Below are 72,089 nucleotides of genomic sequence, written 5' to 3' on the forward strand. Positions count from 1 at the left end.
ACTTCTCAGCTTTGCTTCTAATAAGTGCTACTATCTCCGGTTAATACGAGATTATAGTTTGGTACGAATTCATATTCTATTATAAGCAAGAAAATAGTAGATATCTAACTATACTATTCTTATCTGCTCTATATTTCTCCGCAAATAGTCAGGGCAGTAATAAGGAATAATAATAAGGCTCGTTATTAACTAATAGGAGTAGATATCTAGATAATACCTGCCAGAGAAGGTATAACCGATATCTTTACTACTAGTTCCGTAGTAAAGGACTTCAAAACTATTAGCTATCTATCCGAAAAGGCTTCGCAAATAGCCCTACCGAACTAACTAACTCTATTTATCATTTAGTATTAATGGAATATAGTACCTCCATATATTCTATTAGGTATTAATATATGGGTATAGCTAATTCTCGGGTCGGTAGTATTATATAATAGGTACGCCATAAATTAATGTGGTCTTTAATTATCCTAACCTCTCTAATTTATTTCTATAGTATTTGAAATATTTACTTCTATTAGGTTACTTCAAACCCTTATTAATATTAATAAATAGATATGGATCTAGCCTTAGACTCTCCCTCGTAACGCGTTTAGTATAAGCCTCTTAATACTTCCCGTAACGAGATTCGAGTTTTATCTTTCGAGCCTCCCTTAATACCTAATAACTTAAGTAGTCGCCTAGATCGTATTCTGGGTCTATATCTCGATCCCTTATACCTAATACTTAAGTACGTATCTTTAAATGACTTCAAGCCAGAATATATAATATTTCGTACCGAATGCCTTATATAATAGAGCAGGAGTCAGGTTAATAATGCTTGGTGCGAGCAGTTTAACTTTAATCTAGGGTTAATATCCTCAGACGTATTCCGCACTATTACTAGGTTCACATGGGGCAACTATATAGTAATTAGTTATATATAGGGAAGCCCAGAAGATACAAAGACAATTACTATTAATGGGATACCCGTTACTATTAGGGAGAACCTGGCTACTACTTTGAATTGCCTTTAATCTTCTCTTATAAACAAGGTCTGGATTAATACTATTTGTATTAATTAGAATAATATTAATAAGTATAATACTTAGATCCTAAGAATAAGAGATATCTTTAGCTAGTTACTAGTAGTAATAATATAGCTTAGAGAAGATAAAATAGGTAATATAGGCCTAGACTCTTGGGTCGAGACTTTATTTAATAAGCTTTGCCTTTATAATATATTTTTAGAGGCCTATAGCAAGCAAATATTAGAAGTAGCTTTGGGAATTAATATAAAGATATAGGAATCTAATTATAATTATAATAAGCTAGAAGGCTTCTTTTTCTTAGGAGATATCTTATACTTTAATAATAAGTAGTAGGCTAATTTAGATAATAAGAATAAATTTAAATTCTTATATTTTCATAATCTTATTACTATAGTACTTTTTTGCCTTATTTAGAATCTATACTAGACTTGCCTATAGATAATTCAGGAACTAGCTATTAGTCCAATCCGTTTAATACTTAACTAGGGTAATTTAAGTATATTTTCTCTTATAATAAAGTATTCGAATTACTCGGCCTATTACCTTAAGTTATATTTAGTAAGATTATAATTAACTATAACTAGGATAAGACAGAACTTATATCTGAGTTTATTATAGCAATTTCTATTACAAATAAAAATAATAGAAACTTGAAAGAAATAGAAGATATAAAATTATAAAATATAATAAGTAATTCTATATATATCTTATAGGATATATTAGAGAAAGAAAAGAGTCTTATTATAATCGAAAAAATCTTTAAAAATATATGAATTCTTTCTAAAAAAGCTATTATTATAATTAGTAAATCAGTTAGTAGTAAGTGGCTTCGAATATTTATTTATAAATAAATTAAAGCCCTTAGTAAAAACTAGTAGTAAGACTTTTTATTTATATATAATATCTATTTATATAGGAATACTACTAAGTAATATCTCGGGATTTTTTAAATAAACTCTTTATTTACTAAAACTATTAAAGATAGAGAAGTAATCTTTCTAGAAATATATTATATTAACTATACTTATAATAATAATATATAGAAGAACTAAAATAAATAAAATTAAATAATATATAATATATATTCTAAGAGATATTAATAAAGGCAAAGAAATTATAATAACTTATTTAGCCTTTCTTAAAAACTATAAAGCCCGGTAAAAGGCTTTTTAAGAAAAGTTTGATTTTATATATTTGTATTATCTTTATTTCTTATTACTAGAATAAAGCCAGAAAAGTAATAAGAGATTAGAAGAGATTTATTACTTAAATAATATTATTAACTAATTTGGTATAAAGGGGATTTTAATATTCCTATTTCGGATTCTTTACTATTTTAATTAATAAGTATATCTTTATAATAAGTAAGAACGAAAGAATATTAAGTTTATATAGGCCTTTATTAATACCGCTTAGCTTATTATTATTAATAGTAACTTAGTAAGAGAATACATTTTTATAAAAAGAATAGTATTTGTTTGGAAAATAACCTTTAGTAATAATAATATACTAGCTATTAAGTATAGAGCTCTAGTATAAAATCCTTTAAAGTATAAGCTATTTGAAGTCTTAATAAAATAGAAAACAAAAGTAAATAAAGCCTTATAGGAACTCGAATTAAGTAACTTCGAAAACTGGCTTTAGAGAAAAGAGAAGCCAAAAGCCCTGGAATAGCTAGTAAATCTATAAAGCCGTATAATATTTCCCGGGTTTATTAATCTCCTAGATAAGAATAATATTAACTAGGAGTTTTATAAGAGAAGTAATATAGGTATATACTAACTATAATACTATTAGTACTTCTTTAATAAGATTATAGATTTCGCTTTATTACTTTGTCTATAAATAGAAATTAAGGATATTAATAGTATAATAATTCTATTATATTTCTATATTAATAGCCGAGGTAGTAAATTAGTACTAAAACAGGTTTAAAAGAGATATATAATTACTATTTTCTATATAAAATACTATATATTTATATTTTATAAGTTTGGTATTTACTATAAAAATCCTCAGATAATTAAGATATTTTAAAATTACTAATCTATAGCTTGGTTTATATTCATTAATTAAACGGGACATTATATAGATCTTTTTACTATTACTAGATAAGCTACTAGTATTAAATAACCAGGTCTAATAGTTCTTAATAAAGATTAATAATATAAGAATATATTATAAGTATAAAAAGAAAGTAGCCTCTTTATAATAATATAGCAAGTACTTGTCTTTCTGGTATTATAATAAAGTAAGACTACTATTAAAAATCTTCTTTATATTATATTAACTTTAATATTAATATAGGTATAATAAGGCTTGCCAAATAGCTAGCTAGAATAAAAAAGATTATAAGGCTAATTATAAACTTCTTAAGAATCCCGATTTATAAGAATTATTTATTTTCAAATAAAACGAGTTTAATAACTATATTCGATTTCTTCTTTAAGCTATAAAGAACTCCTAAAATAGTCTGCTTTTAATTATTTAAAAGAGAGCTTAAAGAGAATTCGATATAACTTTATTTACTAATATTTATAACTTTAGTCTAAACTATTTCCCTTTTATAAAACTACTAGTTATTTATTTAATTACAAGTAATTTATTTATTATTTATTATTCTTCTTCTCTTATTTTATTAAGGCAATTTTTTCTCTTTTATATATTTAGAAAAGCGCTTTTTAATATTTTCTGGTAATATATTTTTTAGAAAAAAATAAGTAATTTATTATATAAATATTAGTATTAGTTATATATTTTAAATAAGTAATTGCTTTTATTTATTATTTCTGCTATAAATAATAGCCATAATATATAGTTCCTAGATTTATATATAATATATTAATTATACTTATAAATAATTAGAGTTATATTAATATTATTAAGGTCTCCTAATTTATAAGTCTTCTTAATTAAAGTATTTTTTCTCTTGTTTTTTCTCTTTTTTCTTTTTCTCTTATTATTATATTTAATATTTATATTATTTATTAATACTAAAAAGTATTTTACTTAAGTTAGTTTTAATATATTTCTAGTATTAAGCCTAAGGCAATTAAGAATTATTTATTATTCTAGGCCGTATTTTATTAAAGACTCTCTATTCTAGTTATTATCTTTAAGGACTTTCGTATTAATTACTTATAGGAGTATTAAAGCTAATTCTATACCTATAATTTAATTATATAATAAGGAGCCTAAATTAATTCCTTTTAAATTAAGATAATAGGAAGCCGTATTTGAACCCTTAATTATTTTAAAATCTTAATTAAAGAAAGAACTTAATTAAGTAATAGAAGGCCCGAATTAATTCCCTTAAATTCAAGTAAAAAGAGCTAGATTTAAATCTCTTTTAGATCTAAAAATAGGCTATAATTTATAAACTTCTTTATAATACTACTTGTTCTTATAATATATAATTCTGCTTAGTTCTTATTTTTTTATAAGACTAGATAAGGGTTTTATAATTTCAGAAATCATAAAACCCTTACTAGCTTTTAATTAATATTTACCTTTGTGTTTTTATCTTAGAATAAAGAGATATATATTTAAAGGTAATAATAGCTACTTTTACTCTTATATATTTTGCTTTAATTAATATTTAGGTAATATAAATAATTAAAAAAAAGTCTAGAACCTTATTAATATAATTATATTTATGTTTTCTTATTTAATTATAATATATATATGATTTTATAACCCTTTTCTTATATAATAAAGGTATTTAGAACTAGTAATATTAAGATAATAAATATAGGAAAAGAATAATTATAAACTAGTAAAAGCTAACTCCTATATTCTATATATGAAATACCGGTATATATATATATATAATATAAGTATCTTAGTTATATATTATTAGAATTATAATATTTTATAACTTCTAAAAATATTATTAATAAAAAGCTCTTATATTATAAAGGTTTAATTTCCAAGTCATATATATACTAATATATATCCTTATTTAAAGGCCAGATTCTTGCTTTTTAAATAATTTCTTTATTAATATATATTATATTTATTATTAAACTCATAAAATTATAATATATATCTTTTATAACTCTTATAATATTACTCCTAAAATAAGTATCTTTAAATATTATAGCTTATAAAACCTTATAAATCTTGAGAGAATAATCTTAGAATTATAAATATTATAAGAGAATTCTCTTAGGAGAATTTTCCTAGAACCTTATAAATTCTAAGAAAATACTTTTAAGTTTATAAATATTATAAAAGAATTCTTATAAAAGCCTTAGAATTTTAAGAGAAATTACTTAGGAAATTTCTCTAAGGATTTTTCTCTTACTAAAATAAAACTAAGTTAATATTTTAATTTTTTAGGTCTAATTATTAATATTAAAAATATCTTTAATAAAATAGATTTAAGTTAATATTTTAATCTTTTTAGTTAAATTATTAAATATCCGAAATATTTTAATCTAAGATATAAAACTAATAATATTTTAACTTTTTTAGCTAAATTATTAATACTAAAAAATATTTTGGCCTAAGGCTAGAAATTCGTTTTACTAGTACTTCCTAATATTTACTAAATAAATATATTAGGGTCAGGTACCAAATTTTGCTCTATTCCTAATACTAGTATTTATTAAGTACTAGTAAAATAAATGCGCTAATATTAATAAGCCACTTTTTACTTCCTTTTAATACTAGTATTAGGTAGCCAAATCTTGCTCTAATCTAAATACTAGTATTCGTTAAGTACTAGCGAAACGGATATACTAATATTAGAGAGCTAATTTCTATTTCCTTTTTAATACCGGTATTCCTTAAGTACTATTATAATAGATATACCAGTATTAAGAAGCCAAATCTTACTCTATTTCCAAATAGATATACTAGTGTTAGGGAGCCGAATTTTGCCTATTCTTAATACTAATACCTTAGAACCTAACTCGGCCTCTTAAATATAGGACAGGTAACTCCGGAATTATATAAAAATTATAGTATAATGAATTACCTAGTAAGTAAGCTTTTCGAAACTCTATTTTAATTTTAGATTTAGAGTACTATAATTATAACTATATTGGTTTGAAATAATATATCTCAAAGTAATTATATCTAAAGTAAGATACCTTAATATATTATAAGATTATATATATACCTTATTTATATTTCAAGCCAAAGTAGTTCGAATTATAATAATATAATTCGAAGTGTTTTGGCTTAAAATATATGAATTTAGCCTAGTAAAACTTTGAGTAAACTGAAAATCTATATTAAAACCCAAATTACTCTAGCTAGAGATTATTTAAAAGGCCAGGTATTAAGGGATTTATCTTAATAAAAACTATTTAAAAATCGAGATAACCCTTACTTATTTTAGTTTCTATATATTACTTGGTTTCTATATACTATTTGGTTTTTATATATTATTTGGTTTCTATATACTACTTGGTTTCTATATAATACTTGGTATTTATATACTTCTTGGTTTTTATATACTTCTTGGTTTCTATATACTACTTGGCTTCTATATACTACTTGGTTTCTATATATTATTTGGTTTCTATATATTACTTGGTTTCTATATAATACTTGGTTTTTATATACTACTTGGTTTCTATATAATATTTGGTATTTATATATGTTTTGGGTTTTATATATTACTTGGCTTCTATATATTACTTAATATTTATATATTTCTTAGGTTTTATATATTACTTAATTTATATATATTATTTGGTTTTTATATGGCATTTAACGGGAAAGACTTCTTTATATAAGATTTACTTATATAATTAAATAAGTAAAGTAATAAAGTATTAGAATTAAATCTTATAATATAGTAAAAGTATATATATATTGAATTTTAGTATATATTTCCTAAGTTATATCCGTTTTATCCCGTAACTATAAGTAACCCACCTTATTTTTATTCTGCTTTATTATAATACCTCTATAAGATAACTAATAGCAAATGCTTTATCTTAAATACCTCTAATAAATCTACTTCTCAAAATAGTATAATAATAACCTTTTTGGGACTAGGTATACAAATTCCTAGATATTATCTATTAGTTATAGATTTGATTTATAAATTATATATATTATTTCTGCTATTACTAGCTATTAAGACTCGTAGTCTATTAACTAGTATATAATAATTTTGTCTTACTAGTAAATAAATAGAGTTATCTCAAATTCAGAATACTTCTCTAACTAATAAGCTTTCCTAATTAATATTTTCTTTCTCTTTGCCTTATTATTATTTAGTATAATATTTGCAGAAACTATTATAGAAATAAATAAATACTATTTTATATATAAAATGAAAACCTTATTATATAATCTAGTATATATAAATAAGATTATTCTTTTAAAATTAATAGTATTATTAATATTATCTAGATAATTATAATTACAAATTATTTATCTTTAGATAATACTATTCAAATATTAACTCCTGGCCTACTATCTATAATTATTATAACCAGGAGTATTATTTTAATAGTAATAACTACCTAATATTCATAATAAGTAAGGCTTAAAGAATTACGAAACCAGATTAAGATCATGTAAATATATAACTCTTGTACCAGGAAATAGTTAGTACAAAAGTTAGTTTAGTACTAAAAGACTTATTAGTACTAATATATAGTTGGTGCTATAATCTGATTGGTGCCAAGAAGCTAATAGTGCTATTAAACTACTAGTACAAACCACTTGCTGGTACCACAGAAATATTTGTACTAGGGAACAGGTAATTCACCAGGGGAATCTCTATATGAGCACTTTTCTTTTCCGTTTTTGGACCTGAGCTACCGCTGCTTTAGCCTGAGCTGTGGGTGAGCAAAACTAATCCTGGCTGCGCAAATGAGGCGACCTGTTCGGGCTCCTTGACTGCCACTCGAAGGGTTGCCCCTAAGACCCTCTGAGCTAAGTTTCGCTTCTTATGCCACGATTCCTTAAATGTTCCCATGCGGATCATAACCAGGATACCACGAAGTCTGCCACACTCGTTGTATAGGAAGCGAAATTAAGCTTTCTGAATGGTGAAGGGGTCAATCCTTTCAGCTAAAATTAGAAGGGGCTGATTCTGGATCCCTGTAATAATGGGCCTCGCCTACCTTGGCTATACCCTTTACTCGTTAAGTTGATTTTCACACTAATTAAAGTAGAACACGTAAGGCGTAAGGGAGGTTATCCAACACTAATACCGCGCGTGAAGAAAGGCGTTACTGCTAGAAGAAAGTTCATAGAAAGAGTATTGCCTTGTGCTATCTTATGTGTAGTCATGTGAAAAGCAGGAACGACGTGCTTAGACGCCGGCTTGCCCACACTCCGCCAAAGGTTTCAACAGGCGAGGCCACAGCCAATGTGGTAACTTGTCAAGGATTACCCGCTGTATTGCGGCGCAGACTTTTGGGGGCCAAATCATACTGTAACAATCATTTGGGCCAAATGATTGTTACAGTGTTAAGGGCCCACCTTAAGATCCCTTGCCAAGTCTATTGAAGCCTTTTCATCATCATTTCACGATGTTTTCTGCTCTTTCTGCGGGGACCATCACCGATTCAACGGTCATCGCAAGCTACAACCGCGGGCCTCTAACAACTATCTTTACACCGCCGTCCTCATGTCTCTCGACGTTGACCTTTAATGATGGTATGTATTTCGGACATGCCGACACATATTATTACGATTCGTCTTGTTACCCGTCGAGTTACAGCTCGACCTATACCATCTTGGCTAATAATGACGATTGGAATCAATACTATTGTTAGTGATCTACACCTAACTTATCTGGTCGTCTTCATAATTGCTTCCTCCAGACAGTCCAGCTCAATGTCCAGATGCATGGGCTCACGCAACGACCTTCACATCCTATTTCACAAACGCTGCCGACACCCCTTTGGGAGCCGAAGTCCTATTCTCTCTCGGCCCGGACACTACTGCAGTCCTTTGCTGTCCATCGTAAGCACCTCTGCCATTTCTTACGACTCTCCCTTTCAACTAAAGCTAAAATCCAGCCAGTGGGTACGAATACTTTGGAAATGCTGGACATCAATGCATTACGACAGTCTCGACAGGCGCTGAGCTCGTCTACGTCTCCAACCGTGTGTCGGACAATGTTCTCGTGCTAGGAACCCCCGCCACAACCACAATTACGAGTAGCGCGTACACTGTCTGGGGTGATGGGATACCTGTTTGGTGGCAGAATAGTGATTTAGCGGCCTTCACGGAACCTCCGAAGACGATGACTTCAAGTTCTTCAACTATTCCGGCAACGTCCGCAAATACAGCAAGTTCATCGACTGCAACTAGTACTTCCAGCGGTGGCTCCACACCTACTTCTAGCTTGAAACCAAACTATTCTAGCGGCCTGTCGAGCGGAGCAAAAATTGCCATCAGTGTCACAATTCCGATTGTGGTCATCGCTGTCATTTTGGGGATATTTTTCTTCTTCCGCAGACGTGGGAAGAGAGGAGCAAAAGCTCGACATGATAATACGGGAGGCGAGGAAAGGAAATACCCAAATGATAGGGGAGAGTTGGGGACAGAAGGTGTGCTCTCGGAACTTGAGACTCTTCCTCTGTACCACGAGCTGCCTGCCGGCCAGAAATAAGTCGGGCACTCTGCCACGGATCTGGCCTTATTAATTTCCTTGTCCTCCTTTGAACCTGGATCGTAAGACGCTCCAAACTCGAGTTAGCATGCTCCGACCCAAGTTACTTCGCAACAAGCACTCTTTCAACGTCAGCACATAGCACTGAATACTGCATTACATGGTTGAAGCAGACTGGGTCAGCCCAGTTACTTTGTTTAGAGGATAGGAAGTCGGCATGGGCAGACTATATCGTGTACGTGAGTCAAGTCCTAAGGAGATTCAGCTCTTAGACTTGCAGGTCTCTCCTTTTCTATGGAGTGGAATATAGTTAGCGCCAGCAATCACTTGCCTATGGAAGTTCAATTGTTCGGGAGTCTTTGCCAAGCGAGCTAGCAACGAAATACAGCGTGACTAATATAGAGTAATTACCGACCACAGAAGATGGCCTTATTATAAAAACCAGAAACAGAAGAGCAGTGTTGCAGACCTCATAGGATTCTTATAAAAGAGAGCTTTTATAAAACAACGTTATTTATTAAGTCTTTAGAAAAAGCCAAGAACGCTATTTAGCCGAGGTTAAGTAATTAGCCAAGCAATTAGTCGATCAAACGGCCGAATAATTACAAGTAAAGTTATAATATATAAGTCCTAGCTATATTGCGTCGCATAAATAGGGTAACCAGACCTGAGCCAAAGCTAAGCCGGGCCTGAGGTACCCCGATCAAAAGCGGCCATAGTCACGTGATTATAGGTATTAGGAAGCAAGAAGATTCCCACGTTGTAATAGTTGGTACAAATACATAATTGGTACCAAGAAGTTAATAGTATTATTAAATTACTAGTACAAGCCACTTACTAATACTATAGAACCATTTATACTCCGGAATAATTAATACAAATATATAACTAGTATAAAGAAATAATTAGTACTAAGAGATTATTAGTATCCTAAAATTACAGGTATAAATAAGATATTAGTACTATAGAACTAATACTAGAAAGAAGTAGTTAGTATAAATAAATAATTAATATAAAGGAACTATAGCGGGAATCTGCCTATATAATAATAAAATAAATCTATTATATAAACTCAAAATACAATTAATAAGCCTTAGCTATATATATAATATTTTACTTATAGGCTTCTGGAACTAGTAAGAATCCCGGGATTATAGTATATCCTGGAACTACCGCTTCTAGGACCTCCTATAGTTCTAGAAGCAAGTATTCTGGAACCCTTATAAGTCTTAAGAACTTATAGGATCCTGAAAATAAACTAGAAAAATACTAAAATTATAATAAATTCTAAATATAGAGCTAGTATAAGAAATAATAGCTATACTACCCTATCTTAATTAATTTCTCCTATTATAATATGTCTTACTTATAGCGATTTCGCTAGTCTAATATATAGTAACTATTATACCAAATTAAGAATATAGAATAATAATATTAAAGTCTAATAAATACTAATATATAATATCTTTTATAGCCTTTAATTAATCTAGATAGGCCTTAAGCTTACTATAAGCAAAAGAAAATCTATAAGACTAAGTTATATTAGTAGCCTATAAACTAGCTCTGTTCTAGAATAGCCTTTTATTCTTATATAATTACTAGAGCCCTGTCTAATTTAGTCTTGCCCTAAAGAAAGTTACTCGAAATAAGTAAATAATCCTATAATTATATAACTGGTTATAAGTTTATTTAGGAAGTATATTATAAGAGTAGTATATTAATCTAGAAAGGGCAAAAAAGAAAAGAAAAGACGAGATAAATATAAGCTCTATAATTATATATTCTTGGGTATATTATTTAAGTACTAGGAAACAGTTCTATAAATACTCTTTATATAATTCTAGAAATACTACTTATATTATAGTTCTATTTAATAGATCTTATATTAGAACCGATTTCCTTTTTTAATATAGGCCAAATACTTCTATTTAAAGTATTTTATTAAGTTTCCCGAACTAGTAAACTTATAAATATGCTTTTTAAATAATAAGCTCTATTTTCTTAAATAGAGGAAATAGATAATAATTCTCTTTTTAGTAAATACTAATAATATAATATTATTTAATACTTACTTCTCGGCCTAGACGGCTACTAGCTAGAGGCTAATCTTTTTTAATAGTATTAGATTCGTCTATTATATTAATAATCTTTTATATAATATAATAGTAGCTTTCTTTTTCTAGAAGTAATAATAGATAGTAATTATATTAATAGCCGTATTATAGTAATAAAACTCTTTTTTAATAGTTATATCCGGAAGTATTATTACTATTTTAGTTAAGTACTTTTAGAATAGAAGTATTTTATTATTCTAATCTAAAGTAATCTTTATATCCTGGCTAAGCTTAACGAGCCTACGAACAAAAGTCCGTGTTTTTAGTAATATTTTCAGGTATTAGAAAACCAAAGCCACCCACTTTACTTCACATTTTCTTATTAACTATAAATTAAGATCTTATATAACATAAGCAAGTATAATATAAGAAGCCAGATTGAATTTTAAAAGCCTTTAAATCCAATTCTGAATATAAATTTAAAGCGTCCAAAATAGCTATAGGGGCTAGTTTCTAAGCGAAATACCCTAAAAACACAGACTTATATTAGTAGGCTCGTAAGCCCAGAAAGCTATTACTTAATCTTATTAATCGGGTATTTCAGATTCTAATACTTTTAAATATACTTGAAAAATATAGCTCTTAGCTATTATCTAGTATTAAAGATTATCTGGCTAATAATGCGGTATTCTGGCTATTATATTACTATATCCTAGAAGTAGTACTTCTACTTTTTCTGCTTTATAATAAAATAGTAAATAACGGGATCTTAATTAATAAATAGAGATTTTTTAAATATAAGTTCTTATAGCTAGTTAGAATTAATTTAGTAAGTTATCTAATAAGCTACTCGTATTAGGTTATACTAAGATTTATAGCCGGAAATAATAACTTATATATTAGTAATAATTATCTAATAGAAATAGTATTTAATAAAGGTATTAATTTTAGTATATTATATTATTATATTCTAGAATATATTATTTATATTACTTATTAGTTTATAATTAATATATTATATAGTAAATAGAAATAGAATTATAAAAAAGAAGCCATATAATATATATTACTTTAGTTAAAAGTATTATTTATATTATATTAAAAGTAGTATAAATATATAATTTATAAAAACCTAGTAAATATATTAAACTACTTTATTTATTTTAAAAGAATTATATATAGTAATAGCTAGTTAAGTAAAATCTCTTAGCTATAAGATATCTTAATAAACTTATAAAAAACGGGAATATTAATTATTTTTAGTTTAAAATATAAAAGTAGCTATTTATAACTAGATAAAATATCTAACTTATTAATTTTTTTAGCTAATATAAAACTCGGAGCCAAGAATATATTATTAGTAAAAATAAAACCTAAAAAGGTAATATATAAACTAAATATTAGAAACAAATTAAATATATTTCTAGCTTTTATATAAGTTATATATTTTGGCTAGAATAAATAAGAAAGAAAAATAGTAGAAAAACGAAATAAGGCCTAAGATTAAACTTATATCTCTTTTATATCGAGATATTTCTTTATAAACTTATATATAAACTTAATTAGAATTTAATAAAGCCTACTATTAGGGTTTTATAATAAGTTTATTATAATATTATTATAATAAAACTTTAAGAATACTAAAGATTAATTTATAAAAAATATAGCTAGCTAGTAAAAGAGGCTAGTTTAGATTTATTACCGGCTATATATATATTTTTATTTTATTATAATTAAGTTAATTTATAAAATACTTATAAGATCCTTAATATATATAATAATATTATTATATTTCTTTATTAATAAATAATACTTTTTTACTAGCTTTTTAAGAACTTATAATAAATATTTTATTAGCTTTTATTTATAATAATTCGGTTTGAATTAAGTAAATAAATAAGAAATATTATTTATCTAATATATATAATAATTTATTTTTTCTTTAATTTTCTCTCTAATTATTTATTTATATATAAGTCGAAAGGCTTTTTAATATATCTCGAATATACTAGCTAACTAAATACTTATAAGTCTCTTTTTATTCTTTTCTTAATATTAATTTAATATTTATTTAAAAAAGGCCTTGAAAATATAATAAGAAATAGCCTATATTATTTAAGTAAGATCCTTTTATATATATTTATAATATTTATAAAGAGTATTAAATTAATAAATTAATAATAGAAAATAGTATATAAAAAAAGAATAAAATATTTACTAATAGAAATTTCCCTTAATTATATCTAGGAAAAGAAGGCTATTATTACTATAGTTCTTATTTTTATTTTCGGATTTATTAAAGTTATTCTCTTAGTTAAGGTAATACTTTAGTAGCTAGGTATTTTTCTTTCTAGTAAGCTATTCTAAATCTGGCAAGTTTGCCTCGTTATCTTTATCTATATTAATATTAATATTAGTCGGCTCGGTCTTAGTATTAGTTCCCTCTTACTTATCTCCTATATTAAAGTAGTTCTCAATATCTAATCTATTACTATTAGAGGAGGCAGAGCTTGGTATTAGTTATTAGTAATAACGTATATTAATTGAATTAACTAAAGAAGATAATAGTAAGGGCAATTAAAAATAAAGAAATAAGGTAAAGGATATAAAGAAGGAGCCTGCTACCCAAGTAATAGCGGCTAGTAAAGGAATAGGAGAGAGGTAGAGTAAGGGACAGTAATAATTGAGTATAAGAGGTTTAGAAGAAAGAAGATAGTAGAGAAAGGGAGAGAGGATAAACGAAGATATAGATAGGATAACTGCTATCTTAAGTTACCTAGGGAATAATAGATAGCCATTTTCTGCTCCCCTCTTCTCAGAAAATATTAAACGAGGATAAGATAAGAGAAAGTGGGTTTTCCGAATAATAACTTGACCTATTTGCTTTTTTTGGTATTCCTATAGCAGGGGTCCCTATTACCGTACTGCCTTGGCTATAAGATATGCGAGTACTAGAGTAATACGAGATTTTGGCAAGTTAGTTATAGAAAGCAGCGACTAAACCTGTCGAAAACAGCAGCCAGTTTGCCGTCTGGTTATTAAATAAAGTTAAATATTTTAGGAATTCTATACTTTTTTTTATAAGTATTTATAAAAGATAATATTAGTTTTTAAAATATTAAATATAAATCAAATAAAAAGCTTTTACTAAAGCTTTAAAATTAGAATATATATATATTTTATAATAATTCTTTTATTAATATTATATTATTAATAACTAGTAAATTAAAGCTATATATAAGAAAATTAAGAAATATAAGAAAATAAAAGCTATTTTAGTTAAGTTTATTTCTAGTAATATATTCTTTTATATTTCTAAGAAATATATTTCTAAAAAGAAACCTAAAAAGCTTATATTAATTATTTTTATTAAATATATATACTTTTATAAATATAAGTAATATTTTATAAAAATTAAAAATCTTTTAATTATTAAATATTATAATTATAATAAGTTTAGCTATTATATTAAGTATTATCTAGTTAGATATAATAAAGAAACTAAAATAGTTCTTTCTAGAATTAAGCTAGGCTTAGTTTCTATTTTAATAAAATATTTAAAATATTTAAGTTCTAATTCTAATATAAAACTAGAAAACAAGTATTTCTAAAAAAAAGTCTTTATTTTAGAGATTTATAATATGAATTTAATAAAGATTAATTTAACTTATTTAATAAGAAAAAATATTCTTATAATACTATATATTATTAATATAAATAAATTAGGAATTAAGTTTTCTTTTATTATTAATATTAAAACTTATTTAGCTTATAAAATAATTCTTAGAAATAGAATTATAACTTCTTTTTTTATTTTATATTATATATGATTTTAATAGAAAGCTAGTTAAATTTATTAAGAAATATATAAAAGTTTTATTTCTAATTAATAAATAAAATATTAATATATTTATAATTATTCTAAATCTTAAAAATTATAATATTATTCTTAGTAAAAAAAAATAGGCTATATATATTAAAATTTTAGTTAATTATAAAAGATATAGACTTATATAGCTAAAGAATAAGTTTAAATTTATATAATTTAATTATATTATTAGTATTTCTTAGTAATAGCTAGAAAAATAACCTAATAAGAAATATTAAAAAAATACTAATTAATAAAATTCTATTATAAGCTATTTCTAGAAACTTTTTATTTTTAAATAGTTTTATTTTTAGACTAATTAGAGGAAATTATATAAAACTATAAAAAAGAAACTTTTATAATCTAATTAAGATATAATATCTAAATAAAAGTTAAAGAAATAAAAAGAGATTTTTAATAAAAAAATAAATATTAAATCTAGCTATTTTTATTTCTATAATATTTAATTATATAACTAAAAATAAATAAAATTATTTCTATAATATTTAATTATATAACTAAAAATAAATAAAATTATTAATTAAATCTTTATTTATAAGATTAATAAAAAGCTTAAAGCTTAAAAAAAAGTAGTTATTTCTGGCTCGAAAAATTAATAACTAGAAGAAATAGAACTTTAATAGCTCTAAAGAATATTATTTCTAGAATTTTAAAAAAAAAAATTTCTTTAAAAAGAAATCTAATATTATTTTCTTTTATAAATTATATAATTATAAGATTTAGATTAAAGGCCTAAAGAAAACTAAAAGTATTAGATATTAATCTCTTTAGTAATAGTTTATTTAAGAGCTTTTAGAAATCAAGTATTTTTTAGAAAATAATTTAGTTAAAAGCTTTATTAAAACTAATTAAGCTCTTTTTATTTTACTAGTTCTTTTTATAAAAAAAGTAAATAAAGATTTATACTTTTATATTAATTTCTATTATTTAAATAATATTATTTAGAAGAATTAATATTTCTTTTTATTTATTAATAAAACTTTAAATTAATTATCTAAAGTTAAAATTTATATTAAATTAGATATTTACTAAGCTTTCTATTATATAGTTATAAACCCGAACTTTTATAAGCTAATAATATTCCGTATTTATTATAAAGTATATAAATATAATATTCTCTAAAAAGACCTTATAAATAGTCTGGCTATATATTAATATTATATAAATAATATATTTTTTAAATATTTAAATAACTTTTCTATAATATATTTTAATAATATTCTTATTTATTTAAAAGACCTAGTAAAATACAAATAATATATATAAAAAGTATTAGACTACTTATATTTTACTAGCCTTTAAATAAATATTAAGAAATCGGAATTTAAAGTTATATATATAAAATATTTAGGCTTTATTATTTTTATATCTAATATTAAAATAAATTCTAATAAAATTAAAGTAATATATAACTAGTAATTCCTAAAAATAATTAAAAATATATAGTTTTTTCTTAGCTTCTATAACTTTTATAAATATTTTATTAGAAAATATAAACGAATTACTAGATCTTTTATTTTATTTATAAAAAATAATATTTCTTTTAAATAATTCAAATAATATTAAAAGTTTTTTAATTATTTAAAAAAAGCTATAATTTTTATTTTAGTTTTATAATATTATAATCTAGATATACTTATAATAATAAAAATAAAAATATTTAAAAAAGTAATTACTAGCCTATTTTCTTAATAAAATATAGAAATAGGCTTTTAATATCTTATAGCTTATTTTTCTAAAACTTAATTATAATATAAGTATTAAAGAAATAGAAAACTAAACTAAAGAACTTTTAGAATATTTTTTTAAAAATTTATTCTAATTATTATATCTTAAAATACTTTATAATTACTAAAAGGTTTTTTTTAAATAAACTAAATAAGCTAAATTCTTATTTTACTATTATTTTAAGCTTATATATTATTTTAAAAAATTAAATAAGCGAGTAAATATTTAGTGCCAGATTAAGAAAAAGTTATAAATTCAAATACTTTTTTCTAAAAATAAAAATAATCCGGAGATTATTTATAATTTATAGCTTATAATAATATTTTATAAAATCGGCTTATTTAATCCGGAATTCGGCTCTAAAAATTAAATATATATTAAAGACTTTTTAAAAGAAAATACCCCTATTAGAGATATAATTCCCCTAGAAAAAAGTATTCTCTTAGAAGCTTTATTAATAAACTCTATTATAATAGCTTCTATAAAAGTATTATTAGAAGCTTCTATTAAATATAGTAGTTTATAACTTATAAATAAGATCCTATAAGATAATTATATATTACTAGATCTAAAGAAGCTATATATAATAGCCTAAGCTAAAAGTAATATATAAATATTATAAGATAGCCTCTTTTTATATTATAAAAAACTTTATATTATAGAGAATAAAATAATCTCCGGATTACTTTTATAAATTACTCTAATTCGTAAAATATATAATAAATTCCTTTCTAAATATCCTAGATATATAAAGCTTTATTAGCTATTAAAGAAATAATATTACTAGCTATTTATAAGTAAGAATATTAATTAATACTATAGTAATTACTATATTTATAAGAGATTATATATATCTAGAAATAAGAAGCCTAGTTTATTTTATTTTCTTCTAGTTCCTAATTACTTTTAGTAATATATTATTATAGACTTTAAAAGCTATCTAGAAAGCAAATCGGATTATAATATAATTACTATATTTATAGATTACTTATTTAAGTATCTAATTATAATTCTAATATAAGATATAATTATAATTAAATAGCTAATACTTTTATTTTTACTTTATATAGTATATTAAATAGGTATTCTAGAAATAATTATATTAGATTAGGGCCTCTAATTTATATCCGATTTTTAAAGCGAGTTCTATATAAGAATTAGTATAAAGCTCAAGCTTTTTATAGCTAATTGCCTCTAAATAAACAAATAAATAAAGATTATTAATTAGTATTTTAATTAGAAATTATATCTATATATTAATTATTATTAGAGTAATTAGAATAAATAAGTTACTATAATTAATTATTAATAAGCCTCTTTTTAATACGAGACTATTAGCTAGTTTCTATTTATAATTAAAAAGAGCTATAAGCTTTATATTTCTTTAGACTAGAACTTTTCTATTAAAGCTAATTTACCTAAAGAGAAACTAAATAGAAATAAAGTTAAAGTATTAATAAATTAATTATATAAATTATAATAATTTGCCTAAGGCTATATAAAATAAATATAGAAATAATATATAATATAAGCTAATAAGTACTATTATCTAATTAATTTCAAAGTTAGAAATAAAGTATAAGTTATTATAAAGTGCTAGAAATCCGATTATTTGAGCCAGAAGCTAGAGAACTAAATAAAGAGCTCCTTTGAGATTCTAGAATAATATAGCTATTTATTTCTTCTAAAACTACCGGAAACTATAAAGATATATCTAGTTTTCTATATAAAAAAGCTATAAAAAGACTTCTAGAATTCTTTACTAAATTAAATAAATCCGGAACTACTTCTATTAATACTAGAGAATAGTAAATAAAAGTATAGTATTAAACGAGTTATTATAATTAAGCTAATAAGAAATAGGCTAAAGTATAGAATTTAGTAAATTAGTTAGAATAAAGATCTAGTATAATATCTAGCTTTAGTATTAAATAATAGTTCCCTGGTTTTATAGAGTTTCTATAATAATAATATTAATATACTAGAACTTCTATAAAACCTATAATACTAGCTAGATTATATAAAAAATAATACTTGTCTAGAATTATATAGAAATAATAATAAATTCTTTTAGGTTATATAATAAAAATACTAGCCTTTTATATATAATATTTATATTTAAAATACTAGTTTTATTTTAGGAAGAAGTATAATACGAAATTAGATAAATTAATAGCTTTTATAAAGCTCGGAAATAAGCTTATTATAAAAGAGAAAGTAATATTATAATTCCTAGATATCCGGTATCTGAAATATTTTACTAGATATTAGATATTTCCTAGATATATATAATATAGCTGCTTTACTAGGAAAGTATACTTGAAATATACTAGAGATATTTAGAAAACTAGCTTCTTTGAGACTAGTATATTATAGAATATATATATTCTTTTATAGCCTCCTATATTCTAGTTTTCTCTTTTTTAGCTTTAAATCATTTTTATAAAAGACCTTCTATCTTGCTTTCTAAACCCTAAATACTATACCTATAATACTAATTAGGAAAACCTAAATAAATATTAATTTAATATTATTTTAAGGTATTTTAAATATATAAAATACTAATATTTTATAATTATTAGCTTACTTAATATTAGATATCTTTATTAATAATATAAAGTATAAACCTATTAGAAATATAAAATAATTAAAGCTAATATTATTTTAATAATTATCTAAATTTCTAGTATTATTTATAATACTTTATAAAATATTTAAAAGCTTTTATATTAATATTATAACTTATTTATTCTAATATATTTTAGAGCTTATTAACTAATAAATAACTAAAGTAATAATATAAATATTATAATTTAATATTTATAAAGAAATAGGAATTATAAATAAAGAATTCGAAAATAAAGCTTTATAATATAGTATTTTAAAATAGGAAAAAATATTTGAAATATTATATTATAAATATTTAATAATTAATAAAAATAATAAAATAATTAATAAAATAATTAAAATAAACTTCTAGCTTATTTATATTAGCTAAACTAAATAAATATAAAGTTTTTATAAATATAATATAGAATTATAATTACCTAATTAATATTTTTACTATTATAAATCTAATAAAAGATATAGATTTAATATTAAACTAGATATTAATTTAATTTTTAATTATTTTATTAAATTTAATACTATTATTAGTTTATTATAAAGTTTAGAATTAATTAGAACTAATAATTAAGAATCTAGAAGCTTTAATATTAATTATAATTTCGTAAAAATAATAAATATTATATTTAGAAATATTATTTATTATAAAGGTTTAGGTATTTTCTATAGCTAATTCTATTAATAGTTTATTAAAATTTAAGATATAATTTTTATTTATTAATTAGTATATAAGAAAAAAAGAACTAGAGTTATTTATAAAAGTATTAGCTATAATTATTAATATAATAGAAATAATTAGAAAGCTTTTAACTAAAATAAAATAGAAATCTAAATACTAATTCTTTATTTTATTTATTAATACTAAAAAAGCCTTAAAAATATTATCTAAATAATTCTCTTTATTATTATTTTTATTACTTTTATAATTTTTTTCTTTTTTAATTTTAGCTACTGGTTTTAAATAGTTATTATTAAACTTTTTATTAAATTAATAAAAGTTTAGAGCTTTAAATTAATAGAAGTTTCGGGTTCTAAATCAAGCTTTTTTAGTCTTTTATTTCTCTAATATATATTTCTAGAAATAGTATTCGGGTTTTTTATATATAAAATATAATTTATTTAGATAATTATTATAATTATAAGACTTATAATTATTTGAGTAATTATTTCGAGAACTATAGTTATAACTAGAATTATATTAATAATTTCTAAATAGATAATTACTTAATTATTTTCTTAAATAATATTATTAATTAATAAAAAGAATTTGAATTTGAATTTATTATTTCTTTTTATAAATAGTAATAAATAATTAAAACTTATTAATAAGCTAGCCAAAACTAAAAGAAAGATCCGAGACTATATATTAGTATATTAGTATATTTTAATAAAAAGTAATAATTTTATTATATAGGAATTTGGTATTTTATAAAATAAGTACTAGTCTATATTATAATTTATATAAGTTATTAATTAGTAACTAAATAAGCTCAAATATTATTTTTTAGGATATTAAGCTATTATAATTATTATTATAATAATATTTTACTTATTTAAGTTTTAATATTAGAAACTAGAGCCTTTAAAAAAGCTATAAATATTTATATAAGCCTTTATATATATATATTAAAAGAGCTAGTTATTATAAAAGTAATCTTATACTAGTTTCTTTAATATAATAAAGAAAGCTCTTATTAATACCTTTCATAAAAGCTTTATATATTAGTAAATATTAAGAAAAATAATAAGTTTTTAATTAAAACTATTATTAGTTCTATTATATTTCTATATTTTAATATATATTTTAATTATTTTTCTAATTAGTTTTATAATAAAAGAGTTATTTAAAGAGCTATTTAGAAATAATAGAAATAATAGAAATCCGTTATTACTAGCTTTTTATAATCTAATACTAGTAAAAGTAATTATAAGTAATAAGGAAATATAAGTAATAATTAGTTTAATATATTAATTTCTTATAATACTATTATTAAGAAATATATATAATAAGATAATAAGGCCCGTATTAAGATCTAGTCTAATAATAGTAATATTAGTTATTATAGAGTACTCAAGTATTCTAGCGAGTATGTTATATGCGTGTATATGGTCCGTACGCAAGCCCATAAGGCTTTGCACCTCCCACGACTCACTTGCTTCCTCAAGTTTCAGTTACAATACTACTTTGGATTGCTCTCTGACTTGCTATTCTTTTAGTAACTACTATTACACTAGTTATAATCTAGATATATTATTCTTTTTTCTAAATAATATTAGTTAAAAACTATATAATAATAAATTCTTTATTATTATATTTAATTAAAATATTACTATATTATAAAGTAATTTATAATTAATATAATTAATATTAATTTAGTTAATTAAGTATTTTAAAATTAAAATTATTAAAATTATTCTTAAATAATTTCTAGAAATTATTATTAGTTAATTTCTTTATTTTATATTATAATAGTCTAGTATTAAAATAATTCAAGACTTCCTTATTACTATAGATAATTAGATATTTAATAAAAGTATTAAAGTAAATATTTCGTATTTGAAATTTTTATTTATAATAAGAAATTTAGAAAGTAAAATATTATAATTCCGGGAAAGTCTAAAGCTTTAAAGAGCTTTAAAAATATATATAAAATATATATTCTATAAAGAAGATCTTATAAATTAGGATATTATATAAATAGAAAGAATAATTTCTAAAAAAATAATTTTAGAATTAAAAGAAGTTAATTTTTAAAAATAATAGATAATTAAATAGCTAATTATTTATTAATTAGTAAAAACTAAAGTTTTTTTTAGGCTATTAAATACTTTTTTAATAAAATAATTATTAGTTTTTAGTAAAAGCTAGCTATTTTTTTTCTTAGATTATTAAATACTTTATAAAATTAATAAGTAATTCTTTCTTTTAATATAAACTAATTTTATTTTATTATAGGCTATTAGATACTTTTTTAGCTTAAAAGATTTTATTTTTTAATTTATATATATAAACTAATTAATATATAATTCCTAAATTTACTAAACCTAATAAAATCTAGTTTACTAATTAAGTTATTTATAAAATACGAGATTATATAACTATATTTTATATCTTATATCTTATTACTTATATTTCGTTTCCCGAATCCTATAATTATATATATAACTCCTAAAGAAATAGCTATACTAATAATAAATATATTTATTATTATTATTATTATTATTATTATTATTATTATTATTATTATTATTATTATTATTATTATTATTATTATTATTATTATTATTATTATTATTTTATTATTATTATTATTATTATTATTATTATTATTATTATTATTATTATTATTATTATTATTATTATTATTATTATTATTATTATTATTAAATAAAAGATAATTTATTAAGTTTTATTTTAAAAACTAGCTAAATAAAGCAAAATCTTACTTATATATATATATATATTATTTTATATTAATATAAATTTTCTTTTTTAAATAAGCTATTATTTCGGGTTCTTATATTAATAAAAGCTTATTATATTTTAAATAAATAATTCGAAATATAATTAGCTTATTTATTTTAAGAATTTCTAATTTTTAAATTAAAAACTTTACTTATATATTAATTATATTAATTAAGTCTCTTATTTATAAAGGATATTATATTATACTCAAATATTAATATTTCTCTTATAATAAAAATATTATAATAGTACTTATATTTAAAACTCGAAATTATTAATATTTCGAATTCTAATATATATTATTACTATTAGTATATAGTTTGCAACTATTGAACTTTACTACTAAGTTATTAAAGAATACGCACTCCGCCTGGAAACTGCTCAAGGGCAGACTTTCCGAGACTTTCACTTATTAGATGCCTTGTAATCTCAGGGTATGAGTGGAAATTGAGCTTGAGAAGGAACGAAACATCTATCTCATTAGCGTTACCGCAAAGAATAATTAAAGCTAAGGCCATCCTCATATACAGAAGATATATGGTGTTATAGTATGGGTATCTAATATTGAGAGTATGGATCCTAAAGCAAGGTCAATGATAGAAACTGTCAGGTTTCGTGGGAGTGCCAGCAGCTGTTAATGTTGGAGGATGTTGACTGGAAGAGTATGTCTTGCGAGGCAGGGAATTGAATGGTCGGATGGATTTGATACCCATTTTGCTGGTAGTCCTCTGTTCTGAATAAGGCCATGCTACCTCGCCACTCCCTCCAAGTTTCCACTATTCTTATTGCAATGGAAATTGTCGCGGTGAACTCAGACAAAAGTTCTGTCTCGTCCTGCTTGTGAAGGCCCGAAGGACAAAATTCGATTCTCGTTGCAAGAAGCGTTGAGGGGCTTATATTGAATGCGATGCAAAAGAGAATCCGTGGGGCTGGTAGATTTCTACTGGTCTTACGAAACTCCAAAAGCTTGAAGGGGATCTGTAAGACCAGTAGAAATCTACCCGCCTTGAGGGGCTCCTCAAGTTTGAAGGCTGTCTGTAAGGCCAGTAGAAATCTATTAGCAAGCCTCCAGGAAAAGGACATAAAGAATATCTTGGCAGAAGCCTGAGAATTTGAAGAGAAATCAAATTCGATTTAAGCTCAGAGATTTCGAGAACACTAATTCCATTGGCATTATATCCAACAGCAATCTACAGCAATCAAAAGACCAAAATTGAACAATTTAAACGAGGAGATCCAAACGGTTAGGCTCCCTCGAATGCTGTGCCAAACCAAGTTTTCTTCCTTATTGCCATCTCTTCTGACACCTTTGCTTTGTCTCCCCCAAGCACAGCAGCGCCTATTGTGTCATCTGGCATCAACGGCACGATCATCTCAAAAACGCTCTCGATACTCGTATACTGGTGATAGCCAAGCCTAGCTAACGGCCTTGCTTTCAACACATCAATAAGGCCATCTCCTGTAATAACCTCTCCTTTGATATGGACGGCTACAACACGCCCAATGACGATATCAGAACATCCGACACGAGAATTTCCTGGCACCTGAATGACGCTCCATGTCTTGCATTCATAGTGGATAGGAGATTCCGCAACGCGTGGGGGACGAACGATTCTTGAAGGGGCTTTCGTGACATTGGCCAAAGGGAATTCGTCTTCCCAGGTCTCCATAGCACTCTCGTTCATCTTTTCCCTGAGCCCATACCTACCGAAAAGTCATTAGCTCGGTTGATTTAGTGGTTCAATGAAAAGGATGCTCACGTTGCCAAATTCCAGACGAATTCCCCAGTCTCACGGGCGTTGACGACAGAGTCCTTGCTCCGATTTTTATAATGAGACCCATGGCCGATGAAGCTACGAGGTAGAAAAATCATTAGTAGAACCTTCCAAAAGAGTTTGCCTATCGACAAAAGGCTACTCACAGAATCGTAGGCGGGTCAAACGCAACGTTGGTGAATTGGCTGAACGGAGCTAAGTTGTCTTGCCCGTCGACGGACGTTGTGCTGATCCAGCCAATGGGTCTGGGGATGACGATACTCTTGAAGGGATCATATGGAAGACCGTGTGAAGATTTCCCCGGCTCGTAGCTTCGTTATTGCCCTAAGTTAGCTCTCGTTCACTTTTTTCTTTTCTAGACGCAGATGAAGAAAACATGGGCAAGATGTACTAAATGTCTGGATAAGGAGCACTTGGATGCTTCTCTAAAATATCATCGGGATGAGTTGGATGGGCAGCTTCTTCACTCATGATTATTATGGGTTGTTCGTATGAAGACTTGTCCTGGTTCTTGGAACGAAGGTTGTTATGTGACTGATTTTTTCGAGCAGTGGGAGAAAATCGGTTCTCTGTGCAGGACCTCTGGACTGCCACCGCAGCCCTATTTGTATCCCTCGAGCTTTCTTTCCTATCAGTGGCTGTTCGCTTCTATTTCATACTTCGGATCACAATTGATCGCGAATCGCGATTACTCGTCCGGTAGTGTCGACGTTTTTCAGCTATCCTGCCACGGCTTCTGCCGCCGCCATGCTGTTTCGTCATGCGACGCAATTTTGATTACAAATATGCCGAGGGAAAAGCCCAAAGACTAATTGCCCTTGGTCCCTAGGCACATTATTCACTAGGGATCCCTACCATTAACCGTTTTCGGAAATTCGGCAATAACCTAAGCTTACTAATGCATAATTCTATTATACTTGGACCATACCATGGCGCCGTCACACGACGCAAGTTAGCTTAGAAGTCAGCCTAAAAAAGCCAAAGGTTTAAATGCCCTCGGTTGCTAGAGATTACATATTATTGACTGCGGGTCCCTACCAGTAACCGTCTTCGGAAATTCGACGGTGACCCTGTCAGTATTTATTATTATATATGCACGAGCTATATTATAAAAGTTGGCTTAGAAAATAAGCCAAAGAAGAGCTGCGGATCCCTGCTGATCCTAATACAGAAATACTGAAGTACGACCATATTCATACTGATGTCATCAATACGCAACCTGGTTATTTGCATATTAGATTGCGTACTTGCCAGGCGTCCTGTTCGTCGATAAAAACTGATTACTCACGGCTCGTTAACAAGGCCGATGTACAGTAAAATAATATTTCTCTTAATCTATCTCAGAATCAGGTATATAAATAAGATCTCGCGACCTCTTCCGGTTCCTCAATATCTTAACATGATTCTGTTCCATCTTCTCCTCTCAACATCAATTTAGACAGCCAACCGAGAACTCTGCCATAATACTTGCTCTCACTGAAATAATGTCTTTGAGTTCACCTCTCTCCCAAACAACAATGACCATCCTCTCTCACCACTCCGGCCCATACTCCCCTCAAACCCGCCTCTCCCCCCGTCTTCGCCTCCTCGAAACATATTCCACAACCGTCGAAGCCGCTCCGAGCCATCCTCTCTCGTCTACCCCCTCCACACGCTACTACCTCCCCACCGCAACCTTCCACAACACCAACGGCGTAACCTACCACACCTCAGATGCTATCTGGGAGTGGATGAGTACCTTGTTTGCACCCCTGGAGTACATTCACCACGACAACATATCGTTGATTGAGATCGAGCGAAATGTAACAGACGCAGACACAGGAGAGATGAGGAAACAATGGGTGCTTTACAATGAGGCGGTAAGGTGCCTGAGAATGAAGGGACGGCGGAGTACAGGGCAAGAGGAGGTCAGGATACCAATTTTCATGACTTTTGTCGTAGAGGAGGCAGCTGAGGAAGGCGTGGGGACAGATGGGTTAGGGTTTAAGGAGGTGAGCATATGGTGGGATGAGAAAGTGCTAATGGATGCTATCAAGGGTGAGTAGAAGTGAGGTGCGAGATGTTGTGGAACAATTACGTGAAGCTAAGTCAATGAATATTCGGTAATGCTGAGATTCTGAGCATTCTGATCTATCATGCCACAACTCAGTACCTGAGACTACAGTTCCCAGCCGTGCACTAAGCCTTTCGATATACCATTTCAGAGTACATCTTTTTGGAAACCCGTATCATTGCTATGTAGCTATTGCCATTCGAGGACCGCGGCAATCATGAGGATGGAAGTGTCTGTGCCGATGACAGTTGGGGTCGGGAAGAGAGTTTTGGATTACTATGACATTATGAGCAGGTATGTCGAATCATTGGCCACGCAAAATTCTGGATCGCGGCGGTGAAAAGTAGCAATGAAGATACTGCTGCAACAATCGCGGGAACGTCAGCCCACGTAAAGAGACTACAACAAAGACTACAACAACTAGATCGAGATGCGAGAGCTACCGGCGACTCGGTTCCTGAATAGTAATCCACCCAACGATTGCACCCCTCTTACTGTCCGTGATAAATTAAGAGCCACAACTTCATTGGTACAGTACAACGAGCTATGCCATCCATGGGACGGTTGCAGTGAAGACAAGTCCGCATGGGAGCCACCGCAAAACATAAAAGTAAGCTACTTTTCTTCCGTCAGCTGGCATTCAAGCTCATTGATCCGAAGGCATACCATTGGACAAGCCCCACTCGCCACGCAGAAACACATCTTGGAGAGTACGAAGAATTCCAATGGGCCAGCCCCCGAAGACAAACGTCCACTATCTGAGCGATATCTAACCAAGATTCAGCAGATGAGTCGCTCCCGGAAGATGAATTCTCAACGATCTTCCGGACCCCGGGAGTTGAGTCAAGGCGCTTCGCAGGTCCACCTTCCAAGAGCATCTCGATTGCCTCAAGGAAGAGCTCTGGTGAAGGCGGATTCTGGCCTGCCTTCTTCAAGTCATAGGCAAGGCAAGTAAGCCATTGTGAAGTAGCTATGTCCCTGTTGAATCTGTTAGAATTGGTGAAGTCTGGGAGTTTGTCACCGGCCGTAATAAAGTGGTGATGTGACTTGAACTTTGCAGATATAATTGTCCGATGACTTTGCTGCGAGGGCCGATGTTTCTGGATGCTGTGTGACTTGTACATGTAGGGGCTGAGTCTTTGTATATGAGGTTCCTGGTGCTTGTATTAGGAAAGTCTGTTAGCTTCCTTGTAGTAACAAGCCTGGTGCCAACTAGTCTGTGGATTTTAGCGAGATTTTCAGGCCTCGCAAAACATAAATCGCAATATTTAACTAAGTTATATTCGATAACCACAAACTGTAATCCTTTAAAATATGGAGGGATATGATTACAAGAAGTGAATATTGATTTCTTTATAGTAATTTATTTTATTGTAGTTTTTTGCAAAAGTCGAGGTTTTGCTTCAGTGATTATTTGGTCGCTAAAGGCCCTGTAATCCACAGACTAGTGGGCACGAGGCTCGTAACTTGGTAACAAAGTCAGGTTAGTTATGTCTCTGCCTAACGAGCCTAACCTCATAGGTCTGTGCGTACAGGGCATTTTAGTAATAACGAATATTTTAGAACTTTTAAATTTTGAGAATTAATTAATAAAACTATACTTTACCTATTTTAATTCTCAAAGCCCGGGTCGTAGGCCGTAATTATTTATTGCTGTCTTATAATAGTTAAGTGATTATAACGAGCCCATTCTCACTAGTCTGTATGGTACAGGACAATTTCCTCGCTAAAGATTACTAAAGGGAATTCCCAACTTTTTGAACTATTACTTAATTTATTCTAGTATTATTAATAAATAAATTTAACTACTTCTATATTATACGCTTTAGTTTAAAAGAAAAACAATAAGTAGTTATCTATTAAAAGCGACATAAAACTATTAACTTGAATTTAGTAAGGCCTGAAAATGGGCCTATAGAATACAGACTAGTAAGAATGGGCTCGTAAAGACTTTTGCTATTCGAGACCCTGAAGTAATCTTTATATAGCCTGAAAATGTCCGGAAAATGCCCTATATATATAAACCTATAGGGTTAGGTATTATAAGGGTATTTATCTTGTCTCTCATTATCTAGATTTTATAGATAGTAATACTATAGGCAACCTAATATAAGTAGCTATTTCAAAGGAATATCTCTTATACTTTTCCCTAAAGAATCTTCTGGTTCTGGAAAGGTTAGAGTAAGGTGAGGTATACTAGGAGCTTATTACATTATTATTATACTAAATAAGAGAAGAAACTATTAGGTTATTTAATATAATTATTAAATATAGTATTCTTATTAAAAATAATAAATATTAATAAAGTCTTGAAATCTTATCTAAATACTTATTAAAACTATTAGCTTTTATAAAATAAGAAAGAAAGTACTAAAAATATAATTTTTATTAATTTTTATTTTTATTTTTATAATAATTCGGAAATTAAATCTAAATATTATATATATTATAAATAATATTATTTAAATCTTATTATTAACTTTAAATTTATTTAGTAAATATTATAAGTTATTAATAAAATAATTATTTATTTTTATTTTATTTATTTTTATTTTATTTATTTTTATTTTATTTATTTTTATTTTATTTTATTTATTTTTATTTTATTTATTTTTATTTTATTTATTTTTATTTATTATATAAAAGAAATACTATTTCTAAAATATTATTTATATTATATTATACTAATATAACCTTTATTATTTATAATATAATAATTACTATTACTAAAAATATTATTAATATTCTTATTATAATAATAATAAAATATATTAAGAAAAAATAACTAATTAAATAAAAAGAATTATTATAATAAGTTCTATTCTTTTTCTAATTATTTAAAACTAGAGTCTAGCTATTATAGATATTATATAATTATATTTCCAAAATTACTAAAGACTAAAAATATAACTAGATATTATAAATATATTTATTTAATTACTAAAGACTAGAAATATAAGATTATAAGTTACTAGTATATTCTAATTACTAAAAACTAGAAAAAGTTTTATATAATATATATATAATATAGAAATATAAATATAAAAATATTATAATAGTTTTCTAAAAAAAAAGTTTAAAATAACTTAATAAAAAATATATATATATTTATTTCTTCGTTTTCGAAATCTTTATAAATAAGCCCTTTTATATTAATATAAAGCCCGGGAAAATATTATATACTTTTTTTATAATTTTATTCTTAAATTTATTCTTTACTATTTTAATATATCCTAATAATATCTTAAAATATTTATATTTTAGAATAATAATTTTTATATTTTTAATTACCTTAATAGTTTCTTATTTTATATCCTTAATAGTTTTTTATTCTATATTTTTAATAATAATACTATATTAGACTTATTAATTAAATAATTACTTTTTAGCTAGGATATTCTTATTATTATTATAGTTATTATTACTTTTTTTAGAAATTAAAAAAAATAATATAACTTATTAGGAATTAATAAGAAATAATATAGTATAATTTTAATTATATTTTAATAATATAATATAGCTTATTAGTTTTTTATAATTATATCTTATTACTTTACTAAAACTTTATTATCCTATTTAAATATAAGTTTATATAAAGCCTAATTATATACCTTAATAATAGTCTTATTATTAATATTAAACTAAATAAATAAGGATTTATTATAAGGTATTTATTAGTAAGTAATAAAATAATAAAATAAATTAGTAAATTATAAAACTATAATATTAAATTTAGTATAGAACTAATCTCTATCTTTCTTATAAGGTCTAGAGAAGCTTCTTCTAAATAGAGGACTCTAATAATATATATATAATTAGTAATTTATAAGCCTAATACTTATAATATAAATAGTAGTTAGTTATAAAATTAAAGAGCCGCCGATTTCTCTAATTAATACCTATAATATTCGAGATTTATTATATATCCTTAAATTATATATATTTCTATATATATTATAATTATATTCTCTTTTTAGAATCTTATTCCTAAAATCTATTAATCTATTCTAGTAAATATTTAATTAATTATTTATTTAATTAAAGCAAACTTCTAGTATCTTAAAAAATAGTTTCCCTAATATAATCTAAATAATAAATATAAAAATCGTCTAATTAGATTAGGGTTAAGTAAATAAGAAAAAAGAGTAATTATATTCTAGATATAGAAACTAGCTAGTAATTATAATTTCGTTTAGAGTTTGAGTATTCTAATTAGTTTAATTTAAAATACTAAAGTATTATTTTATAAAATTAATATTATTTATTAGATCTCATATTAAAATAATCTAAATAGCTATATAGAAAGAATTTAATAAATATTTATATAAGAAACCCATATAAATATTTCTAAGGTCCTAGAGATTATTTATAGAATTCTGGAAATATATATTAATTAGTTATACTAATTTCTAATTAGAACTAATATAAAAACTAATAATTAATTCAGGTAATTCTTTATTTCTATAAAAGAATCTCTTTATATTATTATATACTTTCTTTCTTTCTAATAATTATATATATAATAACTTTTTCTATTATTATTTTCTAATCTCTTTTTCTAATCTTTTCTAAGTTTTTTTTAATTTTTTTTAATTAATTCTATAATATTTTCTTCTAGCTTTATTATTTATTTATATAATAATAAATATAAAAGTAATCTTATAGTTTTCTTTCTTATTACTAGTAAATACTTGAAATATTTTAAGTATTTACTTATTAACTCTTTTATTTTATATATTATAATATCTAATAAAAAGAATTATAATTATTATAATAAGAGTTCTAAATCTTATATATTAATAAGTTCTTTAGCTTTAATATTTATTAAAGCTAATATAATTTCAGATTTCTTACTATTTATTAGAGGTTTACTAGTTCTAGAAAAATACTATTATAACTTTTAAGAAATTTCTTAAAATATATTCTAAATAATATTATACTAATAAGAATAATATTATTAATTAGGTTTTTAAAAACTAGAAAAATACTAATAAGTTTCGGAATTCTTCTTTTTATCTTAATAAAATAAATAATAATACTATTTAAATTAGTATTCTAAAAATAAGTTTTTTCTAATATATTTAGGTATTTACTAATTCTTTAAAGAAATATTATAATATTTACTTTTAAGATATTAATTTTATTACTAAGCTTATTACTAAAATTACTAAATAGTTTATTACTAGTATTTTAAATACTAATAATATAATACTTATAACTATTTAAAACCTAATTTCAGAAGTTCGGGCCTTTTATAAAATATATATAGCTATTATAAGTTCCTTATTTACTTTTCTTAATATTTTTAATACTAATATTATTATAATATAACTATATCTTATTAAGAAATAAGTAAATTCCGGAGAGTATTAGCTAATTCTTTACTAAGTTCTAAATAAGGCTAGTATTTAGTATTTTTATTTTAGAAATTAGGAATTTATAGGAATTAAAATTTATTTATTTAAGATACTTATAGCTAGTTTACTTATAATAAATCTTTCTTAATTCTAAATCTTTTTCTAATAATTTAAATATAATTCTTATAAGCTTTAATAAAACCCTAGAAACTTTTATAAATAAAAAAATCCTAGAGAAAAAGTATTTCTATTATTATTCCGGGCCTTTTCTTAGCTATTTAGGTTCTCTTTTTCTTTTAAATAGCCTTTTTCTTAATAATTCAGAATTCTTTTTAATTTTAAGAAATTATTAAAAGATAGTTTTAGATTCTAAGCTATAGTTTTAGTTATATAATTTCAGAAGTTTCTTGAAATTTTTAAGATTAGGGAAAGTAAATAATTAGATATTATAATCTTTAGGCTAGGCTTTTTATTTAATTAAATACTATTACTTTTTATTTCTATTATTTTATTAGTAATTAATAATAGCTTTTATTTCTTATTCTTATTTTTTATTATTATTTACTAATTCTAGAAGTTCTTTAGAAAAATATAAATATAGCTTCTAATTCTTTTTTATTATATATTCTTTAAAAAAAGAAATATAAAAAGTTAAATATAAATAATTATATATATTTAGTAATTTTAACTTATATACTAAATTACTAATATATTTAAGAATTCTAAATAAACTTATAAATTTTAGTTTAAGCTTCTTTATTTTAAGTTTAATATTCTTTATTAATAATATTATCTAGGCTTCTTTAGAGTAATATTTAGCTAACTAGTACTTATTATAATAGGTTTTCCGGTTATTTTATATATAATACTATAAATTCTTAAGTTTTCTCTATTTTATTTTAAGAATTTCTAACCTCTTATATATAACTAGTATTTCTTCTATAATTCTGTTTTTAGGATTCTATAGAAATTAAAAATAATATTTATAATATATATAGAAAAATATATTTTATAAAACCTAATATTTTGAGTTATTATATATAAATTCTATAAAAGATAATTTCTTAAACTAGTTATTTTTTTAGGTATTATAATAATATTTTAAATAATATTCTAGGATCTAGTTCTATCTTTTTATTTAATTATTTATTTAAGAATAATAAGCTATATTTAAATACTATTTATATATTAAATAAAAGCAGAAAATAAACTAGAACTAGCTAGTAAATACTATTTCTCGATCGGAAATAATTCTATTAGAGAAGCTAAAAATTAAGAAAACATATTTCTATATAATCTTAATAAGCTTTAGAGAATTAATAGTTTTATAATATATAATATATCTTATTATTTTAAAGTACTAGTTAATAATTATAAGAATTATATTAAAATCGGGACTTTCTATTAGATTCTTATATAATAATAAACCTATAATAAAATTTATAAAAACCTTATTTTAGGGTTTTTTAGGCTATAATAAACTATTAAATAAATTATATAGCAAATACCTCTTTATCTTAATTCTCTAGTAAATATTATATTCTTAATAATAATTATAAATATTTCCTTTTATATTTTTCTAATATTAGAACCTTTTAAAAAGCTCAAGAGTCTTCTTTATTTTATAGTATTTTACTATTAGATTATTATAATAAAGCTTTATAATTTCTTAATATAAAGTAGAATTATTAAATATAATAATTCTGAAATAATATCTAAATAAATCCAAATTATTTTTCTAGATTTCTTTTCTTTTAGTATCTTTCTTATTAAGCCTCTATTTTATAATATTTTAATATTAAGAATTATTTCTCTAAGCTACCTAAATAATATCTAGAAGAAATTCAGATAAAGGAACTAGTACTATAGCTCTTTTAGTAGTTATATATATTTATATATAGGGAATTAGATATTTATAACTATTTAATTTAAAAACTCAAGAAACTAAAAAGTCTTTAGTTTTATTAAATAATATAATTATAGATATTTCTATTACCTTAGCTATAGTAATAGAGCCTTTAAGGCATTTCCCTATATCTTACTTCTTAACTAATTCTATAATTAAGGGATCTATAAAATAATCTATTTATTTATCTTATAATAAATATTTCTCCTTAGCTATTATAAATATAGTAAATATTAAATAATACTTATTTCAAAGAAGGAACTTTTTAGATATTTATAAGAACCTCTAAATTATAATTATAAAAGCTTTTTTTAGCTTATTCTAAAAAATTAGAAGTCAAGTTATATTAATAGAACCTTTTTTATAATTAGGTTTTCTACTAGATTTATTTACTAGATTTGAGATATCTTTATAATAAATAATATTAAAATTATATATTATAAGATATATTATTTAATATACTTAATAGCTTTCTAGATACTTTATTTCTATAAAGTATTAGAGGTTATTATAGTCTATAATAACCTTATTTATAAACCTGAATTCTTTAAAGTAATAATACTAATATTTAAAGGCTTTAATAATTATAAGTAGCTTTCTATTATAGGTACTATAATTATATTTAATTCTGGAAAGTTTCTGGAACTAGAATATTATTAGATATTAGTATTTTTTCGGGCTATTACTAGAATTAACTTATTATAAAATAGTACTAGTAATTGCGAATTTTAATATATTAGTTTTAATATAAATTTTCTTAGAAAAATTAAAATAGACTAGAATAGATATTATAGTAAAAGCTTTTTTTAAAATCTTAAAACTTTTAGCTACTTTATTTATCTATATAAAGAAACCGGATTTCTGGCTCTTTTCTATTTCTTTTAAAAGATTTATTAAACCTATAATTACCTAAAAATAATAGTAAATAAACCTATAATAGAAATTAATAAATTCAAGAAATACTTAAATATTATAGAATAATTCTAGTTCTAGCTATTTAATAATACTATAGACTCGTTTAAAATCTATATAAATATTTTCTATTCTAATAAAAAAGCCCAAAAATTCGATTTTCTTAATATTAAACTTATATTTACTAAGTTTATAAAATAGGTTATTTTTATATAGCCTAATAAGTATCTAGTAAATATAATTATAATATTTATTTTTATTTTAGAAGTAAATAAAGATATTATCTAAATAAATAACTATAAAATAATTCAGAAGTCTTATAAATATAGTATTAATATATATTTAAAATATAGCTAGTATATTAGCTAGCCCAAAAAATATTATAAAATATTTATAATAGCTATAATAGGTTTTTAAAAGCCGTTTTCTATTTATATTCTTTATAAATTCCTATTTAATAATATATATTTTTAAGATCTAGCTTTATAAAGATTTTGGCTTCTTAAAGCTAGTTAAGAGTTTTATTAATAAAAGGAAATAGATACTAATTCTTAATTATAACTTAATTAAATCTATAATAATTAATATAAAAATATAATTCTTTATCTTTTTTAGAAATGAAAAAAATAAATATTTCTATTAGGCTTTTATTAGGCCTTATCTAATATTTATAAAACATATCCTATAAATATAAATATAATACTTCTAGTTAAGTCTTTAATAAATTATATAAAAGCCTATATAGGACTATACTATTTATATTAATAAAGTATTTAATATTATTAAAATTAGGAAATTCCGAAGCTTTATTAGAATTAAAAACCTCTAAAAAGTTTTTATATTTATTATTTCGGAAATAAATAAGTACTTTTAAGGCCCCTTTCCGGAAAGTATTAATTTACTATATTAAAAACTCCTATTTAGTATTATTAGAACTATATAATAAAGTAAAGACCTAGTAATTATTATAAATATATGAAATCTATTATCTAGAATAATTATATTTATTTTTAGTTAAGAATAAAACTTAAGATACTAGTTTAGAATATTAATTAAGCTCTTTATTAAATTCTTTTAGTATTAGGATTTTAATATTATTAGACTATATAAATATATATATCTATTATTTCTTAATATAGTTTATATATTATATAAGAATTACTTTAAAAAAATTTATACTAAAAATAAGACTATAAGAGCTAATATTCTTATACTTATAAAACCGGAGCTTAAAAGAATATATTTCATTATAATTATCTATAATAAATATCTTAAGATTATAGGCTTAATAGATCTTAAATCTATTTTTATAAAAGATTATAAATTCTTAGTTATATTTAGCTAAGATAGTAAAGCCCTGGTTTTAAGTCTAATTATTATTAAGGAAGTTATAATCTAATCCGGTATTATTGAGTTTATTATATATTTTTAAAATACTTATATCTGGCTATATTAATCTTATTTAAATAGTTATATAAAGTAATATGCCTTTTTTATTATAGCTAAAATTATTAATATTTAAGATTTAACCTTTTCTTTTTCTTATTTCTTAGGAGAATCTTTTCTAAAATACTTTTCTATAATAATAATAATAATTTATTTATATAATAAATACTTTAATTCTTTTATAATTTTAGCCTTATTAGAATTCTACTAAGCCTATTTAATATATTTGAAATACTTTATATTTTCTAAGAAGTGCTTTTTCTATTTATAAGTTTAATAAACTATACCTGAAATAGAACTAATACTTTATTAAGGCCTTAAAAGAGCCAAAATATTACCTAAGAATTTCTTATATAATTTTCGGAACTTATTCTTTCTTTTTTAATAGTTTTATAAATTAGAATTTACTAAATTAAAGTTCTTAAAAACAGAATTACTTTTACTAGACTTCCCTGCTTTTATTTTCCTTAATTTGAAATAAGTAATATATTTTATTTTCTAAGCTTTTTTAAACTATTTAAAAATAAATACTATTTTATTTTCTAAGAAAATAAATATAAATATCTGTAAGTTTTATAGTTAGATAAAATAGTATTAAAAGTCCGGATCCGGTTTCTTTTAGGATATAGGTCCTAGTTAACTTTAAAACTAATTATCCGAATATATAACTTAGTAATTATCTTATTATTCTTTTAATAAAGATCTCGGAGTTCCTTAAAGGCATCTTATTAATAGATTTGAAATACTTAAAGTATATTAGCTAAATAGGCCTTAAATTACTTCTAATAAATCTTATATAATAATAGGCTTTATTTTATTATAGCCTCTTAAATATTATAAGATTCGTTCCTAAAAGTATTTATAATAGAGTTAATTCTAGAAGAATATCTATTATAAGTTCAAGATTAGATTCTAAAAACTATTTTCTAGGAAAATATAAATATTCTTTATTTCTTAAAGAACTTTCTATAATATAAGTCAAATATCCGGATTTTAAAAAGCTTCTTTTAATTCAAATATATTTTTAGAATATTATATAATAGCTTCTAATAAATAATATCGAGATTATTTTTAAAGCTTATTATATTAGGAAAAGAAATAAGTTCTAATTCGATTTAAGAAAGTTCTCTAATAGAAATTACTAAGGAAAATAGAATAGATTTATAAATAAAGTTTTTATGAGATATAATAAATTATAAGATATTTCTAAAGGTACTCTTATATTATTCTAATTATAGGATATATTAATTAATTATATTTACTAATTCTTGCTTTTATTAGAATACTTTAATATTAGTATATAATTTCTATTTTATAATTTAGGTAATAGTAATTTAAGTATTAATTTTAGTATTTTAATTATTACTAGAATTATTTCTATTATTATTACTAGCTTTTAGAGGCTTCTAAAAAGCTTTATTAAAAGTATTAGCCTAGCCTTTACTATTACCCGTATTAAAGTTAATCTAGTTAACTTCTTTTATAAAAATAGCTTTAGTAAGGAATTATATATTTTATAGATTTTAAAATATAATTACTTATTAAACTACCTTTTTTAAGAGTAAAGAAATTAGCTTATAAGGTATTTATTAGTAGGTAATAAGATAATAAAATAAATTAGTAAATTATAAAACTATAATATTAAATTTAGTATAGAACTAATCTTTATTTCTTCTATAAGATTTAGGGAAGCCTTTTTTAAATAAGAAACTCTAATAATATATATATATATAATTAGTAATTTATAAGCCTAATACTTATAATATAAATAGTAATTAGTTATAAAGTTAAAGGGCTATTAATTTCCCTAATTAATACCTATAATATCCGAAGTTTATTATATATTTTTAAGTTATATATATTTCTATATATATTATATTTATATAAAAAAGAAAGTTTATTTTTCTTTATAAAAAGAAATATAATATTATTAATAATAGTATTATAATAAATCTTTTAGATTTTATAAATAATTTCTTTAATATTATTATTATATTTTCTATTCTTTATTATATTAATAAGACTATTTATATTATTAGCTAATATATTATAAATAAATAATATATTCTAGCTAATTCAAAATGCCTTTTTTATATAAGTAATAAGTTATATATTTATATTAAGAATTTATTAAATAGTTTATTTTATTTTCTAAAATAGTTTATTATTAATTTTAGTTCTAGTTTTTAGGAATTAGCCTAATTTCTATTTTTTTAGGATTTAATTATTTAATATTAATATAACTATTTTTCTTATATTTATTTAATCTTATTATAGGAATATTATATATAAGTACTAGTACCGGATTTATTATAATAAGAGTATTTATTATAATAAGAGTATTTATTATAATAAGAGTATTTATTATAATAAGAGTATTTATTATAATAGAAGTATATAAGTATTTATAAATTTAGTTAAGTTAGGCCTTTATATTAGTATTTAGCTTATAATACTTTTCGAAAGAAATATATTTAATAGAGTTATTATAAAAGCTAAAGTACTTTTTAATATTTACTAATTTAGATATAAAACTAAACTTTAATTTATTATTAATATAATAATATAATACTAATAATAAGAGTTTAGCCAGAATTAGTAAGTTCTATATAATAGCTAGGCTATTACTTATATTTATAATTAGAGTATAATTATATTATTATTTAGAATTATATAGGATTCTAGTTTAATAATAAAAAGAAAAAAGTATTAGAATATATTTATAAGTTATAATATATAAAATGAATTAATAGATATTAAAAATTAAATATATAAATAACCTCGTTTTTATAAGAGGTTATAATAAATTACTAAATTAGGTCTAGTTGTCTTATAATAAGAATAATAGTATTATATAATAATTATAAGAAAAATAATATTTAATAATAATATATATTTTACTATTATTATTATTTTCTAAAATAACTATAATAATAAAAGGCTAGCTTTATTACTAGTCTAGTCTTATACTTTTATACTAGTTCTTTTATATTTCCTAGTAATTTAATAAAAAACTACTAGTTATATTTATTATTCTAATTTAGGTATTTAATAAAATATTTTAGATTTTTTTTATTATTATAATAAGTATATCTTTTATTAATTATATATTCTAGTTTCTAGCTTTTCTAGTTTTTATTATTTTTCTTAATATTCTTTATAAGTTATATATCCTTAATAGGTTTTTTACTAAATAAGTTAGGGCCTTTTAATACTAGTTATAAGTATATTACTAAAATAATAAAATAAATTTTCTAGCTAATTAGTAATTCTAATTTATATATAAGCTTTTCTATTTAATAAAAAATATAAAATAATTCTATTTTTTATTTTAATAATTTCCTATTTAAGTTACTAGAAAAGTAATATTTTTAATAAAGTTTTAAGAATATCTAATTATTAATATCTATTATAATTAGTTTATATTTCGTATTATAGTATTTCCTGGCTATATTATTTATAAAGTTAATAGTAATCTTAGTATTTTATTAATATAGTTTATAAATAATCTCGAATAGTTTCTATTAGGTTTTGGCTATAAATAATATTAGGTTTATTACTAGTTTAAAGCCTCTAATAAACTTATTTAGAAATATCTAAATAGCTATTATATATATATTATTTAGCCTAGCTTAGAACGGAATTATAAAGCTTAATTATTCTAGAAACGAATATATTATAATTTAATATTAAAAGCTAATTTTAATAGTTTAATTTTTTTATTTTAAGGCTTTATTTATCTAGAAATACTAAATAATTAATATAAGTAGTTTTATATCTAATATTATAAAAGTATATTTCCAGAAATTAGAAATGAATTTTTTATTATAGTCTAATATTAAGTTTTTAAGAATTCCCTAGTTATAAAATAATTATATTATTATAGAAATAATAGCTTATTTTTTTACTTTATATTTATTATTTCCTGGTATTAATAAAGTTTTTTTATTAGCTTTATATAATTATATTATTATATAATTAAAGATATTAAAACTATTAATTTTCTAAAAACTAATAGCTAAAATAATAAGAAATACTAGAATAAAATTTATTATTATAATATAATATAAAATTAAAGATATTTAAATTAGCTATAGTTTTTTATAAGAATATTATCTTAATATCTTATTAAAGAAATAAGCTAGATAATATATAATATAAAATTAAGGATATATAAATTAGTTATAGTTTTTTATAAAAATATTATCTTAATATCTTATTAAAGAAATAAGCTAAATAATATATAATATAATTTTCGAAATATTTTATTAATTATGAAATATAGAACTTATCTAGCTTATATAAGGTTTATTTTATACTAAAATAGAATTTATTATAGGCTAGATATAAGATATCTTTTACTACTTTTTTAGATATATAAAGTCGGAATTAGTTACTAATAATATAGTAAAAGAGGCCTTCTTTTATTTAAAAAAAAGTATTAACTTTTAGTAGTTTTTCTAATATATTATTCTTTTTTATATCTAGTATTTCTAAGGCTCTTATAAATTTCGAATTCTCCTAAAAACTAATAATAAGCTTTTATTTAAATTCCGGATTAATTACTATCTCAATAATAAATATAATATATTTAAGCTTATTATTATTTGAAATATTAGCTTTTTTAATAATATTAAAATATAATAATATATCTAGTATAATATTTAAATATCCCGGATAATAATAGATATCTAAATTAAATTAACTAAAATATACTAAAATATAAACTAATTTTATATTAGCTTTTATTATATTAGAAATATTTAAGCTTATTTAATTATAAATTTCTTTTATAGCCCTATAATTAGTAAAAATAATTACTAGATTTATATTAGATTAGATTATAGGTTAGAACTTATAATAAATTTATATTAGATATATAATTTCTAATTTTATTATATAATATTATTTCTTTATTATATTTAATACTTTATTTATAAAAAGAATTAGCTAAATATATAATACTAATAGCTTCTTAATAATATTTACTAGTACTAATTCGGGTATTAAATAAAAAGCTATAATAAAGAATTCTTATTTTTATAATATATCTAAATTAAATAAAAGAATTTTATTAGGCGAGAAATAGACTAGAAATCTAGAAATTATAAGTATATTTTATAGCTTTTTAAATACTATAAGCTCCTGAATTATAGGCTTATATTTTATTTTAGTATAATAGTTTTTTTATTTTTCTTTTATAATACTAATTTTCTATCTAATTTCTAGTAATTAAGTTTTTTATTTCTATATTAGTTTAATTATATAAATATAACTTAAAAGATATATTTATAACTATTTAATTATTCTAATATATTATTTTAGGGCTTATAATATAATAAGAAAAATAAGTTCTTTAAATACTAAAACTTATTTCTATATTATTATTATTTTAAATATATTTACTAAATAGTCTAATAATTTTATAAATAGGTATTTTATAAAGAACTTTTTTACTAATAGAAATAATTATAGTTTAATAAATAGCTCGAGAATAATATAAAAATATTAGAGGTATTATTTTATTATATCTAAGAAAATAATAATATTATTAATAAAGTTCCTAGTAAAACTAATATAATTATATAGCTACTTATTTATAAATTATTAAATATATTAAATAGAGTTTTAGAAACCTATAAATATAATTTTTAAATATTTCAAACTATAATAGCTAATAATTATAAAGTAATCTTAATACTTTCTTATAATAAGAAATTAATAAAAGAATTAGAAGCTATTAATAATAGAGATTATTTTCTTTTTTTATAATACTTTAATTAAGTCTAATTATAATAGTAATAGATATATATCTGAAATAGTTAATTTATTTATAATATAGAGATTAATAATAAAATATTTCTTTATAACTATAAATACTAATAAGATAAAGGAAATTAGTTTATAAATCTATTTTATTTAATCTTATTAATATAATTTATTAAAGATATTATTAATAATCTTTTTATATTTCTAATTTAAGAAAAACTTTTTTAATATAATTTTCTTATTTTACTAGCCTTTAATAAGAAGAATTCTTATATAATCTTTTTCTAATATATTAATTAGGCTTCTATTAATCTAATATTCTCGGAATTTAATAATAATATTATATAAAATATATATATTATTCTTATATATAATCTCTAGTATATTCTAGGGTTTATTAATATTAAACTTATATTATTTATTATACTAAGGTTTTTCTAAGTTTATATTAGTTTCTTATAAAATTACTAGATTCGTTTTCTTTTAATTATTTAAAATTCTAAAAAATACTTAGTTTTTAATATTTATTAATTAGTTTAGATTTATATTTACTAAGATTATTTTTATAATATTTATATTATTAATAATACTAATAAAGTTAGTATAATTTAGAATTATATTCTTTATATTTATATAGCTTCTTTAAAAAAAGTATATTTTATTCTCTAAAACTAATATATACTAAACTAGAACTATTATCTTTAATTTTAGAGAAATAATAACTTTTCTAGCTATAAGAATATAATATATTACTTTAGAAATATAATAGAGAATTATAATATTTATAACTAGATTATTATATACTTTTATAATAATTATAAAGTTCTAGTAATTAATAATTAAAGATATTTATTAAAGAAACTTATTATTAAAAAATAGGCCCGGTTTTAATTATTTTATAACTTATATTATAATAAAGATCTTACTAAGATATTTTTAGTTATTTATTATATTAAATATATATATAAGGAAAATTACTTGTTTTATAAATATAATTTTATTTAGAATTCTTTTAAAAAATATAAATTAGGAAATATTATAGGAAATTTCTTTATAATTTTTTTTTAGCTATTTCTAGCCTATAATAGAATATATATATTTTATATTAATATAGGTTAATTTTATTAGCTTTCCGGATTTGAATTATATATATATAAGAAATCTCGTCTATTTTATATCTAACTTTATAAGAAATTATTTTAATAACCTTTATTATAACGGGCTTTATAAGTTTGAGAATTATTATAGTATTAGTATTAATTTTATTATAAGTATTAGTATAAATATCTAGAAATATCTAGAAATAAAAAATATATATTATTATATTTTTTATAAATACGAGATCTAATATTATTAGAAATAGCTAAATAGAACTCGTTTTATAAGAATTATATATTATTTATTAAAAAGTCTAGGAAAATAAACTTTTTTATAATAATATATCTATTATTTTCTAATTTCTTTTTATATTTATTTCTATAATTTTCTAATATATTAATATAATTAAATATTAGATTAGCTTTCTTATTTTAATAATATTAATAAAACTATTACTTATTATATTTTTATTTAAAGTATTCTTTTTTAAAACAAGTTTTATTTTCTTTATTTTTTTTATATATTATAATAAAAAAAAATCTGGGTTTTAGTAATAAAAGAAGTTTTATATTTTATTTATAATTAGTACTATTTCTTTATTAAAACTAGTATAGCTATTATTATAACCGGAATTAGTAAAAATAAAATTCGGAAATAGTATTTTAATAATTACTATTTTATAAATATCTGGGATTTATATTTCTAATATTAAAATATAAAACTAGTTAAGTTAAAATATTATAAGAATATCTTATTATAATTATATTTTATTATAATTATATTTTATTATAATTCCTATTTATTAGTTAAGTTTTTAAGCTATTCTAATACTAGTATTTTCTTATTTAGAATAAAGATATATAGTTATAATTCCGGGTTAAAATTATTATATATATAAAAAAGCTATTAATATAGCTTATTTATTTCTATAGCTTTTATATATCTTATAGTTATTATTATATATTTATAAATATTATAATCTTTTTTTATATTTTCTATAATATAATTTTTATTTTAAAGTTTTTTTATTATTTTAGATATAAAATCTTTAAAGTAATTTACTAAATACTTTATTTATAAAGTAACTTTTTTTAATATAAATTAAAAAGCAAGTTTTATTATTTCTATAATTTTCTTTATATATTATCTTTAAGCTATTTTATATAAGTAAATATATAAGTTTATATATATAATATTTTTATATTTTTCTTATATATTAAATTAAAAGATATTAATAAAAAGATATATATTTTTCTAGATTATAATCTTTTTTTAATATTTATAATTTTCTATATTTATAGAATTATTAAGTTCGAAAAAACTAATATTTTCTAAATTTTATTTTAAGAAAATTCCGCTTATATTAATTATATTATATTTATTACTAAAGCTCTAGTTCCTATTATTAAAATTATTATCTTTTCTATTATCTCTATTATTTATTCTAGTTTTATTATTATTAAATAATTAGTATTTCTAATATCTATTATATTTATCTAGTATTTATATAATAAATATAGTTATTTTAGTAATTATTTCTAAAGAAAAAAGATATTTTTATATTAGAGCTATATTAGTTATATTACTATTATTATTATTTATTCTAGAAATCTCTTTAGTTCTATTACTATTTAGTTCAGAAAATTAGTAGCTATTTAATTAAGTCTTTATACTAGTTTTAGTATAATAATAATTATTTTTAATATTTCTTTTAGTTTTAGCTATATCTTTATTTTATAATAAGAAGTATTTATTTATAAAAAAAAGTAAATTTCTTAATAGTAATATTAAATATAGATCTATTAATAGCTTATATATTTAGTAAAACTAGGTAAAAAGGTTATTATATAGTTATGAGTTTATTAATTAAGGCTAACTAGCTATAATAATTACTTTATATTATATTTGAAACTATAGTAAAATATTATAGAACTAAATAATTAATAATATTATTAATAGTCTATATTTTCTCTATAAATTAATAGCCGGTTATTTAAAACTAATTAAATTAATAAGCAAGATTAATAAAGTTTTATAAGAAAATTAAACTCGTTATTAAATATAGCTTATATTTTTTAGAATTATTAAATTATTATTAGTATAGCTATTTCTTTAGGAGTCACGTACATAGTTACGAGATACGGGATATAAGATATAGTTATATAACCTCGTATCTTATTAGTAACTTGACTAGTAGCTAATCCCTATTAGGCTTAGTAGATTTAGGAATCGCATATTAATATTATAATATTATAATTCTTATTTCTAAAAAAAATAACTTTACTAACCTTATATAAATAGTACTTTCATGCCTATATAATAGTATTATATATTTCTAGTAAACTAATACTAATTAGTTAGTACTTATAAATTAGAGAAGAATTAAGCTATACTTGCCTAAGATTCAGTTACTTAGGGGCAAAGCTATTATTCTAGTTAAAGAGGAAATAATTATTAATTCTATTATTTATAATTCGGTTATATAGGCAGGAAAGATACTTAATCTTACTAAGGTCTAATTATACTATATTAAAGGAGGAAATATCTATTAGTTCTATTACTTATAATTTAGTTATATAAGTAAGAAAAGTACTTAATCTTACCAAGTACTAAAATAGTTAGCTATTTAACTATTTTACTTTATTTCTATTTAATTCCTATAAAACCCTCTTAAAAACTATCTTCTTTTAAATTTCTAGGGCTCTTAAGCTTTAGAACTATTAAGTTCTTCCGGAATCTTAATATTTTACTTCTTAAATTTTATTTCCTAAATTTCTTATTATAAATGAAATTTTTATCTCGAAAATAATATCTTCTATAAACTACCTATTTTATAAATTACTCTTTTCTCTATAAATCTATTTTTCTTATAAATTATTATATCTTAAACTAGATATAAGCCTATAAAACATATAATAGTAGAACTTACTATAGTAAATAATTTCTTTATTAGATTTATCTAATCCGATTATTTTATAAATAATAATAATTATAAGGAATTAGTAAGAAAATAGAGATATGAAATTAACCTAAACTTTACTAGAGTAAATAAGATAACTAAGTTCTTAAATACTAAGCTATTTTAATATATTCTTTATAAAATAGTTAATAATAATCTTTAGAAGTTATTTAGATATAACTTTAAGAATTTTACTTATTAAAGGAACTTTAATAAGTTTGAATTCCCGGAAATACTATACTTATATAAAATTCTTTAGTATAATAGCATATTTATATAATAGAATAGTAGTACTAATACTATTATAAATATCCTATATATTATTATAAAGGAAAATATATAGTACATATAGTTAAATAAGGATATATTAGTAGCTAGACTAGATCTTATTAAGGAACTAATCCTATTAGGCTTTATTATTTTTATAAAGAATAAGTACCTAGAATCTATTATTTTTAATATTCCTATACTATTATTTCTTTTATTACTTTCTTTATTACTATATTTTATATCTTTACTAGATTTATATATTAGTATAAAAGCTCTAGAAATAAATAGTATATTCTTACTAGTCCTATTACTACTATTATAACTATATCCGAATAATCCCTAATTTCCTTTAATTATAAGACTTATTAGGGAAGTTACTAAGATTTATACTAAAGAGTAAAAGTATAATAAATCTAATAGTAATTTTAATTATAAACTTACTATTTTCCTTAATATTTACTAATATATAGAGCTTTTATAAGAGGTACTAATACGAGCTTTTCTTACTATATTAAAGAAACTAGCTTAAGACTATTTCTATAGTAACTAGCTCTCTTAATATATATATAAAGAGGCTTATATTAATATCCGTAGCTTTTTTAAAAGCCCTGGATTTAAATATCGAAATTTAGTTATATGAAACGTTATTATATTAGCTTTTATAATAGCTAAATTCCCGGAAAAGATAATATTTGAGACTATTTAATTACTAATTAATAAATTATATTAATTATAATATAGTCTTATACTTAATTTACGAATTACCGAATTTCTTTATAATAAAATTATTATTTCTTACTAAGGCTTCCGGGTATATAAATACGTAATTTTAGATTCTCTTATAAATCTTGGCTAGCTTATTAATAAGCTTTAGTTATTTATTATTATATATAAGAGTAAATAATAAGCTAATTCCGAAATCTTCTTTACTAATTAATAATATTACTCTTAGAACTTTTCAAGCTATTATTTTTCCGGAAATTATTAATTTAAACCTAGCCGTAATTTCGGAACCCGTAATAATTACTTTAAGTCCCGTAATTATAATAATTATATCCCAAAGTCATGTTTTATATATAAGAAGCCCGAATACTACTTATAGAAGCATATACTAGAGAAATAAGAGACTAAGAAGGCTTGATTTAGGAATAGAAATATCTATTAGTTTAGATCCCGAAATATTTATAACTTTAATAAATGCTTTAGTAATACTTATATATAGTATATTACTAAAGCTAAAGATAAAGAAAGTAATAAGGATAATAAGAATAAACTAGTAAATAATACTTTTAAGACTTTATTAGCGGAAATAAATAAAGAAGAGAAATATTACTTAGATTCTTACTTTACTTTAGTTAAGAGCTTTTTAGCTACTCTTACTATTCCCGCTCTACTAATAATTATAGCTAATACTTTTATAGATAACCTTACTTTTCTTTTTTTTTATATATTAGATAATAGGCAAAAACCATATATTAGAGCTTATTAAACCTTTAATAAAAGATACCTAGACTTTTATAATTAATAATATATTAAGATATAATACTTATTACTTTTATAAAGTCATAATTAATACTAAAGCCTCTAGATACTTAATTACTAGTTCTAACTAATTTCAAGCTCTCTAGTAAACTAATAATAGTATTAAACTTAATAAAATTACTAAAGATTAAGTTAATATCTAGTTTAGTATTAGATCTATATCTTTTATTAGATCTATAATAGTAAGTATATTAATTAGATAAGTATAATTCTATATTATGCCTTTAAAGACTTTATTTTTACTTAGCTTAGCTAATATAAATAAGCTAGGGGTTTACTTTAATAATCTTACTAATTATCTTATTACTTTTACTAGAAAATATATATTTATAATATAATATTTTAGATATTTTTTTTTGCTTTAGAATACTATATTATAAGGCTTTATTTCCGAATTATTTACTTATAATTCCTACTTTCTTATAGAGATTAAATTATAATATTTATATTATTATTTTAGTTATTTATTTATTAGTAAGCTCCGAAATATACTAGAATAAGTAGGCCATAATATTAATATAGAAGCCCTTAAGTATCTTATAAAATACTATAAGTAATATTAGAAATATGACTAATTATCCGGATAATTTAAGTTTAACCTAAGAAATAATATTAGCTTTAATTACTTTATTATTATTAATATTTTTTATATTTCTAGTAAGCCTATATTTTATATTATTAATAAAGGCACTTGATATTAAGCTAGCTAATGGCTCTAGAATATTAGTATAATATATATTTGGGACGCACTCAAATAATACTAGATTAATAATTACTTAGGCTTTCCTAATTAGATTATAGCAAATACCGGAAAGTAGTTTACTAATAAGAAGTTTACTTAGCTTGCAAATATTATAGGAACTAAGGTTAAGATTATTCTTATAAAAGCTCATAACTTTATTAGAATTATAAAACACTATTATAGCCTAATCTAATATACCTATTTTATTATTATAGCTAAAGTTAATAAAATTAATAAGGATACCGTATTTCAAATAGCTTTTAAGGCTATTAATAACTTTACGGGACCTAATAGTATTATCCTAATTCTTTTAATTTATAGTACTTTACCTTAAATAATTAAATATAATGCCTTATTACTTATTATATTATAGTAATTAGTAGTACTTAAAAAGGCAATAGTAGAAATTTAGAAGCTTTGAGCTAGATATTAAATTATGAATGCTTTAAATACCCAAAATAGTTCTAGTATTACTAATATTCACAAACTATTCCTGAATTTGAATGTTCTTATTTAGTATAAAGGAAATACTAGTTAATCTAGTAGTTAGGATAAACTATATAAGCTAGTAGCTATTAATGGAGAGGACTGCGTACTAGCTTTATTACGTGGTAATACTATTTTCCGTTTAATCTTTATAAAGTCCTTTTATATAGGGAATATTAAGGTTATTACTAATAACCCCGAACCTAAACCTGTTCCCGAACCTAATAGCGAGGCCAAAGGTAATACAGGCATAATTCTTCCTGCTATTCCTACTATTTCACTAAAGCATGGCAGAGAATGCTCTCGTAAGACCCCGGATATTATGGTATTCTTATAGAATAATGAACTATACGAGAATTCCCGTTAAGTTAAAGTTACTAGTCTCTTAGAAAAAGGCATATTCGAGGTTATTTCCAGATCTCAGGTACTAAAGGAAATATATATCTTTAACTCCCGGTTTATTAATGAGATTAAGAATAAGGGCACGGAGAGAGAGCTTAAGAAGTCGAGACTAGTTATCCGAGCCTATAATAATAGTGAGAAATATATAATATTAATATAATTACTTACTATTTAATGTATTAGCCAGAGAATTATCCTTAGTATTACTACTATAATAATAGATATTACGGAATTATATTTACGTAATATCTCGTAAGCTTATGTCTAATTAATAACCTTGCTTAATTATAATTTCTATATTAACTTACCTCACGAACTTACTAGAGAGCTAAATCTAAAGAATAATTCTGTTCTAAAGGTTATAAAACCACTATATGGCGTACCGGAAGCTAGGAACTACTAGTTTAAGACTTACTATTCCTATTATATTAACGAGCTTTCTATAGAATAGTCGACTTATGACTCTTGCCTTCTCTATAGCAAGTAATTCTTCGGAATTATTAGCCTTTAAACTAATAATACTTTATTTATTAGAACTAATGATTTTGTAAAGGTAAAGTAACTAAAGCTCTATGAGGCTAAGTTCTTGGCTAAGGAGCGTGAATTCCTTACTTTTGACTATAATCTCAAATTTAATAGAGGTATTATTTATACGGATACTACTGGAATTACTCTTATATAGGAACACTAGTATAAAAACCTTTGAATTGTTTTTATGAAGAATACTACTATTATAAGTAATAAGAGTACTATTCGTTAAAATCTCTCTATTAAGGACTAATATATTGCCTAATGCACTAGAGGAGCGTATATTGCATTAGTCTATTAACCAGAAGCTTTATATGACCTGTTAATTATTACTCAAGCTATTAATCCCTCGGAAACTGACGTAAAGGCACTTAATAAGCGTATTTAATAGCAATTTGAGAATGCCGCCAGAGGACTGAGATTCGTGAAGCTAGCGAAGGAGTTCTTACGTTTAATTATTTTTACGGACGCTTCGTTCGCAAATAATAGAGATCTCTCCTCCCAAATCGGATACGTTCTAGTTCTAGCAGATAGAACTGGACGCGCTAATATTATCTACTAGTCCTCCACCAAATATAAGAGAGTCACCAGAAGCGTTCTAGCTTTGGAACTCTACGGTATGGCTCACGGTTTTGATATGGGCGCTTTAGTCAAGTCTATGATTGACAGAGCACTGGAAATGGAACTACCACTAGTCATCTGTACGGATTCGAAGTCGCTGTACGAATGCCTCGTCAAATTGGGCACCACTCGAGAGAAACGCCTAATAATCGACGTAATGTGCCTCCGCCAGGCGTACGAACGACGAGAGATCGCGGAAGTCAAGTGGATTAAGGGAGAATCGAATCCTGCCGACTCTATAACGAAATCGAAGCCATCGAACGCCCTCAAGCGCCTCATTGATACGAACACAATATAATTGGACGTGGAGGGATGGGTCGAACGCGAATAGAGCGGGGAATGAATATATGGGAAGGGAGGATATTATGGGAGGGGAAGTCACGTGCAAAAGGCCGCGGCCTTTGGCATGTGACCAAAACCTCAAGAGCGATATGGATACACAGCGTTTGGGAGATCTGGCACTAGGCCGGATTGGGGAATTTGCGTGCGATCGGAGAGGAGTACTGTTTTCTGTTTTTCGCGTTTTTTAGAGAGTTTCCAGTGTTGGTATAGCTATTCCCTTGGGAGTCACGTGCGTAGTCACGGGATACGGGACACGGGACATGGTCATGTGACCTCGCGTCCCATTAGTGACTCGACCGGTAGCTAGTCCCCATTAGGCTTAGCAGATTTAGGGATCGCATATTAATACCATAATACTGCGATCCTTACTTCTAAAAAGAATAACTTTACTAACCTTATATAAATAGCACTTTCATGCCTATATAATAGTATTATGTATTCCTAATAAACTAATAATTATAAATAGAAATACTATTAAAATAAAGAAGTTCTTAGATTATATTATAATATATATAAATTTAATAATTACTATTATTTATTATATAAAAGAAATAAGTTAAATAAAATATAAAAAATAATTAATTATTATATAAAAAAAGTATTATTTCTAAGATATTATTTATATTATATTATACTAATATAACTTTTATTATTTATAATATAATATTTCTTATTTCTTATATTTTTTTATTTAAAAATAAACTTATTTTATAAGTATTTATTAGTTTACTAGAAATATATAATACTATTATATAAATATAGAAATACTATTTATATATAGTTAGTAAAATTATTCTTTAGAAATAGGAATTATAGTATTATAGTATTAATATATAATCCCTAAATCTACTAAGCCTAAAGAGGTCTAGTTTACTAGTTAAGTTATTAATAGGATATAAGATTATATAACTATATCTTATATTTTATATTTTATTACCTATATTTTATTACTTATTACCTATATCCTATATCTCGTAACTATATATATAATTCCTAGAGAAATAGTTATACTAATACTAGAAACTCTCTAAAAATACAAAAAATAGTATTTTTTTCTAATTATATATAAATTCCCTAATCCGGCCTAGTACTAGATTTCCCAAATATTTTATATATCTATATTACTTCTAAGATTTTAGTTATATACTAAAGGCCATAGCATTTTATATATAATTTTCTCTCCTATAATATTCTTCTATCCTATATATTTATTTTCTGTTTTATTTATATTTAATTTATTTCTTTATATTTAATTATATAATATTTATATTAATTAGGTACTTAAGGGCATTTATTAATTTTAATTTTATTATAGAATTAGCAGGATTTAATTTTCCCTTAATTTATTTAACTTCTATAATCTCTTATTATTTATATACCTAATAAAGATATATTATATTAATTATTAGGTATTTCTCTTAAATAATACCTAATTTAATAAGGTATTTATATAATAATTTTAAATTCATATAAATAACTAGTAATAGTTCTATTTCTAGTATTCTATTAATTATAGATTTAACTAAAGTACTTATATTAAAACTATAAGCTATACTATAGAGTTCTAAAACTAGAATACTTCTAGTAACTTTCTTATATTTAGTAAAGAACTAGTAAATAATATTAGTATATCTAGTTCTATTTACTAGAACTAAAATATATCTAATTTAGGAAAAGAGATTTCTATTATTTATAAATAAAGTATTTATAAAAATAATTAAATATAAGAACTTTTTTACTAGCTTTATAAATCTTAGTCTTCTAGTAATATTCTTAATTTACTATTAAATATACTTATTAAATACCTTTATATTAGTTTCTAAGGGTTTAATAGCTTAAGTAATAATTAATAAGTTATATAAAGCTTCTAATTAATAAACTAATATAATATATATTTCTTTTATATATTAGGTAATATATTAATTCTTAATAAAGAAATTTTAATAAATAGTACTCCTATTACTTATAATAGTAGTATTTTTTATAGAAATAGTTCAGAGGTTTTTATATTAATATTCCTATATAAGAGTAATTCTAGTAATATTTATATAGATAATATTTTTATTAAATTTGAGATTATAATTAAAAATAAGGGATTTATATTTCTTAGTTAAGAACTTAGCCTTATAGAGCTTTAGTTACTTTACTTTTATAAAATTATTAGTTTTAATAAATAGGGTATTATTAGTTTAAAGGCTAATAATTCCGAAAAGTTACTTATTATAAAATAAGTAAGAGTTATAAGTTAATTATTTTATAAAGAACTTATTAATATAATAGGAATAGTAAGTTTTAAACTAGTAGTTTCTAGCTTCTAATATATTATATAATAGTTTTATAATCTTTAGAATAGAATTATTCTTTAGATTTAGTTCTCTAGTAAGCTTATAAAATGAATTAATATAGAAATTATAATTAAATAAGGTTATTAATTAGATATAAGCTTGTGAAATATTATATAAATATAATTCCGTAATATTTATTATTATAATAATAATACTAAGAATAATTCTCTAGCTAATATATTAGATAATAGATAATTATATTAATATTATATATTTCTTACTATTATTATAAGTTTAGATAACTAGTCTCGACTTTTTAAGTTCTTTCTCTATATCTTTATTCTTAATCTTATTAATAAACCGGGAATTAAAAATATATATTTTCTTTAATACCTGAGATCTAGAAATAATCTTAAATATATTCTTTTTTAGGAGGCTAGTAACTTTAACTTAATGGGAATTCTTATATAGTTTATTATTCTATAAGAATATTATAATACCCGGGGTTTTATAAAGGTATTCTTTATTATATTTTAGTAAAATAATAAGAGAAATCATACTCGTATTACTTTTAGTCTTATTATTAGATTCGAGAATAAGTTTAGGTTTAGGGCTATTAGTAATAATCTTAATATCTCTTATATAAAAGGGCTTTATAAAAATTAAATAGAAAGTAATATTACTATATAATAAAACTAGTATATAGTTTTTCCTATTAATAGCTACTAGCTTATATAGTTTATTCTAATTACTAGATTAACTAGTATTTTCTTTATACTAAATAAGAATATTTGAATTTAATAATAGTTTATAAATATTAGTAATACTAGAACTATTTCGGGTATTTAAAATATTCCTAATTTAATATCTAGCTTAAAGCTTCTAAATTTCTACTATTACTTTTTTAAATACTACTAATTACTATAATATAATAGGTAATAAGATATTATATTTAATTATTTAAGGTAAAGTACTATAAACTAAAAGAATTAAAATAATATTATTAGGTTCTATAAAGTTATTAATAGCCTTAAAAGCTATTTAGAATATAGTATTCTTATTAATTCTATTAACTTTAGCTATAATAATAAAATAGGTATATTAGATTAGGCTATAGTAATATTCTATAATTCTAATAAAATTATAAGTTTCTATAGAAATAATCTTAATCTTAGTTCCTATAATATTTATAAGCTAAATAAATTTCTTATTAGTAAATTACTTTCTGGTATTTATTATAATCTAATTAGGAAGATCTAAATAATTATTAATTTAGTATTATTTAAATATATTTTAGATATATATTATACTAATATTCTAGAACTATTAGTTAGCTTAATATTAAATATCTTTATTAATAATATAGAATATAGGCTTACTAAAAATATAGAAAATAATAATAATAATAAAATAATTAAAGCTAATATTATTTCTTAAATTAAACTTAAATTATCTAGATAATTATTTATATTTCTAGTATTATTTATAGTATTTTATAAGATATTTAAGGGTTTTTATATTAATATTATAGCTTACTTATTCTAATATATTTCGGAGCTTACTAATAAATAAATAACTAAAATAATAATATAGATATTATAATTTAATTTTTATAAGAAAGTAAGAGTTATAAATAAAGAATTCGGAAATAAAGCCTTATAATATAGTATTCTAAAGCAGGAAAAAGTATTTGAAATATTATATTATAGATATATATTTTCTAGTAAAAATAATAAAATAATTAGTAAAATTATTAAAATAGACTTCTAGCTTATTTATATTAGCTAAACTAAATAAAAATAGAGTTTTTAAAAATATAATATAGAATTATACTTATTTAATTAGTATACTTATTATTATAGATCTAATAAAAAATATAAATCTAATACTAAACTAAATATTAACTTAACTTTTAGTAATTTCATTAAGTTTAATACTATTATTAGTTTACTAGAGAGCTTATAATTAATTAGAACTAGTAATTAAGTATCTAGAGGCTCTAGTATTAATTATAATTCTATAAAAATAATAAGTATTATATTTTAATATATTATTAATTATAAAAGTCTAGATATTTTCTATTAAAAATTTAATAGACTCTAAGATATAGTTTTTGCTTATTATCTAATATATAAAGGAAAGAGAAATAAGATTATTTATAAAAATATTAGCTATAGTTATTAGTAAAATAAAAGTAATAAAAGTAGCTAAAAAGCTCTTAACTAAAATAAAATAAAAATCTAAATAGTATTTCTTTTCTTTATTTATTTCTACTAATAAAGCCTTAAAAGTATTATTTACTAGTTCGTTCTTATTACTTTTATTATTTTCTTTATTTTTAGCTTTAGTAATATATTATATATAAGTATTATTAAAGTATTTATTAAAGTTATAGGTATTTCGGGATCTAAACTAATAGATATTTCTATTCCTAAATCGAGCCTTTTTAGTTTTTTATTTCTCTAGTATATATTTCTATAAGTAATATTCGGGTTTCTTATATATAAAATATAACTTCGAAATATAATTATTATAATTATAGGATTTGAAATAGTTATTACGAATTCTAAAATTATAGCTAGGTCTATATTAATAATTTCCGAAAAAATAATAACTTAGAGAATTTTGAAAATAGTATTATTAATTAGTAAAGAAAGTTTCGGGATTAGCTTATTATTTACTTTTATATATAATAATAAATAACTAGAGCTTATTAATAAGCTAGCCAAGATTTATAAGAGGATCTGAGATTATATATTTATATATCCGGAAGCCTTAGTAAGAAGTAATAATCTTATTATAAAGAAATTAGATATAAGACTATACTATAATTAATATAGTTTATTAATTAATAATTAAATAATCTCAAATATTGTCTTCTCCGGAAATTTAGCTATTATAGAAGCTAATATAATAGTATTCTATTTATCTAAATTTTAATATTCGAATTTAGGGCCTTTAAAAAAGCTATAGATATTAATATAAGCCTTTTTATATATATATTAAAAAAGCTAATTACTATAGAAATAGTTTTAAGCTAGTTTCTTTAGTATAATAGGAAAAGCTTATATTAGTACCTTTTATAGAAGCTCTATATATTAATAAATATTAAGAAAAATAGTAAATTTATAATTAAAATTACTATTAGATCTATTATACTTTTACTTTTTAGTATAGATCTTAGTAACTTTCCTAATAAGTCTTATAATTAAAGGAAATTAAGAGTTATTTAGATATAATTATAATAGTAATAATAATAAAAATATATTATTTATTTCTAGAACTTTTATACTAGTATATAAATCTAATAAAAATATAAGATATAATAATAGAAAAAGTAATAGAAAAAATAATAATAATATAGAAATATTAAAAATAATAGATTCTAGGTACTTATTCTTTATAAGAATAATAAAGCCTAATAGAATTAGTTCCTTAATAAAATCTAGTCTAGCTACTAATATATTCTTATTTAATTATATATATTATTTATTTTTCTTTATAATAGTATTAATACTACTATTCTATTATATAAATATATTACTATACTAAAGAGTCTTATATAAATATAATATTTCCGAAAGTTCGAATTTATTAAAGTTTTCTTAATAAGTAAAGTTCTTAAAATTATATCTAAATAATTCTTAAAAATTATTATTAATTATTTTATAAAAAATATATTAAAATAGCTTAATATCTAAGAACTTAGTTATCTTATTTACTTTAATAAAATTTAGGTTAATTCTATATTTCTATTTTCTTACTAATTCCTTAAAATTATTATTATTTATAGAATAATTAAATTAGATAAATCTAATAAAGGAATTATTTACTATAATATATTTTATTATTATATATTCTATAGGCTTATATCTAGTTCGAGATATAATAGTTTATAAGAAAAATAGATTTATAAGAAGAAAAGTAATTTATAAGATAAGTAATTTATAATAGGTATTATATTTAAGATAAAAATTTTATCTATAATAAGAAATTTAGGAAGTAAAATTTAAGAAGTAAAATATCGAGATTCCGGAAGAACTTAATAGTTCTAAAGTTTAAGAACCCTAGGGATTTAAAAGAAAGTAATTTTTAAAAAGGTTTTATAGGAATTAAATAGGAATAAAATAGGATAATTAAATAGCTAACTGTTTTAGTATTTGGTAAAATCAAGTATTTTTCCTACTTATATAACCGAATTATAAGTAATAGAACTAATAGATATTCTTTTTTTTAATATAGTATAATTAGGCCTTAGTAAAATTAAGTATCTTTTCTACTTATATAACTAAATTATAAGTAATAGAATTAATAGTTATTTCCTCTTTAACTAGAATAATAGCTTTATTCCTAAGTAACTGAATTTTAGGCAAGTATAGCTTAATTCTTTCTAATTTATAAATATAAATAGACCTTATTCTAATCTAAATATAAACTAATTAATATTAGTTTACTAGGAATATATAATATTATTATATAGCTTAATTCTTCCTAATCTATAAATATAAATAGATCTTATTCTAATCTAAATATAAACTAATTAATATTAGTTTACTAGTAATATATAGTATTATTATATAAATATAAAAGTATTATTTATATATAGTTAGTAAAGTTATTTTTTAGAAATAAGAATTATAGTATTATAATATTAATATATAATTCCTAAATCTACTAAGCCTAAAAAGGTCTAGTTTACTAGTTAAGTTACTAATAAGATATAAGATTATATAATTATATCTTATATTCTATATTCTATTACTTATATCTTATTATCTATTACCTATATCCTATATCCTATATCTTATAATTATATATATAACTTCTAGAGAAATAGCTATACTAATAGTATTTTATTTTATTTTAATACTAATAATAATCTTATATAATTAATTTTAAACTTATAAATATTAAATCTTTAATTTTCTTTTAATATTTATATAAAAGTATAATAATTACTAATTAAATATTTCTCAGATTTTAATAATTTATAATTTATATATATAATATTCTAGAAATTATTATAATAAATAATTAATTAATATAATTATTAAATATATTATAAAGCTTAATAAATTATTATCTAAATAAACTAAATAAAAAATACTAATATTATATATAGTTTTTTAATAATTTTCCTATAATTAAAAAAACTAGTATTTATATTAAATATTTTATACTAAAATATATAAAAGAATTTATATATTAGAATTCTTTTATTAAAAATATTAAATTCCTATATTTTTAAAAAGAAAGAAAAAGAAAAAAAATCTAATAATTTTAATAATTTTATATTTATTAATATTATAGTTTTAATTTAATCTCGAATTATTTTATTATTATTAGATAAAAATAAAATAATAAAATAAAATACCTTTTTTATAATTATTTAATTTTTATTATAATATATTATTTAAAAACTCGAATTTAATATCTAATTTTTTTAAAGTTTAATAAATAAAATATATTACTAGTTTTAAAATTTAATAATAAATCTAATAATTTAATTATAAGTTTTAGTAATTTAATTATAAGATTTTATATAGCCTAATTTTAATTAGAATTAGCTTTAGAATTTGAATTATTATTATTAGAATCTGGGTTTTCTTAATTAGAATTCTAATTATTATTAATTATAAGTAGATTTTAATTAAATATTATATTATTATAATTTAATATTTCTAAAAAATATAACCTATATTTAATAATAAGTTTAATTTCTTTATAAAACTTTATTAATCTTATTTATTAATTCTATTAGTTTTAAGTAATTAATTATTAATTTATAAATAAAATATAGATTATTAATAATATTTTATTATTATTTTTAGAATAATATAAAATAATTATTATAACTAATTAGTTTTTATTAATAAACTTAAAGCTATATAATAAGTCTTTTATTTAGTTCTATTAAATATATAAGCTATTAGTTAATTTATATTTAATACTATTATTAAAAAATTCATTTTTTTTAATAAATAAATACTTTTTATAATAAAATAATAAATTAGCTAAAACTAGAAAAAGTACTAAAAATAATAATTATAATATTAAATTAAATATAGAACTTTAACTAAATAATTACTAGTTTTTTAAATTTAATAATAATAAAACTAAAAAGATTTCTAAAATAAATAATAATAATAATAATAATAATATAGCTAATATAATTCTAATATAAAAAAAAAATTCTTTTAAAATAGCTTTTAATAGTATTTTAATAAGTTTTAATAAAAACTAAAAATAATATTTAATAAATATTTCTTTATTTTAATATAAAATAAGAATTTTTTCTAGTTTCTAAAAACAGGAAAGAATTATACTTTTAGCCTAAATAAAGTATTCTAAGGTATTTAGATTAGCTAATAAAGGCTTAAAAGTTATATTATTAAGCTTATTAGAAATACTTTATTATTTTTAAATATAAGGTTTTTTTAGAAATCTTATAATATTAAAAATACTAATTTTAAAATATTATTTTATTTTATTAAATCTTATATTTGAAATATAAAAAATTAATTATAAAAAAGCTAAAGTTTATTACTTTTTAATATATTAAAAATTAGCTTTCAAATATAATATTTATATATTTCTTATTATATTTTTTAATATTATATTTTTTAATATTATATTTTATTTTTATTATAATATTTTAATAATAATATGAGTTATTTTTATTTCTTATAATTAAATATTATAAGAAATATAAAGAAATATAATATTTAATAAAGATTTTAGCTAATATAAAATATTTTTAGAATTATTAAATAATAAATTATTTTATTTTATAAAAACTATATTAAATATTTTAGAAATATAATCTAAATTAAATATATATATATATAAATATATTTTATTTTAGTCTATTAATTATTAATTATTTATTTTAATATATTTAATTCGATTTATAAATAATAGAAATAAACTTCTAGATCTTTTAATTATTAAGTTTTATAACTTAAATATATTAATTAGCTTATTTATAATCTTTATTAAAAAGCTATATATTATTAATATAAATAATATAAATAAATATTTAATACTAATAAATTAGAAAATCTAGTTTTTATAATTATTTATATAATATTTTTATTTATACTAGAATTAATATTATAGAATTTAGCTAATAATACTTTTTTATATTATTTAAATATTTATAAAGTTTTTATAAGATTTTCTAATATTATAAAATAGATTTATATTAAATAATAAAATCTAAAAATTATATAAATATATATAGTAATAAAATAATTAGTATTTATAAGTACTGGTTTATTAATAATATATTATACTATTATATAAATATAGAAATATTATTTATATAAAATTAATAAAGTTATTATTATTTAGAAATAAGAATTATAATATTATAATATTAATATATAATTTCTAAATTTACTAAGCCTAAAAGAATCTAGTTTACTAATTAAATTACTAATAAAATACGAGATTATATAATTATATCCTATATTCTATATTTTATTATCTATATTCTATTACTTATATCTCGTATCTTATATTCCGTAATTATATATATAATTTTTAAAGAAATAGCTATACTAATACTAGAAACTTTCTATAAAATATAAAAAATAATATTTCTTTCTAATTATATATAAATTCCCTAATCTAGCCTAATACTAGATTTCTTAAATATTTTATATATCTATATTATTTCTAAGGTTTTAGTTATATACTAAAAGCTATAGCCTTTTATATATAACTTTCTTTTCTATAATATTCTTTTATTCTATATATCTATTTTCTATTCTATTTATATTTAATTTATTTTTCTATATCTAATTATATAATATTTATATTAATTAGATACTTAAAAGTATTTATTAGCTTTAATTTCATTATAGAATTAGTAGAATTCGATTTTTTTTTAATCTATTTAATTTCTATAATCTCTTATTATTTATATATTTAGTAAAGATATATTATATTAATTATTAGATACTTTTCTCGAATAATTCCTAATTTAATAAGGTATTTATATAATAACTTTAAATCTATATAGACTACTAGTAGTAATTCTATTTCTAGTATTTTATTAATTATAGATTTAACTAAAGTACTTATATTAAAGCTATAAGCTATATTATAAAATTCCGAAGCTAGAATACTTCTAATAACTCTCTTATATTTAGTAAAGAACTAATAAATAATATTAGTATATCTAGTTCTATTTATTAGAACTAGAATATATCTAATTTAAGAAAAGAAATCTCTATTATTTATAAATAAAGTATTTATAAAAATAATTAAATATAAAAACTTTTTTATTAGTTTTATAAATCTTAATTCTCTAGTAATATTCTTAATTTACTATTAAATATATTTATTAAATATCTTTATATTAGTTTTAGAGAATTTAATAGTTTAAATAGTAATTAATAGGTTATATAAAGTTTCTAGTTAATAGACTAATATAATATATACTTCTCTAATATATTAGGTAATATATTAGTCCTTAATAGAAAGATCTTAATAAATAATACTTCTATTACTTATAGTAGTAATATTTTTATAGAAATAATTTAGAGGTTTTTATACTAATATTTTTATATAAGAGTAATTCTAGTAATATTTATATAAATAATATTTCTATTAAACTTGAAATTATAATTAATAGTAAGATATTTATATTTCTTAGTTAAAAACTTAGCTTTATAAAGCTTTAGTTACTTTACTTTTATAAAATTATTAATTTTAATAAATAAAATATTATTAGTTTAAAGGCTAATAATTCCGAAAAGTTAGTTATTATAAAAGAAATAAGAATTATAAGTTAACTATTTTATAGAAAGCTTATTAATATAATAGAAATAATAAATTTTAAACTAGTAGTTTCTAATTTCTAGTATATTATATAATAGTTTTATAATTTTTAGAATTAAATTATTATTTAGTTTTAGTTTTCTAGTAAGTTTATAAAATAAATTAATATAAAAATTATAATTAAATAAGGTTATTAATTAGATATAAGCTTATAAAATATTATATAAATATAGCTTTATAATATTTATTATTATAATAGTAATACTAAAAATAATTCTCTAACTAATATATTAAATAATAAGTAATTATATTAATATTATATATTTCTTACTATTATTATAAGCCTAGATAACTAGTTTCGATTTCTTAAACTTTCTTTTTATATTTTTATTCTTAATCTTATTAATAAACCAGGTATTAAATTTTTTTTTTTTTTAATATTTGAGATCTAGAAATAATCTTAAATATACTCTTTTCTAAAAAACTAGTAATTTTAACTTAATAGAAGTCCTTATATAAGTTATTATCTTATAGAAATACTATAATATCCGGGTTCTTATAAGGGTATTCTCTATTATAATTTAATAAAATAGTAGAAATAATAGAAGAAATTATACTTATATTATTTTTGGCCTTATTATAGAATTTGGAAATAGATTTAGGTTTAGAACTATTAGTAATAACCTTAATATTTCCTATATAAAAGGGCTTTATAAAAGTTAAGTAAAAGATAGTATTACTATATAATAAAGCTAATATATAGTTCTTTCTATTAATAGCTACTAGCTTATATAGCCTATTTTAATTATTAGATTAACTAGTATTTCTTTTATATTATATAAGAATATCCGAATTTAAAAGAAGTTTATAAATATTAGTAATATTAGAATTATTTCGAGTATTTAGGATATTTGTAATCTAATATCTAGTTTAAAGCTTTTGAATTTCTATTATTATTTTTTTAAATACTACTAATTACTATAATATAATTAATAATAAAATATTATATTTAGTTATTTAGAATAAAGTATTATAAACTAAAAGAATTAGAATAATATTATTAGGTTTAATAAAATTATTAATAGCTTTAAAAGCTATTTAAAATATAATATCCTTATTAATTCTATTAATTTCGGCTATAATAATAAGGTAAATATATTAAATTAGGCTATAATAATATTCTATAATTCTAATAGAACTATAAGCTTCTATAGAAATAATTTTAATCTTAGTTCCTATAGTATTTATAAGCTAAATAAACTTTTTACTAATAAACTACTTTTTAATATTTATTATAATTTAATTAGAAAAACCTAAATAGGTATTAATCTAATATTTTAAAATTATTAGCCGGCTTAATATCTAATATCTTTATTAATAATATAGAATATAAGCTTACTAGAAATATAGAAAATAATAATAATAATAAAATAATTAAAGCTAATATTATTTCTTAGATTAAATTTAAATTATTTCGGTAATTATTCGAATTTCTAGTATTATTTATAGTATTTTATAAAATATTTAAAGGCTTCTATATTAATATTATAGCCTATTTATTTTAGTATATTTCAAAGCTTATTAATAAATAAATAACTAAAATAATAATATAAATATTATAATTTAATTTCTATAAAAAAGCAAGAATTATAAATAAAGAATTCGGAAATAAAGCCTTATAAAATAGTATTCTAAAACAGGAAAAAGTATTTAAAATATTATATTATAGGTATAAAGTATCTAGTAAAAGTAATAAGATAATTAATAAGATTATTAAAATAGATTTCTAGCTTATTTATATTAGCTAAGCTAAATAGAAATAGAGTTTTTATAAATATAATATAGAATTATACTTATTTAATTAGTATTCTTATTATTATAGATCTAATAAAAAATATAGATCTAATATTAAACTAGATATTAACTTAACTTTTAATAGTTTTGTTAAGTTTAATACTATTATTAGTCTATTATAAAGCTTAGAATTAGTTAGAACTAATAGTTAAGAATCTAGAAGCTCTAGTATTAATTATAACTTTATAAAAATAGTAAATATTATATCTTAATATATTATTAATTATAAATATCTAAATATCTTTTATTTATTTAATAGGCTTTAAAATATAGTTTTTATTTATTATCTAATATATAAGAAAAAAAGAAATAAAGTTATTTATAAGAATATTAGTTATAGAAATAATAGAACTAAGAGCTATATAAATAGCTAGAAAGCTTTTAATAAAAATAAAATAGAAATTAGAATAATATTTCTTTCCTTTATTTATTTCTACTAATAAGGTTTTAAAAGTATTACTTATTAATTTATTCTTACTATTTTTATTATCTTTTTTTATTTAAATTTAATAATATATTATATATAAATATTACTAAAGCATTTATTAAAATTATAGGTATTTCAGAATCTAAATTAGTAAATATTTCTATTCTTAAATTAAGCTTTCTTAGCCTCTTATTTCTTTAGTATATACTTTTATAAATAGTATTCGGGTTTTTTATATATAAAATATAACTTTAGAATATAATTATTATAATTATAGAACTTGAAATAGTTATTATAGGTTTCGAAATTATAGCTAGATTTATATTAATAATTTCCGAATAGGTAATAGTTTAAAAGATTTTAAGAATAGTATTATTAATTAGTAAAAAGAATCTCGGTATTAATTTATTATTTTTTCTTATAAATAGTAATAAATAATTAGAGCTTATTAATAAGTTAGCTAAGATTAGGAAAAGAATTCGAGACTATATATTAGTATACTAGTATATCTTAATAAGAAGTAATAATTTTATTATATAGGAATTCGGTATTTTATAAAGCAAATACTAGTCTATATTATAATTTATATAAGTTATTAATTAGTAATTAGACAAGTTTAAATATTGTTTTTTTAGGATATTAAATTATTATAGTTATTATTATAATAGTATTTTATTTATCTAAGTTTTAATATTAGAAACTAGAGCCTTTAAAAAAGCTATAAATATTTATATAGGCCTCTTTATATATATATTAAAAGAGCTAGTTATTATAAAAGTAATCTTATACTAGTTCCTTTAATATAATAAGAAAAGCTTTTACTAATATCTTTTATAAAAGCTTTATATATTAGTAAATATTAAGAAAAATAATAAGTTTTTAATTAAAACTATTATTAGTTTTATTATATTTCTATATTTTAATATATATCTTTATTATTTCTTTAATTAGCTTTATAATAAAAAAGCTAGCTAAAAGGCTATTTAGAAATAATAGAAATAGTAAAAGTAATAGAAATCCGTTATTATTAGCTTTCTATAATCTAGTACTAATAGAAGCAAATATAAGTAATAAAGAAATATAAATAATAATTAGTTTAGTTTATTAATTTCTTATAATATTATTATTAAAGAATATATATAATAAAATAATAAAACCTATATTAAGATCTAGTTTAGTAATAATAATATTAGCTATAATTCAGGTATATTACTCTTTTTTTTAAATAGTATTAACTAAGAACTATATAATAATAAATTTCTTATTATTTTATTTAATATAAATACTATTATATTATAAAATAGCTTATAATTTATATAGTATATATTAATCTAAATAATTAAATACTTTAAAGTTAAAATTACTAAAATCTTTTTTAAATAATTCCCAGAAATAATTATTAGTTAACTTCTTTATTTTATACTAAAATAATCTAGTATTAAGGTAATCTAGAACTTCCTTATTATTATAGATAATTAGATTAATATTATCTTTTTATTTCTTTATTTATATATATTTATTCTATAGTTCTATTATACTAAATTTCTAGAGCCAAATTCTTTTTAATATATATATATAATTTATAATAAAAGAGATTTAAAAATAAGGTAGTTTATAGTAAGTTTATAAAAAGAATTTAGTAATAAAAGTATTTAGATACCTGGTTTAGATATCTAGTTAAAATATTAGATATTTAGTAATTAAAATACTAGATATCTAGTAATTAAGATACTAGATACCTAATTCAGATATTAGATATCTTAGATATCTAGAAATATTAAAAGTATTAAAATAAATATTTTATTTTTAAATATTTCATTTATAATAAGAAATTTAGAAAGTAAAATATTATAATTTCGGGAGAATCTAAAGTTTAAAGAACTTAATTTAATAATAAAATTAAAATAATAATTAAAAAGCTTTAAAAATATATATAAAATATATATTTCGGAAAAAAGATCTTATAAATACGAGTATTATATAAATAGAAAAAATAGTTTTTAAGAAAATAGTTTTAAAACTAAAAAAAGTTAGTTTTAAAAAATAGTAAATTATTAAATAAATAAATAGTTAAATAGCTAACTATTTATTAATTAGTAAGAACTAGAGTCTTTTTTTTTAGGCTATTAAATACTTTATAGAATTAATAAATAATTTTCCTTTTTAATAAAATAATTATTAGTTCTTAGTAAAAGCTAGCTATTTTCTTTTTTAAGCTATTAAATACTTTATAAAATTAATAGATAATTTCCTTTTTTAATATAAACTAGTTTAATTTTATTATAAGCTACCGGATATTTCTTTAGCTTAAAAAATTCTATTTTCTAATCTATATATATAAACTAATTAGTATTAGTTTACTAGTAATATATAATACTATTATATAAATATAGAAATACTATTTATATAAAATTAGTAAAGTTATTATTATTTAAAAGTAAGAATTATAGTATTATAATATTAATATATAATTTCTAAATCTATTAAATTTAAAAAAGTCTAGTTTACTAATTAAATTATTAATAAAATATAAAATTATATAATTATATTTTATATTTTATATCTTATTACTTATATCTTATTACTTATATCCTATATCCTATATCCCGTAATTATATATATAACTTCTAAAAAAAATAGCTATACTAATAATAAGAATTTAAATACGAAATTAAAAATCTAATATAAAATAAAAATCTAATATAAAATTTAGTATACCGGAATATATATTTTTAATTTAATTTAGGAATTAATTTAAGATTTAAGATTTATATACTAGTATAAAAACTTTTAGCTTAAATTATATATTAAAATAATAAATAAATTAAATATAAATAAATTAAATATAAATAAATTAGATATAAATAAATTAGATATAAATAAATTAAATATAAAAAAATTAGATATAAAAAAATTAGATATAAAAAAATTAGATATAAAAAAATTAGAAAATAAATATATTAAATAAAAAAAATATATATAAATATATAAAATATTTAAAAGAATCTAGTATTAGGCCGGATTAGGAAATTAGTATATAATTAAAAGAAATTATTCTTTTTTATATTTAATTATAAAACTCGAAAATAATAAAATATAAGTAATAAAATATAAATAATACTAGTTAAATAAATTAAAAGCTAAATTATAATAATTAATATATTATAAAATATTTTTTTATATTTTTATAAAATATTCTTTATTTTACTTTTTAAGCCCTTAATATTATATTTATTATATTTAAGCTCTAGTTTTTTATATTATATTTATTTTTCTTTTATATTTTTTATATTTTTTATATTTTAATTTTAATATTTCTTATTATAAGAATTATTTTATATATAAGTTTTATAATTAAAAATTATATTTTATATAATAAAAGAATTTAAACTTTTAATATTTAATATTTTCTTTAATAATAACTCTTAAAACTTAAGTTTTTATTATATATAATAAGTTTATAAAAGCTTAAAAAGTCTTATAAAATCTAAGTTTAATATATTATTTGTTTAGATATATATAACTTTTTTAAAATATTTTCGCGTTTTATATAATTTTACTTTATAACTATATTACTTAGTATTAATTAATTAGTTTGCAGTTAAAAGACTATTATAAGTATAAAACGCAGACTGTTTTTATTAGTATTATATCGGACCGACTACATCCATTCGCTGCTCCAGTTTTCATCTCGGCAAAGCTACCTAAAGCTACCGGGATCAAAGGTTGGATAAAGCCTTATCAGCGTCCTGCCTTCTTCGAATTCTTTCCTACTTTCAATACCTCACCTCTGCCCATTATGGCCTTCTCAATGCACAGCCACTCCGGTCAATTCTGCCCTGGCCATGCAAAAGACACCTTGGAGGAAGTGGTCCAAAGCGCTATCTCGCACGGAATGCAGACCTTTGCCTTAACCGAGCACATGCCCCGTGACTCAGACGACGATATGTACCCCGACGAAGTATATTTCCTCCCCCTTTACTATCTCTCACTAAATCTAGGTTAGGTATCAACCGCACCCCTTAGACCTCGTCACGAAAGGTTCCTCATTGAGGCAGCAAAGTTACGAGAGAAATACGCCGGAAAAATCAAGATCTTGATCGGGTTCGAAGGAGAGTGGATCCGGCCTTGCTACGCCGGTCTTATGAAAGAGTTGGCCTCAAATCCAGTCATTGATTTCTACATCGGTTCTGTACACCATGTTCATGCGATTCCCATCGATTATGACGTTGTGTTCTACCGGAAAGCAAGAGAAGTGGCCGGAGGCAGTGATGAGAGGCTTTTCGAGGATTATTTTGATGCGCAATTTGAGATGTTGAATGCATTAAAACCAAGAGTTGTAGGGCACTTGGATTTGATTCGGTTGTTGAGTGATGAGCCGAATCGGGATTTGAGGGAGATAAAGGGGGTTTGGGAGAAGGTGGTGAGGAATTTGAAGGTCATCATTGAGCAGGGAGGTTTGGTGGAGGTTAATACCAGTGGGCTGAGGAAGGGGTTAAAGGAGCCGTATCCGACCAGGAGTGTTTGTGAGGAGTTTCTGGGCATGGGGGGCATGTTGACTTTGAGTGATGATAGCCATGGGATTGCGCACGTAGGGACGAATTATGAGAGGGGCATTGAATATTTGGAATCGCTGGAAGTGAAGGAGCTGTACGCTCTAGATGGGAAGAATGGGGATATGAAGAGTCAGGTCAGTGTACGAAGTGTCACCTTGGCGAGTATAAGGAAGAGTTTCAAAGCATAGAATTAGATTTTGCTAGACTTAGACCATGAATGGCCTACAGTGGCAGTCCATTCGCCTTCTTTCCCCCGCCACGAGAACAGTTGAATCGCCCGTATTGACCCTCTCTGCTTCTCCGATATAAAATTTGACCGCATTGTTGTTGTTCGAATTTTCCAATGCAGAGTTTTCGGCCTCGAGGCTCACAGTGATATTGACGGTGTTATCTCCGCCTCCAGCGATATAAACCTCAACGGCATTGTTGTTTCCACTTCTGGTCAAGTTGCTTGCTTTACCATCTCTAGTAATTAAATTTAGGTTCACCTAATCTCTCTTGTTCAAGGCTGAATTGGTTGAGTTGGGCTTGGCTGACTTGTTCGACTTGGATTTTGTTCTCGTAGTAGGCACGCATTGCTCTGCAAGGTATGCATAGCCAATGGGTTCGCAATCTGCAGCATTCCGATTTTTAGCCGCACCAGGTCTGCCGGAGGGCATGTTGCCATCCCATCGATATCCGTCTCTGGTCTGCCTTGCTCCGAAATTTCTGAAGCGACGATCTTTACTGGAGTTCTTTGCCTTCGCCTCAAGCAGCTTCTGCTCACTCGCCCGCTTCTCCTTGTGACTGGTTGTCAGATTTGTATCCCGATTCTTCGAGTTCCAACCGCCTGTATTGCTTCCAGTAGAATTTAGCATGATCTTGTCGCCAAAGGAGTGGAAGTCAGCGGTGTGATTCGAATTGTCGTCCATGGCGATGTTTGCGTTGTTTGCATTATTGACAACTTTGAATTTTCCATTGGCATTATTCTGTGTGTTTGTAACAGTGGAATTGGAGAACGAGCTCATGATCCCGACGGTTACGCTGTCGCGAGGATGAAGGGCGTGGATCGGATCGTCGTGGGTTTGAATTGGACGATTAGGAATTTCGGTGTGCTCGACGATGATGGGATGAGCGGGCGTAAGGTATGGCAACACAAAAACGAGAGATATAGGGAGCTTCATATTGGCTAGAGCTAAAGAGTATGGTGTTCTTTATGTTTTGTGGAGTCTCAGGTGGAAAGTTCGCAAGCAGACACGTTCACGAGAAGGGTGGTCTTGGGTTAAAGGCTGAATAATAATTAAGACGTGCGACAAAAGGATCGGTTGAGTCGCTACCGTTGTATGATCATCGCGGTTGCTATTTAGAAGAGTGACGTAGATATAACCCGAAATTGAGGTGCCATAGATTTTGTCTAGTATTTTCAAGGAGCAAGGTTGCAATCTGCGGAATTTCGAAAACCAGAACCATGAAACTTCGGTAAAGAGCACGTTACTCTCATTGCACATACGCTAGCAATCCTGTGCCTTCTTAAACCGAGTGTTGTAGAGTAGTAGAGTGTAATATTCACAATTTTCTAGTGATATAGCTCCCCAATTGAAATATTATCGCGGGAGTTTCGTAGTGGCCGGAATGCATTGAGGATCCGACCAACGTCAAATCAGTCAGGTAGCTAAGAATGGGACCTATTAACCCATTCTCAACCCCAGGAGCAGAAGAAGATTTGGATGCGATTAGCTCCAAAGCAGTCAATCGCAAGTAGGTTACCGCCAGCAGCTATAGAAACGTGTCAAAACTAGCTCATTATTCGAACTACGCAGGGTATGGTCAGCAGAGTAAGAATCCTCAAGGATCTAAAAAAACGGCGGCGGCTGCTGACAGCCAACCGAGGACTTTCAGTCGTGCAACAGATGGATTTTCTCCAGACATCTTAGGGTTTCTGTGGCTTGGCGTGAGGTGATGAGTGCTAGTGATCAGTAGCTGAATCCTTTAGCTCGAATAAAACCGGAAGTTCAATCTAAGAGATGTTGTATCTCTCCTCAAAGCTAAATAAACAGGTAAAACTAGACGAGACCTCTGGGAGCGCTTCTTGCCCCCAAGCTAAGGATCCAGCTCTCAGCACCAGTGACATCAGAACGCACCGCACCATCCAAGAACATTCCTAAGCCTTCCCTCATCTGTATAAGCTAGATCAGAGCTTGGATCACAGCCCCTTGGCACACTAGTGAAGTGACAGGGGTGTTATATGTGTAACAAAAGACCAGTAAGAGTCACGGCAGACGGCCAATGAAGGAAGGGTAGCAACGGCATTTGGGGGGATTCGCTAATTAAGAGCCCACATCTTCCTTTTGGCGCTCGGGGTTACGCCTGGTACTGGCCAAGAAATGAATGTAAATTGGGATACATCACGGCCCAGTGGTCGCTGTAAAGATAGCGGGAATTTGATACAAGAGAGGTGGTTAGCCGAGTTGTCTCTCAGTTCGTCTTTGCATTCCTAGTACCCCGGAGAGAGCTCTATAAGTTGATGAATGTATGTGAGCATGGAAATAGAAAGAAGAAAGGAAATTGAGATTAACGACACGGTGAAAGAAGGAAACTGCACAAATGTTG

At 22.0% G+C, this 72,089-nt stretch overlaps 7 protein-coding genes across 7 annotated transcripts; 4 read left to right on the forward strand and 3 right to left on the reverse strand.

Annotated features, from left to right (window-relative positions):
• Window positions 1–8,492: 8,492 nt before the first annotated feature.
• K444DRAFT_610608 (uncharacterized protein) lies at window positions 8,493–10,050 on the forward strand. The gene is made up of 3 exons (XM_024879781.1): window positions 8,493–8,774; window positions 8,828–8,969; window positions 9,030–10,050. Exons 1-3 carry the CDS (start codon window positions 8,534–8,536, stop codon window positions 9,619–9,621), a joined length of 975 nt encoding a protein of 324 aa, XP_024739464.1. The 5' UTR covers window positions 8,493–8,533; the 3' UTR covers window positions 9,622–10,050.
• Window positions 10,051–24,522: 14,472 nt separating this feature from the next.
• Window positions 24,523–25,868, reverse strand: K444DRAFT_661695 (uncharacterized protein). Its single transcript, XM_024886615.1, has 4 exons — window positions 25,550–25,868; window positions 25,305–25,469; window positions 25,144–25,236; window positions 24,523–25,087 (listed from the first exon to the last, which is right to left on the reverse strand). The coding sequence occupies exons 1-4, from the start codon at window positions 25,627–25,629 to the stop codon at window positions 24,628–24,630; spliced, it is 798 nt and encodes a 265-aa protein (XP_024739465.1). The 5' UTR covers window positions 25,630–25,868; the 3' UTR covers window positions 24,523–24,627.
• Window positions 25,869–26,536: 668 nt separating this feature from the next.
• Window positions 26,537–27,297, forward strand: K444DRAFT_610611 (uncharacterized protein). The gene has a single exon (XM_024879782.1). It carries the CDS (start codon window positions 26,676–26,678, stop codon window positions 27,201–27,203), a length of 528 nt encoding a protein of 175 aa, XP_024739466.1. The 5' UTR covers window positions 26,537–26,675; the 3' UTR covers window positions 27,204–27,297.
• A 7-nt stretch (window positions 27,298–27,304) lies between these two features.
• On the reverse strand, window positions 27,305–28,525 carry K444DRAFT_344967 (uncharacterized protein). Its single transcript, XM_024872056.1, has 4 exons — window positions 28,259–28,525; window positions 27,878–28,189; window positions 27,655–27,826; window positions 27,305–27,572 (listed from the first exon to the last, which is right to left on the reverse strand). The coding sequence occupies exons 1-3, from the start codon at window positions 28,333–28,335 to the stop codon at window positions 27,703–27,705; spliced, it is 513 nt and encodes a 170-aa protein (XP_024739467.1). The 5' UTR covers window positions 28,336–28,525; the 3' UTR covers window positions 27,305–27,572; window positions 27,655–27,702.
• A 22,404-nt stretch (window positions 28,526–50,929) lies between these two features.
• K444DRAFT_717340 (uncharacterized protein) lies at window positions 50,930–51,924 on the forward strand. The gene has a single exon (XM_024888404.1). The coding sequence runs from the start codon at window positions 51,248–51,250 to the stop codon at window positions 51,545–51,547; it is 300 nt and encodes a 99-aa protein (XP_024739468.1). The 5' UTR covers window positions 50,930–51,247; the 3' UTR covers window positions 51,548–51,924.
• A 16,796-nt stretch (window positions 51,925–68,720) lies between these two features.
• On the forward strand, window positions 68,721–69,778 carry K444DRAFT_651608 (histidinol phosphate phosphatase H). The gene is made up of 2 exons (XM_024885719.1): window positions 68,721–68,905; window positions 68,951–69,778. Exons 1-2 carry the CDS (start codon window positions 68,744–68,746, stop codon window positions 69,686–69,688), a joined length of 900 nt encoding a protein of 299 aa, XP_024739469.1. The 5' UTR covers window positions 68,721–68,743; the 3' UTR covers window positions 69,689–69,778.
• Window positions 69,779–69,988: 210 nt separating this feature from the next.
• K444DRAFT_627481 (uncharacterized protein) lies at window positions 69,989–70,663 on the reverse strand (the record flags this gene model as incomplete). Its single annotated transcript, XM_024882803.1, has 1 exon — window positions 69,989–70,663. The coding sequence occupies one exon, from the start codon at window positions 70,661–70,663 to the stop codon at window positions 69,989–69,991; it is 675 nt and encodes a 224-aa protein (XP_024739470.1).
• Between the last annotated feature and the right edge of the window lie 1,426 nt (window positions 70,664–72,089).

The sequence above is a fragment of the Hyaloscypha bicolor genome (assembly GCF_002865645.1).
Source record: "Hyaloscypha bicolor E unplaced genomic scaffold K444scaffold_53, whole genome shotgun sequence".
NCBI classification, from domain to species: domain Eukaryota; kingdom Fungi; phylum Ascomycota; class Leotiomycetes; order Helotiales; family Hyaloscyphaceae; genus Hyaloscypha; species Hyaloscypha bicolor.

Excerpts from the sequence above, each read along its gene's own strand:
- K444DRAFT_344967 (XM_024872056.1), bottom strand. The coding sequence starts at position 28,335 with ATGTACAAGTCACACAGCATCCAGAAACATCGGCCCTCGCAGCAAAGT. Across the intron at positions 28,190-28,258 it reads ATTATATCTGCAAAGTTCAA|GGACATAGCTACTTCACAAT; the intron begins GTCACATCACCA and ends CAGATTCAACAG. Across the intron at positions 27,827-27,877 it reads CGAGTGGGGCTTGTCCAATG|CTTACTTTTATGTTTTGCGG; the intron begins GTATGCCTTCGG and ends GAAGAAAAGTAG.
- K444DRAFT_717340 (XM_024888404.1), top strand. The coding sequence starts at position 51,248 with ATGGCTCACGGTTTTGATATGGGCGCTTTAGTCAAGTCTATGATTGAC.
- K444DRAFT_661695 (XM_024886615.1), bottom strand. The coding sequence starts at position 25,629 with ATGAGTGAAGAAGCTGCCCATCCAACTCATCCCGATGATATTTTAGAG. Across the intron at positions 25,470-25,549 it reads GCTCCTTATCCAGACATTTA|CTACGAGCCGGGGAAATCTT; the intron begins GTACATCTTGCC and ends GCAATAACGAAG. Across the intron at positions 25,088-25,143 it reads TTCGTCTGGAATTTGGCAAC|GTATGGGCTCAGGGAAAAGA; the intron begins GTGAGCATCCTT and ends ACTTTTCGGTAG.
- K444DRAFT_610611 (XM_024879782.1), top strand. The coding sequence starts at position 26,676 with ATGACCATCCTCTCTCACCACTCCGGCCCATACTCCCCTCAAACCCGC.
- K444DRAFT_651608 (XM_024885719.1), top strand. The coding sequence starts at position 68,744 with ATGGCCTTCTCAATGCACAGCCACTCCGGTCAATTCTGCCCTGGCCAT. Across the intron at positions 68,906-68,950 it reads ACGATATGTACCCCGACGAA|GTATCAACCGCACCCCTTAG; the intron begins GTATATTTCCTC and ends AATCTAGGTTAG.
- K444DRAFT_610608 (XM_024879781.1), top strand. The coding sequence starts at position 8,534 with ATGTTTTCTGCTCTTTCTGCGGGGACCATCACCGATTCAACGGTCATC. Across the intron at positions 8,775-8,827 it reads CGATTGGAATCAATACTATT|ACAGTCCAGCTCAATGTCCA; the intron begins GTTAGTGATCTA and ends TGCTTCCTCCAG. Across the intron at positions 8,970-9,029 it reads GCAGTCCTTTGCTGTCCATC|TGGGTACGAATACTTTGGAA; the intron begins GTAAGCACCTCT and ends AAATCCAGCCAG.